Consider the following 60,948-nt stretch of genomic DNA (forward strand, 5'->3'; position numbering starts at 1 on the left):
CCTCTAATATTATAGTAATGTGGCTATTTATGTTAATATATCATAATTACACTAAGATAGATAGATAGATAGATAGATAGATAGATAGATAGATAGATAGATAGACAGATAGACAGATAGACAGATAGACAGATAGACAGATAGACAGATAGATAGATAGATAGATAGATAGATAGATAGACAGATAGACAGATAGATAGATAGATAGATAGATAGACAGATAGATAGATAGATAGACAGATAGATAGATAGATAGATAGATAGATAGATAGATAGATAGAAATAATGCAGCTTAAATTGCTAGCATGGCATGTCTGAAGTGCTGGCTCACCCGCAGCTCCACACGTCGATGGCGGGCGTATAGCGCTCTTCTCCCAGCAGCAGCTCGGGGGGGCGGTACCACAGAGTGATCACCTTATTGGTGTAGGGTCGACTGGAGAACGACAAAACCAGTCAGAGTCAGCTCTACTCAGTTTACACAGCTCAGAACTGCATGCTGAGTCAGGTCCGGACCATACGTACCTCTCCTCAGAGTTATACAGGCGAGCCAATCCGAAATCTGCCAGCTTGATCTGACCCCTGCAGGACGGCACACATTCACACTAATCAGATGATATGATATGAAGTTACAGTGAAAGTTGGTTCACAATGATTTGTCTGAGGGTGAGAATTCATATCTGAGGGTGTTGATACCATATTCGAGCCGATAACGATAACATTAAAACTGATCATATATCGGCCGATACTGATATATTGTGTATCCCTAAATAAAACTATATATAAAGTGGCTCATTTACTCTTCTGTGTTAAATGTTTTTTGTATGTTGACTTTGTTTCGCTTTAAAAGGTCAAAGTTTGTTTGGAAAACTCAGGTTTAAGCTGAAATTGTTGCGAAATGCTCTCAGACCATGACGGCATCAATCAGACGTTATATTAGATATAATATGAAGATACAATGAAAATTTGGTTTGATTTTCACAGATTCACGTTTTTGAAGTTTACATTGAGATGATTACGTTTTCAAAAATGTTCAAAACTTGCACCTTGGAATCTATTTCAAAGTTTGCGTTCTCGAGCTGCCAAACACTGTTATCATGCAAATGATCGTCCAGAACGCATTAAGTTGTCTGTTTTCAGTTAAACGATGTAGTGTTAGCGAGCACTTAGTTAATACCTAATGATCTTTGCAACGGAAGTGAATCAATCAAAACTAACTTTAGCTGGACAATAACTTTATTCTAGAGCTGCTGTAAAGCCAAACAATCTCTGTTACTGTAATATCCTATTATCACTGTAAAGATGCTTTGAAACAATCTATATTGTTGAAAGCTCTGTATAAATGCAGGTGACTTGACAATAGCTGCGTTTACATGGACACTTATAGTCGGATTGACGGCTCAATCGGACTAAAAACCTTCATGTAAAAGCCTTAATCGATCCGACTGAGCTCGATCCAAATGAAATTTCGATCGGATTGAAAGGGGGGTTTATTCCTTTTGTAATCCGATGGAGAGAACATGTAAACACTTGATCGGATTGAAAACCGAAACTGAAAGGATTGCGCATGTGCAGTGACCAGGGTTCCCACACCTTGGTTAACTTCAAATTCAAGGTCCCTTCAAGGACTTTCCAGGTCCAATACCCTCAAATTCAAGGATGTGTAGGATCTTAACGTGGTGACACATTTCAAGTGAGAGCAAGGTTACATCATGTTACCTTGTAAGATACATTGTTACAGTTTTGCGCACGTGAACGTCGTGGCAACGTACAACACAAACCCACGCGTACCCAAACTGGGCATTTTTACTGCATGATCAATATAAGCAGCGGCACAACGGTTAACATGCCCACTGTCTCCAAATCATGACCAGAGACGGATTAATATTACGTCTGCTGCTTAAAACAAATAAAGAACCAATAGAGGAGAATAGTTATGTGTGAACAGCGGGAAACTCTGTGTATTTGTGCAGTGTGCGCATGTCAAAAAATCTATTCCGCTTTGAAACTTGTGACATAAACGCGCACATCAACCCAATCACTTTATTTATCGTTCATGTAAACCGTGTTCGGATTCATCAATCGTATTGATTTTATTCCGATTGAACCAAAAGGAGTCCATGTAAACGTAGCTAATGATTTGGACTAATTTCCTCATTCGCATCTGAGGGTGTCTGAAACGATGTGAATCTCTTCTGCACTGACTTGTTATTGAGCAGGATGTTGGAGCACTTGATGTCCCTGTGCAGGAAGTTCTTCTTGTGGCAGTAATCCAGTCCTTCCAGAAGCTGCCTCATGAAAGACTTGATGTGGCTCTCGTTGAAGTGCACGAGGCCCGACTCCAGGAGACCCATCAGGTCGTGGTCCATGTACTCAAACACCAGGTAAAACGCCCCTGTGAGACAAACACACATTCATCACACACAGGGTTTGAAAATAACACCCAATATATATAATATTATATGGACAAACCTCTTTGAAAGAGAACATTGTTGTTTGTTAATGAGAAATAGTTTCCATTTGTCACCCTCAAGTGTGTAATTATTCATCAAATCCCACAAACACTCCACACCCTCTGAATTCAAATAAATAAATAAATAAATAAAATAAATATATGTTGTTGTTTTTTTGGAATAAGAAAATCTATGAAATCAAAATTTTATAATATATATTATATATGTGTTTACTTCCCTTTTTTTCTTTTTGGCTAGTAGATGATCTGAATGGCCGGTAACTTAATTTAGTAGTAGGCATATATCAAAATTACCAAAATATCGCACATGTATATATCACGATATGCATATCGCAACGGCTTGCAATAACTGTGATCATGAACAAAAGACAAAGAGAAAAATCACTCACTCACTCTCGGCTGAATAACTTTTGTAGTTTTAATAAGAATCAGGATATATTTAATTCATAGAGTAAAAACTAAGCAGTGTTTTATTTTTACATTTGATTATTCAGTTTGTGTTGTTAAATAACCCTAATATAGGATAACCTGAACCCCTGGGTCCGGTTTCACAAAGCTATTCTAGACCGGTCTATAGTGTTAGACAAGTCTAAAATTTGCTCATAGACTAGGCTAATGCAAGTTAGACTGTTTCACAAAAATAAAGACTGACTTAATTTTTAGACCAAAAACATTAGACCTCTTACCCCCAGGCTAACTAACCCCCAGACACCTTACCCCCAGGCTAACTAACCCCCAGGCTAACTAACCCTCAGACACCTTACCCCCAGGCTAACTTACCCCCAGACACCTTACCCCCAGGCTAACTTACCCCCAGGCTAACTAACCCCCAGACACCTTACCCCCAGGCTAACTAACCCCCAGACACCTTACCCCCAGGCTAACTAACCCCCAGACACCTTACCCCCAGGCTAACTAACCCCCAGACACCTTACCCCCAGGCTAACTTACCCCCAGACACCTTACCCCAGGCTAACTTACCCCCCAGACACCTTACCCCCAGGCTAACTTACCCCCAGACCCCTTACCCCCAGGCTAACTAACCCCCAGACCCCTTACCCCCAGGCTAACTAACCCCCAGACACCTTACCCCCAGGCTAACTTACCCCCAGACACCTTACCCCCAGGCTAACTTACCCCCAGACACCTTACCCCCAGGCTAACTTACCCCCAGACACCTTACCCCAGGCTAACTTACCCCCCAGACACCTTACCCCCAGGCTAACTTACCCCCAGACCCCTTACCCCCAGGCTAACTTACCCCCAGACCCCTTACCCCCAGGCTAACTTACCCAGGGTGTCTACAGATATAAACAAGTTAAATTTAAGACTTTTTAAGACCTTTTTAATGCCACTTTGAATTAAATTTAAGACCAAACCTGTGATGGAAATACACATTATATTACATGCGTATATGTAATATTTAACCTAAGTAATTGAAATAATTTAATATTCACTCAGGGCCTGAATTTCATTTTGGAAAATGGGGGGGAAATCCCCCCTTAGGTGATTCTTATGGGGGGGAATTTTTAATTTGAGGGGGGAGTTTAGACTTTTTTTTTTTTATTACATGTATCTCGCCTAATGTATGCTCACTCATTGCATTTTTACAATGGGGTAATTTTGGTCTTAAGAATTTACACAACACAAGGAAGCTTGATTTCAATCTTTGAATTAAATTGAAAAAGTAGCACAAATAAATACAATAGAATAAAGATACCAATAAATAGAAATAAAGAGAGAAGTGTTTGCTTAGGTCTAACACTAGTATTCAGAAATACTACAGAGACTGAATAAAGTAATCAAATGTAAAATAACACTGGGTAGTATTTTAGTCCTGACTAAATTAAATACATAGGCTATTAATCCTGATTCCTTAAAATGAAAGCTATGGTTTGTTGTTTTGACAACCAAATGAATGACAGACACATATGTCTGCTGTCCCTTTAAGAGCTAGTGCACGGGTCCTGTGTTCATGTTCGGACATGTGCGATTTATGCTTATTTAAGACATAACCGACTGTCTTTAGAGGATACTCACCAAGACCTAAATTAACATCATTTTCGCATGTTTTTGACTGTTAAAGCGATCAAATCCACGAAAAATAACTTTTGTTACCCGCGAGCTGTTTGTGAGGCGGCTTTACTCTATGTATGTGTGAAAAAAACCATCTCTCAGACAGCGCGCAAGTACAGAATAGTTTCAAATCGCGTGAATGTTTAAACTGGTAAAACTTTAAAAGACATGCAAATGGTAAACTTTAGTTACTCATGATGCAATGCTGGCCCGATTATGCAAGTGACAATTCCATCTATCCCGACTCCCGAAACCCGAGAGTGTATTATCGCCGCCTGGAGCTCTTAACGAGCTGATAGAAGACCGAAATTCGAGCCCTGCACTACTTGTTTATTGAACTAAAATCAATGTAACATTTGCAATCGTGAGAATATTCAGCAAAATAGCTCCCGTCATGTTATGTTACTTAAAGGTGCTCTAAGTGATGTCACGCGTTTATTTAGGCCAAAATATTTTTTGTCACATACAGCAAACATCTCCTCACCATCCGCTAGCTGCCTGTCCCCTGAACACACTGTAAAAAAAACTCGGTCTCTGCAGACACCACAGGCTCCACAAACAGCAAGAAAAACAAACTGGGCTCACCCGCACCACGAAAACATAACTAACTGTTCCAGCCAATAACTGACAAGAATGATTTGGGGGTGGGGTTTGGGGGGTTAGTGCGCGGATGAGGAGGAGGGAGGGTCTAACTAGCCTCCGTTTTGTTTGACAATAGTTCGAACATCAACAAGAAGTGACGTCACCCAACATCACTTAGAGCACCTTTAACTATATCACATGTTATAAATAAAAAAACTCAACATTTTGAATTTTTACCTCAGTATGTTTCTTCTGGGAGTTTTTTTTATGTTTGCCGTTATGCTCATTTGTCATAAAATCTATCACAGAGACAAGCAGCGCGAGCCTCAACAGCGTTACCAGAAAAAGCCTACATTATCATTATCAATAGCTGTTTATGTAATAAAATCTGAATCATTCTCGCGATTCGATGCTTCACTGGTTATTTGACGGATATTAGGTCCGTCAGACTGGAGAAATTTTAGCGGTAACGTGACCAGAAATATTTAAGACCTATCGAATCTGAATTTAAGACATTTTAAGACTTTTTAAGGCCTTTTATTAGGAAAACTTTATTTAAGACATTTTAAGACTTTTTAAGGACCCGCGGCCACCCTGTTACCCCCAGGCTAACTTAGGTCTAAGACTCTGTTACCTTGGCAACCAGCAGTAACAATCAGTTACATTACAAACAGACAAAAGAAAAGGGAAAATGGCTCATAATTTAAACATTTCTTCTTGTTACAACATTCTCCGCTAAATTTCCCAAGTAAAATGTCCTTGTAACTGTTATACTCCTCCAACAAACACATATCTTCCGCTGGGGTAAACTGCACTGAGCGGTTGAATGCGCTTACTCGATCCGACATGTTTTTTGTTTTGAAAAGTGTCTTATTTTACCCACAATGCATTGCAGTCCTACTTAAGATATTTAGAGAAGTGCTTTGTGCAACGGTCTGATTTAGATGTCTATCTACTATATCTAAGCCATAGTCAAAGCCTATCTTTGTGAAACCGGCCCCTGAACCCCGAGGTTTACACTGAGGTTACTTCTGATGCGACAGTAAAACACTGATGTTCACTGTCAGAAGTTTAGGGATGTTTTCTTGTCACAAAAAGAATGTGAAACACGTATGTAGGTTATATAATTTTAAATATATTTTAAGATAATTTAAGTTTACTTTACACACTTTAAGCATTATCGTATCGCATTTCGAATATCGCATTATTTAATGAGTTATCGCATTTTTCTTCAATATCGCACAGCTCTATTTAGTCGCCAAATTGGCTGTGAGTGAAAAGGTTAGTTTCAAACCCTGATTACGGCAACAGTAGGAGAACCTCTGAGAGCCAGCGATGGGTTATTTCCAGCGCCATACCTTTGTCGTTCTTGAAGTCTAAGGCGTCTTCTTTGTCGGTGACGATCTCCTTCATGTTGATGATGCTCTTGTGGTTGAGCTGCCGTAGGATCTTGATCTCCCGGATGGCCGTGATGGGGAAACCCTCCTTCTCGTTGTCCAGGCGCACCTTCTTCAGGGCCACCAACTCCGCTGAAGAACACCAGAGGGATGGATTAGCCACATGACGTGATTAATGGACTCTGACTGCGTTAGCATACACATCTTTTAAGGTCACAGTGAACTTGAGCACAGAGAGCGAAGACTACAGCTCTGTTTTCATGGCATGTTTTGACTAGGGCTGCACAATATTGGAAAACACTGACATTGCGATATTTTCTGCAATATATATTGTGATGTAGGAGTTTTCACCAGATGACTTAAATAGCTATAATAGTACATAATGAATTATTCAAGAGTTATGGGTTTATTTTTTTTTGAATTAATCCTGAGAAATTATTTTTACTTGCCGTTTTATTAAATGGCAAACTCCTTTGCTGAATGATTATTTGAGTATGTTTTACAGTAAAATACAAAACAAAAACTACAATTTTCTTTTTTATAAGTTTTATAAGGCTTTTAAGACATGCACAAATAAAATGAATACCATATGCAATGTCTATGGTAACATAACCCATAAAACTGTAAAAAACACTATACAGTTCAACAAAAACTGTTTTATAAAATGATAAACCTCATATTTCAGCCTTAAACCATTTATATGAAAAGGGATGAGTCAAAATTATATATATATATATTTTTTTATTATTATAGATCAAAGCATCACTGCGCTAATAAACAACTTTATTAGGCATCATACAGAGGTAAGATGCTATTGAAACTTAAGCCATTTCATGATTTTGGTTTTTCAGTCCCCAAATTGAAGACCTCTTAAAATTATAATTAAGACTTTTTATAACATTTAAGACTTTGTATGGCTTTAAATTTGATAAAACTGAATCTAAGATTTAAGGACCCATGGGGTGTTAATTATTTGTGAAATTTACAAGCAATTTCTAAGTGAACATTTTTCAAAGTAAATGTATTTTCACGATTTTTGACCATTCCAATATGTACAAAAATAATAATTATGATTTTTTTTAAATAAAAATATTAAACCAAATAAAAAATATTTGGTAATAACACTGTAATATTGTACTGTAAAATAAACAAGTAATGAATTCTATTTTACTGTAAAATTAGAAATTACAATACTTATATTTGCGTGTCAGCTTCTTCACTGCCCAAAAGTAACCCATCAAGATTTTATTTTATGGGTTGCCATGAAAATAAAAATATGCACTGCCAGTTTCAGAGTGACGCTCAGCACTGTGTTCATTTGCATGCGTGCAGCCCATGAGATCAGGTGTGTAAAAACCTGTAGTATATATATCAATTTAAATAAATTTCAGCCTGCTTGATGAAAATCGCACTAAGCCATATCGCAATATCTATTTTATTTCGATGCATCATGTAGACGTCCTTACCAGTGTCTTTGTCCTTGGCTTTGTACACCTGCCCATAAGTACCTTCTCCAGTGATCCCAATGATTTCAAACTTGTCAACACACCGCTTTCCCCAGTCGATCTCGGTTTCCTTGATCTCGCCAAAACGTGGACCACAAATTCTGCGATGCAACCAGAGAAGGAGATTTTTGCATTTGCTAAAGAGAGAAAGTGAGAAGAGATTGTTTGGCGACATACTTTGGTCTCTTGCGCGGGATGGGCATCTTCTTCTCATCCGGCGGGCTGTGTGGGGAGCCGGGAATGATGCCCGGGAGCTCCGGAGGAAGAGGCAGGTCTGAGAGGAGCGCACGCGCTTTCCTTTCTGGTTTGTAGTTTTTTTTCCCTGTGGTTGCTGAAGAGTCTTTCAGGCTACTGACACTGAAGAAGAGGAAGCCATCAGGGAAACTATCAAAAACAATACACAGTACAACAAAAACAACAACGCGAGGGCTGGGCAATATGGCCAAAAAAAACATCACGATAAAATGTTCATATCAGTCGATATTGATAATTATCAGCGATAGATGTCAAATCTATATTTCTTCCAAGTTTAAAGGCAGATTTTTACTCCTAAGTGAAAGTTGTAGAATTAACCAGACAATTAAAGGGATGGTTCGGAGTAAAATCAACCTAGGGTCCTTTGCACCATGACCTCGAGCCAAACACCCCCCCCAGAAGCCTTTTTTCCCTTGGTTGAACATTATTAAAGTTAGAGCTTATTTAGAGATATCATCCGGATGGTTTAGTGCAGCGCTAATGGATCCAATGATGTATCTGGTAAATTCCCCCACTAATAATGCCTAGAATGATACCAAACTTCTACAGTAGTACAAATAGGTTTTGTACTCATAAAATGAGGCATTGGAAAGCTTGTAAGTACATCAGGAGTTTATTTAAATAACACTTGCCTGATGGCTAATGCTACCGCTAACCCGGACGTCACTTCAGTAAGCACGTAAAAGTCCGGGCAGAAAGCCAACTTATCCAGCATTTTTTATTTATTTTTTCCGAAGTGTTGACACTGGTACTAACAACAAAATATTAGTGCATTCCTGGAACTGGGCGTCGTTACACTACATCCTTATGCATCGCTTTCTGCAGGACTTTTACGTAATATTACAGACGTCCTGTGGTAAAATGACATTACTCCATCTACCCTTGTAAAGTTAATCTCATCCGAATAGGGCTTAAGACTTTTACTCAAGTCGTTTTGGAATTGGTGACTTGTAATGGAGTCATTTTCACTGTAAGGTCTCTGGTAATTTTACTCAATACTCAAGTATTGTTTTCAGGCACTCTTTACAGCTCTGTGAGCGAAATACGATTATGGATATTTTCACAGAGTAATTTAGAAAACAAACCTGTCGCTTCCGTCCACATGATCCAGGTTGTTGGGAGCTGGTGGAAGAGAGGCTACAGCCGCTTTCTCTCGCTCCTTTTCTTTCGCCTGCAGGACCACTCCACCCTTCTTCTTGTCCTCCTTCCCTTTGGTGTCTCTGGCGGGCAGCGAGGCGTCTGCGCTCCTCTTGGGTCGGTCCACGGGAGACTGAGGCTGGCTGGACACGGGGGTTCTGGGGCCTTTCTCACACACCGGTGGAGGAGAGGGCGGTCGGGTCTTCTTGAGTGTGTGGTTGGACACCGGGTTGGGCGGAGGAGCGCTGGAGGACGACGAGCCTTTGGTCGGGGTCGAGGCGTTGCTGGAGGTTTTGACGCGAGCGGCTTCAGCGGCTTTAGGGCGAGTTCAGGCAAGTTTATTTATACAGCACATGTCATACACTAGGGCAATTCAAAGTGCTTTAAGCAGAAAGGACTTAAAATAAATCACAAAATAAAAGCACGGAAAATTTAAATAGTTATAAAAGGAATTAAAAGTAAAAAGATACATAGATAAAACACCGGTGTATCATATTTTTCACAACTCCCAGTTTTACTGTGAGATTTTCCCATGGTGATTACACTGCGTCTGTGGTGTTATTTCTGCACGCCTAAGAAATCTATTTGACGTCTCCGATACACCCGATTTTCGAGTCACAGGGTAACCTCGGGTTCACTGCCACATCAGTCCAAACCCCAAAGATTTGTTCGGAAGCTCTGGGAATGGACTCGATCCAGTCCGACCCCACAGAACCTCGAGTTTAATTACGTCAAACTAGTGTTGTCAAAAGTACTGACTTCGGGTACCAAGTTGGTACTGAAATTTAAAAAATGTGGAGCTTTGAGCGGAATCATAAACACCTCTGATTGGCCGTTGTGTTCACAAGCTCATCGGATATGTCTGTGATTGGCAACAATGATCAGCGCTTCAAAAACATGTTGTAAATATACATCAATGACGCTCTTCAGCGAGCGCTTACACACACACACACACACACACGTGCGAGCGTTTAAAGGCAGGCGTCGGCCCTGCTTTCAAAACACTTTCAAACGCTCCCGTGTGCTGATCATTGTAGCCAATCACAGACATATCCGATGAGCGCGTGAACACAACAGCCAATCAGGGGTCTTCATGATTCCGCTCAACAGCGCTCAAAGCATCACATTTGTTAAATTTCAGTACCGACCTGGTATCGAAGTCGGTACTTTGACAACACTACGTCAAACTCACACCTCCACCACAGACCCAGGTCATCAGCATGGTTTCATCTCTCAATTTCCCCAATGAAGTGATTTATGTCAGTCTCTTACCTTTCACCTTCTTCTGCTTGCTGAGCTCGGCGGCCAGGCTGCTCTTCAGGGTCAGTGTGCTGGGAGAGAGGCTGGAGGGCCGGCTCCGGGACCGAGAGTGGCGGTGACGACTGCGGGACCGAGAGTGACGGGTCGACGGGTACGGGCTCCTGCTGCGGGACTTTCCCGTACGCCTGAGAGAGAGCAAAGGCAGAGTGAGTTAAACGCCCATGATTTACTCAGCCTGAAGTCATCCTAGGTGTATATGACACTCTTCTTTTCTTTCAGACGAATACAATCAGAGTTATATTAAAAAATGTCCTGGCTCTTCCAAGCTTTATAATGGGAGTCAATGGGTTTATGTTTTTGGAAGTCCATCAAAGCGCATCCATCCGTGATAAAAGTGCCCGAAACGGCTCTGCGGGGGTTAATAAAGATCTTCTGAAGTGAAGCGATGCGTTCATGTAAGAAAAATATCCATATTTAAAACTTTATCGACTAAAATAACTAGCTTCGGCAGACACGAACGCATCGATTCTTCCACGAATTTAGAGACGTCAAAGCTTACTCTTCATGACTGCCGTAAAGTTGGATATTTTTCTTACACAAACGCATCACTCACTTCTGAAGGCCTTTATTAACCCCATGGAGTCGTGTGGATTACTCTCATCACGGATGGATGCACTTTTTTTGGGCTTTATAAAGCCAGGACATTTTTTTATATAACTCTGATTGTATCCGTCTAAAAGAAGAGTGTCATATACACCAAGGATGACTTCAGGCTGAGCTAATTTTCATTTTTGTGTGAACTATCCCTTTAAATCAGTAAAACAATCTTATTGCTTCACAAGACTTAGATTAACATGCTTAATTCATAATATGGATTAATTGTATGATGCCTATGACATTTTTGGATCTTTTCAGGCCTGGGTACTTTCAATGGAGCAACTGAAACCAAAGGGGTCATGAACTTTTAAATTTAAACGTTCGCTTGGTTTTTACATTCAAAAATATCAAAATGTATAAGTAAATGGCTATTTTCTACCCTGGTTTTGAGCCTAGCTCCTGAAACGCCCGGTTTTTATGGGTGTGCCGCATTGAAGACTTGGAAGTAAACGCCCACTGCTATGATTGGATAACAGTTTAGCATATTATAATGAGTTTCATGTAATGCTTGAATCGGTGGGCGGGGCTAAACAGGCAGAGTTGAAGTAGGCGTTGATCTTCCTCTGCAGAGGCGGGGTTTGATACCCTCTGACATCATCGAGCCCCACTTTGAAAAACCTGTCGTTCACAGCTGTGCCTGGTTCTCTATAAAAGCTTTTATTGGACTAACAAGGAAGTTTTCAGTTCTGAAACTTACAGGATATTCTTATTGTATGATGACCTCTTATATGTCAAAAGCTCAAGGAGAGTTTTCTCTCAGTTCATCATTCCTTTAAAATCTTAATTTGCATTAAGAAGATTAAATAAAGTCTTTGGTATGACAAGTAAATGACAGAATTTTCATTTTTGGCTGAATTATCCCTTCATGCTTAATCTTTTTGCAAACAATGAAAACAGAGTGGAACAGCGACTGTCAAACCATAATTACAATAAAGCACTGTAAAAGTAACAAGTCAGTCGTCAATACAACAAGTGCACCGTTTTCTGAAGTCACACATTAGAAATGTGTCAAAGTAATTTAATTTCTGAGTTTAAGAAGACAACTATAACACGGAGGAACAAAACTGTTGGAATCCCTTTCAGAACCATTTTTCCTGCTGATGAACGATAAAAACACTGACAGCCAATCAGAATCCACCCGACTTAATTTAAAGAAGCAAATGCCACTAATGATGCGCATGTTTATTCATCACACTCAAATACACTTATATTGAGAAGTATTGCATCGGGTTAGACATCATTGGTTCGACTTGTGTGTCTTAACCATTCAAGACGCACAAAGTTTCTACAATGATGATTTAAGCCTCAGCGATTAAGCGATGGATCATTATTCACTATCACGACTATGACAGACCCCAAACTTCTGAACACTAGCGTACGTGTTTTGATCCACATGAGGGCGAGTCAACTTCAATAGAATTACCATTTTTGGGTTGGCTATTCAATCAATCTGAAGAGTGAATAATAAAAAACAAGTAACATATGCATAAGCATAGCTAAAATCATCAGTACCGCCCCACCACTCCCACCATCGCTCAACATGGAAAACATTAGCATTGATCTGATGTTTTCTCGAGATCAAAGCAATATTTAAATACATAGATCAGATAAACGTTGGTTTCCTGTACTTGTTTTGAAGCTAACCACTTAAGGCTTTTTAACCTTTCACAACACAAGCTGCATTATAGCTGGGGATATTTTGGGGATATTTAATTTAATTTTATCAATCAATAAATTCCTCTTGAAACAAACTTTGTTGTATTATTTTAATTTAATACTGTGAAGCTGCTTTGATACAATCTGTATTGTGAAAAGCGCTATACAAATAAACTTGACTTGACATTAAAGCATTCTAAGACACTTTAATTGCTTTAAGGAAAGATGGAACTGAATGCACAAACTAAATAACACAATATAAAACTTAGACATGTTTAAATCACCAAAGGGGCATTTCCAAAAGGAACCATAAACTTCCTGTGGCCTTTATTAAAATATTAAATATTACATTTTTTTTTAAATGCTTTTTATGCTGAAACAATTTACCATTAACAAAAGCGGCCAATGGGAAACGGCTGTTAGACTGACCCTTGAGTTTAAAACGCCGTCTCTCCTGTTTGGTGGTCTAATCGTCTGACAGCGAGACGGATGAAGCCACATTATAACTGAATCAGCCAATAAAAACGCAGTCATGGCACTTCATTTGCTTCTCAATATGAGATTATAGTTAGGCTATCTGGTTTATATTACAACCAGCATTATGCCTAAAATAACATCTGACTGAGTCCTTTATAAACGTAGGCCTGGTTTCACAGACAGGGCTTAGATAAAGCCAAGATTAGATCCAGCAGAACATTCAAGTAGCTTTTATACACATGCCTTAGAAAAAAACATCGAGACAATGCACTGATATATTTTAAGATATTTTTCCACTGCAAGAATAAGCGTTTTAGTCTGGGACTATCTAAAGACTCGTGTGTGTGAGACCGGGGTTAGTGTTATTAAACACACATTGGGTAGAAAGCAGATGCTATACGTAGCAAAGTCTGAGGCTTCAACCTCCAGTGTGTGTGTGTGTGTGTGTGTGTGTGTGTGTGTGTGTGTGTGTGTGTGTGTGTGTGTGTGTGTGTGTGTGTGTGTGTGTGTGTGTGTGTGTGTGTGTGTGTGTGTAAAGAGTCAACAGTGGGTGGGAAGACTGTTTCAAGGTCAAACAAATCAAACCAAAATGTCTTCTTCACTTCTGCGCTAACAAGAACTACAAAGTAGAAACAGAGAACTGTGTGTATAGTCTTCAACAACACACACGTGAAACAGCACAATCTGACACACACTTCCGTTAACTGCGCTTTTCCCACTTCACATGCTTATTATATCAAATTCAATCTATTTACACAAGTATGAATTTAAATGAAAAGTTGGACAGAACTGTGGACTAGAGTTATACTCAGGCCTCTCAGTAAAGAGTTACTAATAATAACAAGGCAAATAAAACTAGCTTCAGATCCTTGTAAAAGTGCTTTAGTATCTGACAGAGAAAAGCATCAATTAAAAACACAATTATGTCTCTCACACACTTCCAATTCCCACAGTGCAATTATTTAACACATTAAAAGTTAATATATTCCTGCATATACCTGTAGTTTCTCCAGAATAACATCTGCACTACAGTTGTATTCGCTCACTACTGTAAAACAGTAGATATGATAAACAGTGCAAGTTGCGTTCCTTTCATTTTAATTTATTAGTGGCGCAAATGATGGTATATTTGTCAACCCTCATTTGAATAGAATTAGATAGATGTCCTAGAAAACAAAAAAGAAATGCAACTTGCGCAAGTTTTACAAGATAACTCGTAATCGATTCTTTCAAGCGGCTCGTTTCAATTGCTGACGGTAAATTTGTTTAAATGAATGACACTTTAACAAATACATATTTATAATAAACCTAGCTGAGCTGCAAGTACAAAAGACAATAGTATTACGATAGAATAATCAATTATTCAAGATTACAGTCTTTATAAATTTATTCAGTTAAGTGACCAGCGTATCTCCACGTTTTGTTTTGTATAATTTTTCCGCTATTATTCAATTAAAGTAACTAACTTTTCACCCTAGCAGTCAAATATTTGAATTTATGAAAGCTGGTTTCCGCCACAGAATAAAAATAATATAAATTTTGACTATCTTGCAATTCTGACTTATTTTCTCAGAATTGAGGTTTAAACTCACAGTTCTGAGTTATAAATTGAGATTCTAAAGATGTCAGCCCACAACATTTTCTTACAATTGTGAATTTAATTTATATCTCACAGTTCTGAATTCAACTTGTGACTCAAAGAAAATGTCAGAATTGTGAGATAAAAAAATAAATAAAAATAAAAATAATAATAATAATAATAAATTTGCAGTAATTTTTTATTTAGTGGCGGAAACAATCTTCTATACAATTCACTTCGACTCATCACTCTCAAGAGTTTCGATTCAACCCGATTCGATTGTTTGGACCGACTCAAAAGAACAACTCGTTTACGAATCGAACATTGCGTGTTCTTGATGACCTCATGTTGCGCTCGTCCCAGTAATAACCAATTATACAGCATTTACAAATCAGGTGTGGTTACGAACCCTCGCAAAACATACAATCACGCTCTCTTCGTACACAAGTTTATAAAAATCCCCAATAATCATAATCAGTGTTGGGTAGGGGTGTAACGATATTCGAACCGAACCGAAAAACCGCGATACACCACCCACGATACGAATCGCGATACTCTCATGGCGTACCGAACACGCCCGCCCCGCCCCCTGCTGTCCCGGCTCATTGGACCTCATGTCTTATGTGTACAACGAATACAGCGTTGCCTAACCACCATTAACCACATTTAATCGCAATAAGCTCAGTGTTTTGTTACATTCGATAATAAGCAAGGTGTAATCTTTCAAATTCTGTCTATTTGATGACGAAATTCAAACATTAAATGTCGTTTTGGCGCTCTTTGATGTGGCGTGACAGATCACCGTAGGCTACTAGGCTCCTCATTTCAAGCGGCAGCGCGGAGCGCGAGTAAACGCGATTCTCTTCCTCAGTTACAGAATAAACATGAATGGACACCTGAAGGTATGTTGAAAGATACAGTATACTTACTGAAAGGCATCATAACTCGTGTAATCGCTCAGTCAGTGTTTCAACAGCGGAAATATGTCAATAAAACGCTTCTTTTTTCACATAGCTTTATTTACCTCAGGCAAGTCATTCAGTGTCCACAGCTTGTTGGTTTGCTAAGGAAATGAACTCTTTCACTAAATAAATGCACTATATTAGCCTATATATTATATTTTACTTAACCTGTTAATGACATCTTGATTATTTTATGTATGTTTAAAATATCTGTCATGAAAATGACAGCAACTGTGTAAATTATTATATTTCAATAATAAATTAGAGTAAAAACATATGTTAATGTAAAAACTGCCTTATGTGCAGTTTACATGTTTTCATACAATTTGTTACTTGAGTGTTGATTATTATTATATCTAAAAATAAATAGCAACTGAATTTAGGCTAAAAGTCTTGGCTCTGTTGTTAAGCTTTAATGTTATAGTAATGTGCAAGTAAGGGCTCCTATATAGTTTACAGCATTAGCAGATAATTAGTTTTATCCTTGCGAAACGTTTACTTGTAATTGAATTAATTTAAAGACAAAGACACAATTTGTTAATTAAATTATCTGTTTAAAAACAAAAACAATTTTAGCTTTCTAAACCCCCCACTCCACCTAAATGAACCGAACCGAACCGAACCGAGACGTCAAAACCGTGGGACGTACCGAACCGTCAGTTTTGTGTATCGTTACACCCCTAGTGTTGGGGAAAGTTACTTTGTAAAGTAATGCAATATTTCGTTACTCCCTTAAAAAGTAACTAGTTGAGTTACTTAGTTACTTTTTTAGAAAAGTAGTGCGCTGTTACTTTTTTCCACCTTTGTTTTTTATAACAAAAAAAAGTTATTTTTGTGCATGAACAGTAGAGGCTCAAACAAACCTTTCAGCTGCTGTTATTCTGGGTAACGGAAGAATAGATGCAGGAGGAGAAAGTTTAACACTTACTTTACCAATAAAAACAAAAAATCTAGTCATTTTTGCTTACGGTTTAACTGAGTCATCGAAGGTCAGAAGCAAGTACATTGGTCAATAAAGTGAGATTAAATGCATGAATTTAGTTATTGGAGGTTTGCATTGTTTTCTGATTCTGCATTTCACTGATTTTATTCATTTTGAAAAATATTGAATCTTTTTGTGCAAGTGAGATGAGTAAATGCACACTCACATTTAGTCTAGAACTACGATAACTATCATGTTTACACACACTCTCTCTCTCAAACACACACACCGCCTCTGCACTTCGATTTGTCTCAACATAAGCTGTCAGTCAATAAATGAGAAAACAAAGTAACGTGCGTTACTTTTTTGAAAAAGTAACTCGGATATTTTGTCGTCAATTTTGACGTAATGCGTTACTTTACTAGTTACTTGAAAAAGTAATCTGATTACATAACTCCAGTTACTTGCACTGAGTTACTCCCAGCACAGATCGTGAGTCTCGCTCTTACCTGCCGTCCGGGCTGGGACTCAGGGACTTCCTGTAGGGGCTCCTGGAGCGTGTGCCGGGGGCCTCGCCCTGCTCGTAGGGCCCGTAGCTCGGGGACCGGCGCCAGTACGGGCTGGACGGCGAGCGCTTCCTCTTACTCGAGTACGAGCTCGGGGACTTCGAGACGTTATAGGCACCGTACAGCTCAGAATCCCGACCGTAGTAGTTCGAGCTGGGAGACACCCTCCTCGGGCTCCTCCGGGAAATAAACGGGTAGTTTGTGTTCGGGGACTGATATCCATAGGAATAAGAGGTCGCGTAGGGACTGTCCGCTGCTTTGAAGCTCGGACTGCTCCTCCGGTAGGCCCGGAGCTCCTCCCGCTCGTCCCGGTAAGCTTGTGGCGGTTCCCTATACGCAGATGGAGGGTCCTTCTCGGATTTGGACTTGCTTTTATGTCGCTTTGAGTCCTTTTTATCCGCTTGGGACGCGGCTGAAGGCTTCCTACCGTTGCTGTCGTGGTTTTTCACGTCTTGCTCCCGGTTGGATCGGTTCCTCTTCACTTCCTTCTCTTGCCGGGCTTTCCCCGCCGATGCACCGGTTCCATCTCTCCTCCGTGATGAGGAGTTTTGCTCTCTCCTTCCTGGTGTGGAAGCCCCTCCGTAGCTTGAGTCCTGAAGCTCGGCTTCGCTCAATCGCTCCACGGAGAGTGTGTCGGTTCTGGGCGACGGGCTCCCGGAGAAACGCTCGGACTGCGAGCTCACATCGTCGTATTCCACTAAAGTCCGCACATCGCCATCGTAAACCACCTCTTGCTGCTGCCACGACTGTTGCTGCTTCTCCCGGGCGTGCTTGTGTTTCTTTCTCCTGGAGGACGACGACGAGGACCGGCCCTTCTCCCGGTGCTTCTCTCGGTGGCTCTTGCTCCGTCTCGCCTCTCGCGGAGTCCTTTGTGGCGGCGGGCTTCTCCCTCGGCCCTCGCGGGGAACGATCTCCGGGTTAGGCATTTAATATCCCACTTTTATCCACTCGTGTTTCAGTACAAACAAAGCAAAACATTTGAAACCCACTTTAAGCGCTAGTTAGCACAGCTAGCATCTGTGTGTTCACACAGTGACCGTTCCCATCCAGATCACAGCGAATCCATCGCATCTAACCATCCCGATGCACAACAATCGGATAAATCCTTGAAAAGCCTCGAATATGTCAATAAAAGGCTCGAGTTATAATCCAGTTCCGCGCGTGTGATGAAAAGCTTGTGTTAGCAGCCTGTGCTAACTTAGCAAATCAGCCACACAACAGCCTTTAAATCAGCCTCCATGGCTCGGATAGCGGTGTCCTCCGAGGGATGTGTTAAAAACGGGTTGTTTTTTGCGCCTGGTGAGATTTAGGAAGGGAAATATCCCACAAAAAATGTCAGCTAAATCCACACATACTTATGCGGGGTTGAAACTTCTTGTCGCCCTCTCACACCGACTCACTAACAAGGAAGTAGCCCGCATGCTAGACCAGCGCGGAGTTCAGTTCGGCAGATTCAGCACAATAGAGAAACGCATAAATTCGGTTCCGTCTAAAGAGCTGCGCTTGTGTATAATTTTTACCTAAATAGAATTCAAATGAAAATACTAAATAAATCAGATGGTGATGGGGCTAAATTAAGCTGTGCTCATTCAATGTACAAAAACAAAAGTAGCGAATCACGCGCGCTACGAGGCCTTTGCTCTCTGAGGCCTTCAGTCAGAGCGGATTTTGCTCTTATTAACTCCTGAATCTTGCAAACACGTGCCGATGACAGCAGAGGGCGACACTGATCGCGAGCCTCCTTTTGGAAAACACGTGAGACTTTTTAAATCCGAGAAGACTAGAGAAATGAACCTGTTATAATTTTGGTTTAAAATAATAAACGAGTTGCTTACGTGTATAGTTGTTCTTTTATATCAATGAATCAATCTCTGGGCGTGTGTCTGTATCTGTAGAATGACCTTTGGTTGATCTAGTGGTGCATAAGAGTAAATGAATGCTTACATTTGCTGAATAAATGCTTGACGAAACATTGATAATAACTATCGTCTACTTACTATACTTTACTAACTCAATGTTTCTGCAGTAAATTATTACATTGTTTAAATTAATACATTTTTTGCTGTGATTTTGTATGTGTACATTTCTGAAATACATAACTTAGACAGTTTCCTCTGATGACAGATCACTATAAATTGTAATATGGACTCATTGGATGCATTTTCTGTAAAGATGCTTTCAAATGATGTGAAATTATTGTGGTTTTTAATTTTTAAAATCTGTTTTCTAATGTTTTGAGAAATAAGAAATTAATAATTTCAGTCAAAAGGAGTATTTTTATCAGTATAAGTCAATGCACAGCACAGCTATAGGATATGACTTTAATAAACATTAATAATCATCATCTTAAAATAGCCATCACATCACATGAGTAAATAATCGATATAAAAGGCACGTGAGACATTGTGGTTATCAGAGAAAATAACATTTATAAAGAAAACATAACAGACCCTAAATAAACAAGAAACAAGAAAATGTTAAGTTTCATCATTTAGACAAATTCCTCCTCAGAGCCAGTTATATAACATATATATTTTGTTTTTATTAGGCTACCAGATTTACCGAGATAAAACTAACTGTTGTTTTATAACCATGTCATGTTATAATAAGTATTAGCCTACTAACAAATGCAACCAAAGCCTTACTTTAAGGGCCACAGACTATTATAAAAGCACACATTTTTCAAATGTATTTAAACAATTCGTCCATTGCGTCCAAATATCACCTTTACAGATTTAAACATTTTTGTTTGATTTCCATAGTATTTTGGCTACATACCACCATTAACAAGGGTTGCAATCAAACCAAAGCAAACTGACCCCAGTACTTAAAGGAACCACACACTATTATAAATTAAAGTACAAATAAAGTTGTCTTTTTAATTTATTTAAATCATTTAAATCAGACAAATTTAATTTCCGTCGCTTCCAAATATGATCTTTACAGCTGGAAATGCCACTTTGGCCAGAACTCAGTTTGCGACTTTACTGTTAAAGGAGAACTTGGTAACTTTTTTAACTTAATAAAACTGTCTAGAAATCATTTGGATGGTTAAACAACCTGTTCTGGTGATATTGGTGACTTTCCCCGCTCCCCCCAGCGTTCCCAGGCGGAAAACCAACCTTGCAACTTGCGCACTGCCGTCCCGGCAAAGTGAAATTGGAAGTCTCGTGAGAAGCGAGTATGGAGCTTATAATATGACAAAATGATTTGAATTTGAATTGTGTAAATTTGAATTATTTGCAAGTGTAATCTAACTAAATTGAATTTTAGGTGGTAGTTTAAATAGTTCTGAATTTGATTTGTTTTAAACGAATATTGAACATTTGAAATTTAACAAATTGAAATGTTTTTATGGCTGAATTTTATAGACATGTATTTTCAAACAGCTAGTTTTTTTGTTCTGAATTCGTATAGTGCAAATATTCAGTTTAAAAAAATACAGATTCAAGTTTTCAAGATGAAGAAATTCGGAACTTCAAATTCAGTTTTCTAAAATTCAAGTTCAAAAATTCAAGTTCAAAAATTCAGATCTTACAGAAAGTAGGTCACAGGTCATCCACAGGGAAGAGTAAAGGATCTCAGATAAGTCGAACAGAGCATTTTGGCTGCACTGCAGTAGTTTTCTGCCGCAAACGCGGTGGTGGTTCAAGAGAATCCGTGTATCTTTCGTTCAGTCGTTTTTTTATTTAATATTAAGAGTAGAAAAATGAGAAAACAGCTTGAGTATTAGATTTCTTCTAATATTCTAATAATAATAGTCCGCTGCAGCAGTTGCACGGAGCTTACAAAACGCGTGTATTGCAACTATAGGCTACATTTAATTTTCTCATCAAACAACTAGACTAGCGAATGGCTCGGCACAACAGAAGACCCTAGAAAGGGCTTTCTCTCTGTGTAGACCAGCAGTTGGTCTGAATTTGCCTATTTTCTCGACTGTATAGGCTAAGTCACGTTTTATCATGAAATACGCTCTGATTTATTCCAAAGTGACTCAGGCATATATAATGCATTTAATGTTAAATAATCTAAATGTTGACTTTCAAAAGTAGGCGCGCCAAGAAGGCTATTCTCTGTATTTTGGTTCATTTTTGGTGAGCGCCAGAAAGATCTAAAGAGACCGAGACGCGCTAAAGCAGCGCATCATGTTGTTTTATTTATTTTTCAATGGCATGATATTTTGTAGTCATTTTGAATGTACACAAATAAAAATATACATTTTACTGTTTCGGATGATGTCATATTATCTGTATGACTAAATAACAAAGTATTAAGTTATTTCCCAGCAGTGGAACAAATCCAAGTGATGGCGCTCGCGCATCGCGCTCTCACACAGTATCAGTTCTGGCGTTGCTTCATATCGCAGACTGTTCATTATCAAAATGAAACACAGTCAACCAAACATATAACAAGTTATTCTGCATAATTTAATTGGTCTGTTGTACAATATGAAGGGCAAGCTGTGCCGCACACAGTCCCACTCCAAACATTTCCCTTGCTGTGAAGACGCTGATTTAGCCTATACGTGTATTTTGGGACTCGACTGAAGTATGACGCCTTTTTATTTGTATTATAATATAATATATTAAAATACATAATCTTCTGAGTTTTATGATGTAGGCCTTGTATGTTTTATTAAAATGTATTATAATTTACATCTCAAAAGGATGCGCTTTGTGCATTCTCTGACATTATATTTATTTATTTAATTAATATTGAGTATCAATTGATGTTAAACAAAACGGTGTGTTATTTTCTCTGGCAACTAAACTTTCAACAAAAAAAACTTCCAAAAAAAAACTTCCAAAGCAAAGCCATTGTGCGTTCTCTCCTCGCTCCGCAGCTTTTCCACACAGATTTTGAGAACTGGCCAGCTAAAAAAAATAGGCCAAAGAAGTAGACTAACGGCTAGTGTCCGGGAAATGCGAGGTACGTTCATATTTATAAATAAACATAACTGATTTTGTCTACACCTAAATACATTTCCTAATAATAACAGTGATTAAGCCCAAATGTGGGTGGGGGTAATGAACACAATTTGTTTGTTTTTTTGTTTATTAGTTTTTTTGCCCAAATGGTCTCCACTCTATGCATTTTGTAACAATAGAGCAACATTTTTTAACTGACCGTATTTGCCAGAAAATAAGTCGCATGCACATGAGTGCAAGTCACACTGGATCATGTTGAGAGAGAAAGGCGTCATAATTATTTGTATTTTTTTTTATATTAGCCTATTCAGCAATAGTGTAAAAGACCTGTAAATAAAATACAGCATTTACATGATAAACACTATTAACATGTAGGCTATGTGTTGCCTATTTTACTTTCCCTTATGACAAATGATTGCAAAAAACAACAAGAATGAAAAATAAGTATGTAGGCTAGGCTATAATAAAATAATATATGCTACAGACTATAAAAATAGCCTATATTGTGCCCTTTATAAACGCCAAGCCTAAACAAATTTATTTAAATCGAAACGGTCGCGCATCTCTCATTCAGTCAAACGTTTTCATTGCAATGTAACATGTGGATGCTAACTATTAATATATAGAGGCTTCATACTTCAGTCGAGTCCCAAAATACACGTAGGCCTATAGGCTAAATCAGCGTCTTCACAGCAAGGGAAATGTTTGGAGTGGGACTGTGTGCGGCACAGCTTGCCCTTTATATTGTACAACAGACCAATTAAATTATGCAGAATAACTTTTTATATGTTTGGTTGACTGTGTTTCATTTTGATAATGAACAGTCTGCGATATGAAGCAACGCCAGAACTGATACTATGTTGTGTGAGAGCGCGATGCGCGAGCGCCATCACTTGGATTTGTTCCACTGCTGGGAAATAACTTAATACTTTGTTATTTAGTCATACAGATAATATGACATCATCCGAAACAGTAAAATGTATATTTTTATTTGTGTACATTCAAAATGACTACAAAATATCATGCCATTGAAAAATAAATAAAACAACATGATGCGCTGCTTTAGCGCGTCTCGGTCTCTTTAGATCTTTCTGGCGCTCACCAAAAATGAACCAAAATACAGAGAATAGCCTTCTTGGCGCGCCTACTTTTGAAAGTCAACATTTAGATTATTTAACATTAAATGCATTATATATGCCTGAGTCACTTTGGAATAAATCAGAGCGTATTTCATGATAAAACGTGACTTAGCCTATACAGTCGAGAAAATAGGCAAATTCAGACCAACTGCTGGTCTACACAGAGAGAAAGCCCTTTCTAGGGTCTTCTGTTGTGCCGAGCCATTCGCTAGTCTAGTTGTTTGATGAGAAAATTAAATGTAGCCTATAGTTGCAATACACGCGTTTTGTAAGCTCCGTGCAACTGCTGCAGCGGACTATTATTACTAGAATATTAGAAGAAATCTAATACTCAAGCTGTTTTCTCATTTTTCTACTCTTAATATTAAATAAAAAAACGACTGAACGAAAGATACACGGATTCTCTTGAACCACCACCGCGTTTGCGGCAGAAAACTACTGCAGTGCAGCCAAAATGCTCTGTTCGACTTATCTGAGATCCTTTACTCTTCCCTGTGGATGACCTGTGACCTACTTTCTGTAAGATCTGAATTTTTGAACTTGAATTTTAGAAAACTGAATTTGAAGTTCCGAATTTCTTCATCTTGAAAACTTGAATCTGTATTTTTTTAAACTGAATATTTGCACTATACGAATTCAGAACAAAAAAACTAGCTGTTTGAAAATACATGTCTATAAAATTCAGCCATAAAAACATTTCAATTTGTTAAATTTCAAATGTTCAATATTCGTTTAAAACAAATCAAATTCAGAACTATTTAAACTACCACCTAAAATTCAATTTAGTTAGATTACACTTGCAAATAATTCAAATTTACACAATTCAAATTCAAATCATTTTGTCATATTATAAGCTCCATAAGCGAGAACTAGAACGAGAACGAGCGCGAAACACAAATTGCTTTACGGCAATTCGACATAAACACACACGCATGTATGATGTATTACCAGATTACCCACCTCGGTAGACATAGCTCCACGCGATACAGTTGGCTTGCTCCGATCAAAACAAACGCACATGAGCAGCGGTAGAGAGGGGGAGGAGGCCGCCGCAAGTGAGTTTTTTACGACTGTGTTGTGAAATATACGCCCCCCCACAGCTGTAGAGGGAGCTCGTGGGGAAAACATGCGACAACAAAAGGGAAAATCAGCGAAGAAGTGACTAGAGTTCGCTAGAGTTACAGAGTTCTCCTTTAAAGCTTCAGATTAGCGCTGGGCAATGATTATCGCATCCAAAATAAAAGTTTGTGTTTACATAATATATGTGTGTGTTTCCAATTATTTTGCATATATAAATACACACATATGCATGTATATATTTAAGAAAAGTGTGTTATTTATATATAAAATATTTATATTTAGGCCTTTATATAATAAATAATATAAATTATGTATGTATGTACAGTATATATATATATATATATATATATATATATATACATACATGCAAATATTTCTTAAATATATACATGCATATGTGTGTATTTATATTCCCAAAAAATATATACACAGTAGGCCTACACACACATATTATGTAAACACAAACTTTTATTTTGGATGCGATTAATCATTGCCCAGCGCTAATCTGAAATACTAGACAACTGAAAATGAGCTACTGTATATTTTACTGCACATTATTTCTAACAGAACACCCTGCGAGTTCTCAACACACACACACACACACACACACACACACACACACACACACACACACACACACACACACACACACACACACACACACACACACACACACACTGTATATGAAGGACGAAGCCTTTGTGAGCAGAAATAGCACCGTGACAGAAATGATTCGCCAGAAAACAGCAGCGTTTGCTAGTAAAGTCTCTCGTGGACACAGTGAAACACACACACACACACACGATCCCGCACTGGCCTCTGGCGTGACGTCACGTGTCAATCATAAGACGAACAGATGTCGGTTCCCCATCAGAAAGAGTCTTCAGATGTGCATAAGAGAGCCATCGTGCTGTGACGAACAGGAGAAAGACCCCTCATCCCATCCTGACTCTGCCATGTTTTTGGGAATAACTTCCCTCGCACTTTGTAACACATCTTTCCCTCGCTGTTCCTCTGGGTCCTAAAGCCAGTTTCTCTTCAGTTTGCATTCACATACACATCTAGACATTATACAAATAATTCAGATACACATGTAGACATTTAGGTTTTAGCATTTTTAGTTTGAATTTTGATCATTTTTAGGTTTTTCTGAGTACTGAAGCATTCCATTCATTCCATTCATTCCTAAGGGGCTCAAATTGACACGCGAGGGAAGGATTTGTTACTTTTTTAAATTTTAACCACAATTTTTTTGTGTGTGTGTGTGTGTGTGTGTGTGTGTGTGTGTGTGTGTGTGTGTGTGTATTCGTGGTTCAAGTGAAACAAAGTCCTAAGGTCTTCTGATGAAAAAATTAAGTTCGGGTCAAAATGACCCACGGGAAGGATGAGTTAAGTGATGAATGCTAGAAGAGCTTTGCTCAAACACTGAGCCTTTACTTTCACTTCACAAGAACTGCTTGAATGATGTAAAGGTTAAGGCGGCACAGAAGTGCTTTAGAAGTGGCATTTTTAGGCATCTTTACACTCAAAATTCAGTGTAAAGATGTAATGCAGCATAAAAACCAGACTGGATTATAACAGCTATGCTCCACCTCAGCCTCTAATATATCAATATGTAGTAATAATTGTGTTGTAAATGCATATATGCCCCTCATTAAACAGTCACACTTCAGAAGCGCTTCTGTGCCACCGTTGCAGAGTAAATGTGGCTGAGATATCTGGGATATTTAACTATTTTCCTTCCAATAAAAAGCATATTGGAAAAGTGTGATGGAAATGCTACAGAGTATAAATCAATTTCCCTGTGAATAATAAAACACATATTAAATTAGAAAAATTTATTTTTGTTGAAACCGCCGAAATAAGCTTTCACATGAACAATACATATAAATATAAAATAAAAATAAAAAAAGCAGGAAAGCAAACTGGGAAAAAAAACATCAATCACTGGAGCGATTTCCATGAAGATGACGGTGTGCTTCTCTGGTTAGGACTGGAAGCGTGAGTGTGTGTGAGCTGTTCGGGGGTTCACATCACATATGAGAAGCATGATTGTCATCGAACTGAAATGATCCGACACTAAAGAGACTGTAAGGGTGTGTGTCACATTCACAACGGACATCAAGGCTTCAGGAAGTCAACACACACACACACACACTCTTCCTGTTTGCAACTCATATCGCCATGATGGAATATTAGGTCATTAAAAAATAACAAAGAAACTGGTTACTGACACACATCGCATCGCTTGTTAGTGTGCTGCACTTGTTATGCGTAACAGTTACTAATTGCTCAGCCACAAACCAACAAATAATTGTTTTTAACAGTGCATCATTTTCACATAAAGCTTTACATGTCATTTTTTTCCAAAGCCCATTATTCGCTCAGCTACTCTTTAAGACTGGAGTTATGTAATATGTAATGTAAATAAAAAGGGCTCATCCAGTGTTAAACTAATAACTCAAAGCTAGCTTTAGCTTTACACCTGTGTTACCACATCCTCTTCAGGTGATCCGAACACACCTTTAAAACACTTGTGTTAGTGTGATGATTGAATGACGGGGATTTCTACACTAGCACTCAAACACTTCGGGTCAGTGAGATTTAATTTAATCTTTTACTCAGCAAAGATTCCTTAATTTGATCAAAAATGGCAATTATAATGTTGCAAAATATTTATATTGTTCTTCTGAACATTCTGTTCATCAATGCATCACACTTTCCACAAGAGCATGAAGCCGTTTTCAACATTGATTATTGTGATAAATGTTTGTTGAGCATCAGATCATCATATTAGAATGATTTCTGAAGGATCATGTGACACTGAAGACTGGAGTAATGATGCTGAAAATTCAGCTTTGATCACAGGAATAAATTACACTTTACTATATATTCACATAGAGAACTGACCGTTTACAATTGTAATATTTCACAATATTACTGTATTTTTATAGCAAAAAAAAAATGCAGCCTTGGTGATCAGAAGAAACATACAATCTGACTGACCCTAAAGTGGTTGAATCACAACATTTCAACAAATTCACCTGTGTTTAGTGCCGCCCGTTTGAGATCGGATCACCCAAGACTGATGTTAAACACACGGCGGCCTGGGAACTGAATCTGACACGTGAATAAAGTTAAAACAGCTCCTGCGTCCTGTGCTTTTGGACAATATGAGTGATTTGACACTAAAGAGACTCCAGGTGGACATGGACACTAGGAATGGACTGTTTCAGACGGTCCAAAACCTGACACACACACACACACACACACACACACACACACACACACACACACACACACAGCGGAGGAGGATGAGTTAGCAACAGGGCAGAAACACAGAACATACATGTACAGTATATGCAAAAGAGAAAGAGCAGAGGATCAGAGACTATAAAATGCAACATCTTTCGCGGATTCGCTTGGCCAGACTTTTCCTCTTCTTCTTTCCGTTCTTTTCCTTGCTGTCCTCCATCTTCCTGGCGCGGATTTCCCTCATGAGGTCGAAGAAAACCTGCAATCAAGAAGCACACCAGCTTGAAATTTATGTAAATTAAATAAATAAATATATATAAATATATAAATATATACAGTGAGGAAAATAAGTATTTGAACACCCTGCTATTTTGCAAGTTCTCCCACTTAATCATGGAGGGGTCTGAAATTGTCATCGTAGGTGCATGTCCACTGTGAGAGACATAATCAAAAAAAATAAAAATCCAGAAATCACAATGTATGATTTTTTAACTATTTATTTGTATGATACAGCTGCAAATAAGTATTTGAACACCTGAGAAAATCAATGTTAATATTTGGTACAGTAGCCTTTGTTTGCAATTACAGAGGTCAAACGTTTCCTGTAGTTTTTCACCAGGTTTGCACACACTGCAGGAGGGATTTTGGCCCACTCCTCCACACAGATCTTCTCTAGATCAGTCAGGGTTCTGGGCTGTCGCTGAGAAACACGGAGTTTGAGCTCCCTCCAAAGATTCTCTATTGGGTTTAGGTCTGGAGACTGGCTAGGCCACGCCAGAACCTTGATATGCTTCTTACAGAGCCACTCTTTGGTTATCCTGGCTGTGTGCTTCGGGTCATGGTCATGTTGGAAGACCCAGCCTCGACCCATCTTCAATGCTCTAACTGAGGGAAGGAGGTTGTTCCCCAAAATCTCGCAATACATGGCCCCGGTCATCCTCTCCTTAATACAGTGCAGTCGCCCTGTCCCATGTGCAGAAAAACACCTCCAAAGCATGATGCTACCACCCCCATGCTTCACAGTAGGGATGGTGTTCTTGGGATGGTACTCATCATCATTCTTCTTCCTCCAAACACGTTTAGTGGAATTATGACCAAAAAGTTCTATTTTGGTCTCATCTGACCACATGACTTTCTCCCATGACTCCTCTGGATCATCCAAATGGTCATTGGCAAACTTGTAAGACGGGCCTTGACATGTGCTGGTTTAAGCAGGGGAACCTTCAGTGCCATGCATGATTTCAAACCATGACGTCTTAGTGTATTACCAACAGTAACCTTGGAAACGGTGGTCCCAGCTCTTTTCAGGTCATTGACCAGCTCCTCCCGTGTAGTTCTGGGCTGATTTCTCACCTTTCTTAGGATCATTGAGACCCCACGAGGTGAGATCTTGCATGGAGCCCCAGTCCGAGGGAGATTGACAGTCATGTTTAGCTTCTTCCATTTTCTAATGATTGCTCCAACAGTGGACCTTTTTTCACCAAGCTGCTTGGCAATTTCCCCGTAGCCCTTTCCAGCCTTGTGGAGGTGTACAATTTTGTCTCTAGTGTCTTTGGACAGCTCTTTGGTCTTGGCCATGTTAGTAGTTGGATTCTTACTGATTGTATGGGGTGGACAGGTGTCTTTATGCAGCTAACGACCTCAAACAGGTGCATCTAATTTAGGATAATAAATGGAGTGGAGGTGGACATTTTAAAGGCAGACTAACAGGTCTTTGAGGGTCAGAATTCTAGCTGATAGACAGGTGTTCAAATACTTATTTGCAGCTGTATCATACAAATAAATAGTTAAAAAATCATATATTGTGATTTCTGGATTTTTTTTTTTAGATTATGTCTCTCACAGTGGACATGCACCTACGATGACAATTTCAGACCCCTCCATGATTTCCAAGTGGGAGAACTTGCAAAATAGCAGGGTGTTCAAATACTTATTTTCCTTCCTCATTTTTTTTTGCAATTGTAAATACAGTGTAAGTTCGAGCCACTTCTGATTTTGTTGATGCTGATTTTATTTTATTGGTGACAGTGTTATTATTCTAATTGAATTTATTGATTAAATGTAGCAGTCTGACATAAATGATGATGCATACATCTAATGAAGTTAGAAATGCCATTATAAAAGGAAAAAAATCCCCTGGAAAATAGTTTAGGGGAAATACTGCCTAAAATTAATGTCTAACCACTGCACAGCATATGAAGAATATATGAAAAGCTTTGGGGGTCAGCTGTCCATGACAGGACTAAACTGGGGCCATCTGATTTCACCAATGCAGAATTAAAACGGAATTTACAGTATTACGCAGAATTTTTGTCGAATAATAACTTAGTCACTCTGAGAGTCTCTTCATGTGCATTTTACCGTTTCATTTGAGGAAAACTATCGTCATATATCATAACCACACACAGAAACTCAAAGGTCTTCACCGCAACCCGTCAAAATAAAAGTTTGGTTTAATTTGAAGAAATTGTGACAGAAATATATATGTGTGAATAATAATAATAATAAATTATAATTAAAACTTTATTTTTAAGGAATAATCTCAATTTTTCTTCCGTGTTTTAATTTTAACAGTAAAGCTCTGTTGTGTAGCACTTAGTTAAAAAAAAAAGTTTGTTTGATTTCCTGATTGAAAGATAAATTAAATTAATGTTTTATGCATTCATTTGATCATCAGAAAAAAATATTAGAATATAATTTTTTTATTTATTATTATTAAATGGTTTTTGTTAATTCAATTAAATCAGACATGCTTTTTGATCATTGCATTTAATTAAACCATTAAAAATGGAATCCAGAAAACTTAAAACAGTAAAACACAGAATTTAGTAAAAATACAACGGAATTTGAGAGAACAATATTTATTCATAGGGCCATAAACATGTCATTTTTGTTAAACTTTTAATAAATGATTGTTATATTGTATAAGTTTCATGATTTCAATTAATTAGACATGCTTTTTGATTACAAAAAAAGTTATATAACCATTAAAAGGAGTCTAAAAAAATGTAAACAGGATAAATAAATAAAAAACATAACAAAAAAATAAAATAAAACGGATTTCATAGGGCCCTAAACCAGTCAAGATTTCAGCACAAAAACACACTCAGCAAAATATGGCATAATTATCGTTTTTGACAAAATCCCAGAGATATCATGTGTTGTCAATAATCTCAGTGTAGAGGATGTAGTTTACCAGCATTTGCCCAGTAACTGTCCATCTCTCCACTATAAAGCCTCAGGTTCAGGCTCACACACACACACACTGACCTTGTCTACGTTGGCGCGGGTCTTGGCAGACGTCTCCACGTAACACACACCCCACTGGTCCGCTCGAGCTTTGGCCTCGTCGGCGCTCACCTGTCTCCGGTCCTCCAGATCAGACTTATTCCCCACCAGCAGGAACGGCACGTTCTCGTCCTCTTTCACACGCAGGATCTGCTCTCTGAGACGGGAGGAATGTTTCTATGTCAAATATAACTCTAATGGAAATCAATATCCATAAAAGCAGTCAAAAGCATAAACAACAAAAAAACGTCGAAACCTTTTAACTAATGTGATTTAAGTATGTGCAAAACCGTATATTTTAATCTACATCCAGTTAAAATACCATTACTAATAATGTTAAAGCAAATAAAGGAAATAAATATAAAACGGAAACACTTTACAAAAAGATTCTATTGGTTAATGTGAGTTAATGCATTAACTAACAATAAGCAATGCATTTGTTACAGTACGCATTAATCTTTGTCAATGTTAGTTAATAAAAATACAACTGTTTATTGTAAACTCAGGTCTCATAAATAATATTAAGAGATACTGATTTTAATAATGTATTAGTTGCAATTAACACTACCTAAGATGAATACATGCTTTAGAAGTGTTTATCATTGTTAATTTGTGTTAACTAATGTAGTTTAATAATGTTAACAAATCTTAAACCGATAACACTTTACAATAAGGTTTCATTAGTTAACACTATCTAATAATGAATCCTTCTACAGCATTTATTAATCTTAATTAATGTTAATCTCAATATATGTAGGGTAAAAAGTTGTATATGTTAATTTTAGTTAATACACTGAACTAATATTTATACTGACTAAAATTGTAATAAAGGTTAATAAATGCTGTAAAAAAACATTGCTCTTTGTTAGTTATACAAGTTAATGCATTAACTATTGAGTTCTTATTGTAAAGTGTCGCTCCTAACGAGTTTTTTCCCTTTTTGAGGGTCAGTAAAAACGTGTCGTTTCGTGTGTGTGTTCCTTTAAATGCAAATGAGCTGCTGCTCCTGGCACAGAGGGCGGAGCTTCAACAGCTTGTGTGTGTGTGTGTGTGTATGTAAATTTGAGGGTAACTGATGTCACTAACCTGGGGGCGGGGTTTATGTAAATTTGAGGGTTAGTGATGTCACTCACCCGGGGGCGGGGGTTAGTGATGTCACTAACCTGGGGGCGGGGTTTATGTATATTTGAGGGTTACTGATGTCACTAACCCGGGGGCGGGGTTTATGTATATTTGAGGGTTAGTGATGTCGCTCGCCTGGGGGCGGGGTTTATGTAAATTTGAGGGTTAGTCATGTCACTCACCCGGGGGCGGGGTTTATGTAAATTTGAGGGTTAGTGATGTCACTCACCCGGGGGCGAGGTTTATGTAAATTTGAGGGTTAGTGATGTCACTAACCTGTGATGAAGCTTATTGTAGTCCCTTACCAGTCGTTTGTTGTAGTCCTTAAACAATTTCTGTAAAAGCAATTATCTCCCTTTGCTTTGACCTTTGTGCGTTGTAACTTTGCAGATGTCATTTATGCTCAAACAGCAACATTACACACTAACTAAAGTTAGAAAAGTGAAATAATAAATCAACCACCCCTTTAAGTCTAAAATCAATACAGCTCTTTTAAATAAGCTGAAGATGTGTAAATCACCTGAAATCAGCAGTTGCTGCAAACGACTCTAGTTCAGTGATGGAGAAGACACAGAGGAAGCCCTCTCCGCTCCTGAAGTAGTTATCCCGGATCGCAGCGTAGTCCTCCTGCCCGGCTGTGTCCAGAATATCTATCTGCACTTCTTCCCCGTCCAGAACCACCTTCTTCCTGTAGCTGTCCGCCTTCGTGGGCTCGTAGTCTTCCACAAACTGAGGAGAAGGAGGAGATGGAGGTGCGTATAGTGGTTTACATGTGGAGAGAAATCAGGGCGATGGAGAAATATCAGCTGGCATTTGCTGAGTAAATATAAATAAATCGTTTTTACTGACCGACAGCGCATAGGATGGGTTTGTATCGCGAGGTTATAATAATAATAATAATATAATATTTTACCTCCCTACATGTATTTACAGTAAACATTACTGCATTACTCATCTGTAGTAGAAACCACGGCCGTAGCCAGCTATGAGGTCACAGAGGTCTGAATAATAATGGTGTATATAATAAAGGATGTGAAATGATTGCCTGATATAGTATTAACTCGACTTTAGTGCTGCAAGGATATTGCACAGCCTCAAGATCATTTGTTAATGGCCATAAAGTGCGAGATAAGATGGAAGAGGATGGAAACTAAACATTTCATAATTGACAGCTGTTTTAAGATAGAAATGTTAAACAACCAACAAAAATAATCAGGCAAACTAATAAACTTTTGATTCATTTCACCATTTTGAATTGAAAATACGTCTATATAAATTTACATAACATCCATATATGTAATAATTTTAGTAGCTGTCTATGTGAGAAAACAAGAAACTTTAATGTAGCCGTTTTAATAATGAATGTGTACATACTGTGAATGAATTTAATAAACCTAGCTTTCCTGGTAACCTTCAGTAAATTAACTTGATTGAAAAATGATTCACAAAACATAAAAATATCAGGTGACTCTACGTTTACTTTCAACACTAATAGAGACGGAAATGAGAAGACTATCAGTCAAAGCTTTAGGAGGGGAAGAGACAGGGCAAGATAAGAGACTGAGAGAAAAGATGGAGGAGAGAGCGGTACTGACAAATAATCTACTGCCCACTTACAGGGTTTTAAAGCTATTTCTTGTCAATTATTTTGGAAGTCTTAAATTGCACATATGTAGTAGACCAGAGAAGTCCACATTTTCTTGGGGAGCAAGCCCGATGATGTCTGTGGAAGGAAGTATTTTTGTAATATGTGGAAAGCATCCTCACCTCATCGTACATGAACTGCAAAGTTAAAGCCGACTTTCCCACACCGCCACTCCCGACCATGATCACCTTGTGAAGCGCCAGTGAGTTCTGGCCTTTGGGTTTGGCTGTGGCCATGCTATCGGCTGTGGTTCGGGTCGGACTGAGGAGAGTTGTGGGGTTTATGGGTCGGGTCGGGGAGGAGCTGAAGGTCACTGAAGTGAAGGGTCAGGGTGGGAGTGTGTTCGAGAGAAGACCATGTACCGCCCCGTATGCACCTGGAGGAGAACACAAATATTTACATTTCATTCTGTAATATTCTACTCACCGTTTAGCCGTTACAGCTCACCTAATACAAGAAAGGAATATGCTAATCTTACACGTCTGTCTTAAGCATTTGAATAGCATTTGCATATTATTATAACAGATTGTAATGCTAAATCCTAAAAATAAAAAGGTCAAGCAGGGAAACTATTTTCCAAGTATTCCCCAGAAGTGCTTTCCTCCATTGTTTAAAACGGACATTTCACTTAAAACAACGGGCTTATGTTCTCCTGAATAACCTTGAGTCTCTCACAGTCAACTGGTTTGACAGGAATCAGCAGTAACAGAGAAACTCCCTGAGCATTTGCAAAGTCATTTCTGTGACACCTGGATCAGTGTACTAAACTATTAAAAATGAAATAAATCTGAAATAAAATACAAATATATAATACATCAAAGCAAATCAAACATCTCTTTAAAGTCAGCATGAAACTGTAGTTGCTCTCGTCTTTTTTTCCCTATTGTTCCGTATATCCGAGTAACGCTTCTGGAACAAGAACAAATGTGGGCGGGGCTTGATTTTGTCTGAGGAATTGATTGGATGGGTGTGGTTTGCTATTGGCTGATCTCATGTGAGTGACAGGTTGCCCCGCCCTCGTCATCAGAAAAGAGATGGTGCAAGAGGGAGGGGAAGTTATTATTTTAAAGCATTTTGCATTGTGATGATCGCAGATCTAACTAAATAAAAGAGCAAGACGCAATGGTGAAACTCTAATAAATCAGACCGACTGAGGGAAATCGATATCACACTGACATTAATAATGACCGCAAAGCTGATCTAAGTAAAGGACTGAATGGCTCATAAATAACACACGTGCTGTAATATGACTGTGAGCGTTTGCATTGGTACATATGAGCACATTATATATGCATGTATGTATAGAGTGAGAGAGGCCAGGGTTGAGTGTGTGGAGAGTCTGCAGGCTTCACTACGGTAAGACATGTGAGATATATGGTGTGTGTCTGTGATTTTACCCCACTAGGAGAAGTACTATGATCATTTTATGCAATGGCAAGGGCTTTTAAACTGGGGGCGGAGGAGAGAAAAACAGTGTAAAAAATTTACAAATAAATAAATAGGCCTACTTCATTTTAATATATTTATTTAGTATTAGATTAGATTAATATGGATTATATGAATAAGAAAACAATAATACTGAGTTTAAAATAAATAAATTTAACAATTAGATAAGTAGCCTAAACAATTAGAATTTGCTTTAAATAAATACGTTTAACAGTACAGTACTATAGCGAGGAGAAAGAAGCTTTAATGCAACTTAAAAGATACTAAATATTTCCCAAACAAGAATACTTTAAATTGGTATATTATACATTTTAAAATAGTATACATTGGGTCTTTATAGATGAAAGTATAAAGCTGCCTTTTCAATTCTAGCATGATCATATTTGGTGGTCTGTGTCTCTGAAGGATTGAAAACCACTGTGGTAAGGCATCTTAGCCATGAACAAATACTATGGTAATCTTTTAATACCATGGTGTATATCAAAATACCATGGTATTACCATCTATTGGTCTCTATGGTATCACAGTGCTTTTTGTAAGGGTCATTTATACAGTCTGCTCTCACAGACATACATACAGACACACACACACACACACACACACACACACAAGCTGTCCGGCTAACCGTCATACACAACACACACCCATACATACAGACAGACAAATAAAACACACACACACACACACACACACACACACACACTAGCTGTCCTGCTAGCCATCACACACACACATAGACTCAAGGGTTCATTAGCGTTTATCTACAAGCACCCAGCCAAGATTTAATACTACATTCATAATGACATTGGTTACATATCTGCTGTAATACCTGTGCCAGATCTTACCTTTGTGTCTGCAGGTTCACCTAAAGGTAATCAGAGACACAGGGACTCTCGGGAAGATTCCTCTTCCCTGCCGTTACTGCAGCCTCATCCCGAACAATGCCCTCAGAACCGGAGCGACACCTCAGACCTCCTTCCGTCAGTGTTTACAGCGAGCAGAAGCCGGTTGCGCTGATCCTTGGTGTGGCAGAAGTCAGTCAGTCATGGGTGTGTGTGTGTGTGTGTGTGTGTAGCGCCGATGATGATCCCGATAGGCGGGTCACATGGATCCGCTTCAGTTTTCCATGCAGGGAAGCGTCAGTCTCCGCATGCGCGCGGGCACGCAATCCCCCCTCCCTCCTCTAGATTGACGTAGCGCGCGCCGCTGATTAGTGTCTAGCGCGGGAACTCGATTAATTAGCATAGAGAGACTAGTTGAAAGTATCTTGGAAGTTTGAACGTTAATATTTATACTTTCCTCGACGTTATGTGTTGTTAATCTTGAGATACATCTCTTGAGCAGCAGTCTAAACGTAATTAACAAGAGTCTCGGCCGAAATGGAGTCAAAGAGCGAACGCGGTAAAGTGAAATGTCTCTTTTTTTATTTAAATAAACAAACAAGAAAACATTAAACCAGCATAAATGGCCTTGCTGGTCATAGTTGGTTTAAATGATTTAGTTTGGTCTTCAGCTGGCAAGTGTCCAAACCCCCTAAACAAGCTGAAAGACTTTAGTCTAATGATTGTTGGGTGGATCTTGGGCTTTGTTGTAAATAGTTATAAACATAAATGTTTAATAAATAAAGAATAAAAATAATTTAAAAAGCTGAAAGACCAGAAAACAAACAGCTTTTTTAAAATTATTGTTATAAAATATACAACAATTCTGAGAACAAACTAAAACATTCACTGCTGGTCTGTCGCCTTCACAGCTCCTGCAAGTATGAAGACCAAAACTTTAATGTCTGCCTTGAAGTCCAAATATGCTGATAAATCTTGGAATGAGACCATGCAACTAGTCCGAAGATGCATGGTAAGAAAACTGCCTTTGAGAAATACTACATCCAAAAATGACAATTCTGTAATTTATTCACTATCGTGTCATTTCTATGGAATTTCTTGTTTCTGCCACATAATAATGATTAAAAAAAAGGTAATTGCGACTTTATCTCACAATTCTGACTTTTTTCTCGCGCAATTGTGAGTTACAAAGTCAGAATTGTGAGATATAAACTCGCAATTCAGATTTTTTTTCTCGCAATTGACCCTTCGCTAAGCCACGCCCGAAAACCGCCACAGGCCAATCGTGGCTTAGCAACCGTAACTAGGCGCGTAACTGACTTTTTTTTATCAATTCTGATTTTTTTTTCTCAGAATTGCGTGATATAAACTCGCTATTGTGTGTTATAAAGTAAAAAAAAAAGTCAGATTTGTAGGATTTAAACGCAATTCTGAGAGAAAAAAGTAAATTGCGAGGAAAAACAGTCAGAATTGTGAGTTTATATCGTGCAATTCTGAGAAAAAAAGTACAAATTGTGCGAGAGAAAAGTCACAATTACCTTTCTTATTTTTAATTCTGTGATGGAAGCTTCCGTACATTTAATGGTTAGAGAGTCGGACTTGTAACCCGAAGGTTGTGGGTTCGAGTGTCAGTACCAGCAGTAATGTAGGAGGTGGATGAAGAGTGTTCTCTTTCACTCTCATTACCCACAACTGAGGTTCCCTTGAGCAAGACACCAATCCCCCAATCGCTCTCCGGGCGCCTCAGCAAAAAAACGGCTGCCCACTGCTCCGGGTGTGTGTTCACTATGTGTGTGTGTGTGTGCGTGTGTGTGTGTGTGTTCACAATGTGTGTGTGTGTTCAATACTCACTGCAGTGTGTCTGCACTTGTGTGAAATGCAGAGCACAAATTCCAAGTATGGGACACCATACTTGGCTACATATCACAGAACTTTCTCTTATAGATAGATAGATAGATAGATAGATAGATAGATAGATAGAGATATAGATATATGCGCATTTTAAAGTAGGATGATATCATATAGAAGAGGTCGAGTTTGGGTCATTTATTGCGCATTAGCCAAATAGAGTCCAAACTTGGGTCTCTCAGGCATCACCCTCAGACGTTTGCCATTATGTGTGTGCGCAACCTTCCAAATCTATTCCAGATGTGGAGCTTAAGACTGTTGTGGATTGCCAAAATAATATGCAAACTGCAGGTCCCTCTCCAGAAATATGATAAATCAGTGTTTTCTCTGAGCAGCTGTACGGTGCATAGGCCTAATGGTATTTGTTGGTTGGAAAGTCACTGCATGCTACACTTGGGCTTATATATTTGTCTGAAAAGGTCATTCCTCAAGGGCTTCTCAACATTTCTCAGTGTTGCTGTGGTGAAACTAGCAGGTGAGGAATATTTTTCATTGTAGGATAAAACAAAAGGAGACGGGAGAATTAGTGAGCCAATCACACAATGTCTTGAGAAGATCAATGAGGCGCTGAACGGTGAGGATGTCCTTGAATTAAACTGATATAGTAAATCATTAAAATGTATATTTCTCTTATAGTTTCTTGGTTGTTTGTGTGTTTTGTCTGTAGCGTCCTCCTTGACAGGCATGGTGTCCAGACTAGAGATGATTGCCAAACAAAGAGGGTTTGAACTTTTCCTACATGGACATATTGGACTCAGATTACATTTTTATGCATTAACATCAGATCCATTTGCAGGGGAAAATGTTGCTTTCTTAAGCTGCAAATATGTGGCAGTGTTATTGGTGAACCACTAGGGGTGGGCGATCTTTCCAAACTTTAATATCACGATCTTATAACAATAAAAAACAATGTACTATCGAGAATATACAGACTGGAACAAGCCTATGGACTTTTGTCTATTTGCACGATTTAAAAAGGTATTGCTAGAAACAATCCGTTGTCAAAATAGTCATTAAACCCTGAGTTAACCTTGAATACACTCCATAGTCTTCACTGTATGAGTTACATATACATTGATTCTCATTAAAGCGACTACAGTGAGTGGTTTTGTCTTTAACATTAATGACAGACAGCATCAGTTATTTGCGTTAGGCTTTAAGACCGAGTGGATCTAATGCAGGGGTCTCCAACACGTCGCTCGCGAGCCAAGTTCACATTTCGCGTCTTTTGCGCACTCGAGTTCGTTATTTCAAATGTAGGCGTAACCGAATGTACCGAATTTTACTATTAATAATAAAAGATAAACTAATGTGCATTTGTAAATGCCTGTAACTTATCTTTTTTTTTACTCATTCTTTTTATAAAAAAATTTAAAGGGTGAAATATTTGAGGTTTAACTTTTTATAAAACTCATACTTTTTTTATTATACTTTTTTTAGTAGATAACATGTTGCAAGACACTCCTTTAAAATCTGGCCATCATTTTTAACGTTATTATTTAAAAAAATTTGTAAACAAAAAGTGCATATTGATGCTAATTGTATATTTCAGTGATAACGTGATCATTTTGGTCACTATAATAATGAAATTACATTTTCATGCCATTTCATCTCTAGTTATGATCAGCTATGATCAACTATTTATGTGTTTTTACAGTATAAAATGCAAAGTACAATTTTCTAAAAAAAAATTATTTTCTCTGACATTTAAGAGTGACATATAGGCCTACAAAAACTCTTAGGTCTAAAACAGTTTGGATAGTTGTTAATATGAGAGTTATGAGACATTATTTTAAGAGATTTGAGTATTGCATTAGCCTACGTGAGGAGCTCTCGGCCACTTTCATTTTTAAAAAGTAGCTCTCAAATGAAAAAAGGTTGGAGACCCCTGATCTAATGACACTCATCTGATTTATGGAACTGTTGATTCACTTAAGACGTAACTAACTGTCTTTATGTAAATCCTCGCCAAGGCGGACATTTTGACTTTTCTATATCTTATATTTGACCGTTTAGGTGTGTGCCTGAAATCTCTGGGATCAGTTTCTTTAGCAGTTTAATGCACTTTTAATAACTCTTATTACAATTAATATCTCTTTTTAAATCAAAGTATGTCCCGCAGTAGACTGCATTTTACCACAGTCTCGTTACATAACTGATATGGATGTTAAGTTTAGGCTTTTAAGGAGGGGCGAAAGCACACCGCTTTAAAGGAAAGGATGAGGACAATGATCATTTATCAAGTTTTCATAATTGTTAGGAGCCAAAATTTAAACTGAAACTAACATTTGATTCATTGCACAGCCCTACTGCTGTTAAATTGTTTTTCAAATGTATTGCCACGCATGAAACTCGCATGATAGAGTGATTCGGCCTGTCAGCACAGCCATCGCTGTGTTTTAAAGTCCCCCTGTGGTGAAAGACAAGTTTTTAATCTTGTTTATATGTCTATGTGGTGTTTTTAATATGCTTTAAGACAAACCATGTGTAAGTTCATAAGTCGACAGCATTGCTGAGTATTTCCTCCTTAAAACTGCAGTGAACCAAAGACAGTCTCAAACACACGCTTTGAAATCGCTGGTGTTTCTGACGTCACAAACTACCTTGTAACCAATCAGATCAACGTGTGATCGTCAACCAGTGGATCTCTGAGCTGAGTGAGTGGAGGCGGGGCTAGTTTGCATATTCATAGAACCGCGCATACTAAATGAGGCAAGGGTGTCGAGTTACAGTCAAAATATTTTAAGGCATGACGATTTTTTTTTCCATGGATATGTCATCGCATGATCAAAGATGAGTTTTGAAGCGTAACTCGCCAAAATGCAACCTAGGGTCTTTTTGTTAATCTACCCGAGGTAAACTTTCTTTTAAAAGCATAATTAGAATGGAAACGCCACTTTTAAGTTTGACCGTGTTTTCGTTTTTGGTCAAATTGCCTTGTGAATGGGAGAGCTTGGGGCACGACTGTGATAGCATCAAAATCACTATTTTTAAAACACTAAGAAGGCTCGACACAACATGAAACTGTGCTGGAAGTCTCACCAGCGGCTCTACACATGATCTCCAGCATTGAGAACATTGTGTGTGTACACAGAGTTTACTAAAAAGAAAGATTTTGAACAGCTCACTGTCTCTGTGTCCGCCGGCATTTTGACAGTCAAAAATAGTCGATCTCCGAATGCACCGTAACAGGGAGGAGAGTAAAGATGGAAAGCTCCTAAAGCTTAGTTCCATATAAATTCAAGGATAATTTGTTGCTTTGTCGTTAGTGAAAATCAATATTGACCTTGTATTTGAAAAAGGATCCTCAGATAAGAAGCAATACTAAAATTCTGAGTCAGTTCATTCGCATTCGGAGATCGACTATTAAATATAAAATTAACTACGGGGGACTTTAACATTATTATTACGAGGACATAAAAGATCACGATCTCTACGATTCGCTTGAAAAGTAGACCTTGGACGTCTTCAAGATCGATCACGATGTAAAATCATCAGATCGATCGCCCACCCATATGTACAACCAATGGCAGAAAGAGGGATTATTCTGGAAAACCTGTTTGAATACAGTCATTTTTCACTATATATCGATGTAGAACACACACCTGTGTTGACTTGATTGTTCAAATGAAGTTGTTTTTCAGACTGTATCGGCATAATCGTCTTTGTTTGCATGCCTCCCAATGTAATACTGTGTCAATATTGTCTTGGATCACTATCATATTTCTTTGCTGTTACTTCCTTAACTCGTAGTGCAGCTGGCTCTTCTTCAGTGATGCTGACTAACTCCTGGTGTGTGTAGATTGGGGTCACACCTGAGCCCCACTGAGACGGTGTGCTATCTGACCGCAGACCTGTTCTACATCGAGGTGCTTCTGCTGCCGGGAGGACGCGTGGAAGATGTGCGGGCGGCCCATCGCGGCGAAGCTCCGGTGGTGAGACAAAGGGCACATGTGTTTGGTTTTTTTGGATTATTGTACACTGTAAAAAATGAGTTTAATGGTAAAAGACCGTAAAAAAATGCTACAGTGAAAAACTGTTAATTGGTTAACAAAGTTTCTGTACTTTAAACGGTGAATAACTGTGATCGATCCAATTGTACATTTAATGTGAATTTACAGAAATATACCGTTAAATTGACAGTTTTCGGAAGTAAAAAAGAACAAGTCATTGTATAATTTACAGTGAAAAAACTTAAATTGACATTCCCACAATTCCCTGCGTGACACGTCACATGATGTATTTTTTGTTGGAATTACTATGTTTCTTCATAGTTTAATCAGTTATCAGGGTTCCCACGGGTCCTTGAAATCCTTAAGTTTGTGAATCTAATTATTATTTTATTTTATTTTTTTATTCAAGGCCCCGGAAATTTTAGGAAAATAAACACACACAGATACAGGTCCTTGAAAGTGCTTGAATTTAGTTTTTATTTTGTGCAAGAGGTTTTCTGAAAAAAAAAAATCCATATTATTCCCTCTGGTCCGCTAATGTGTTATTTCACCAACACTTTGTGACCTATGCGCACTAGTTTGCTTGATTTACGTTAGTCTCGCGCATTTACGCATTACGTCAAGTGTTTCCCGTGTGAGGTACTTTGTGTTGTACATTGCCATGACGTTCACTTGCGCACGAAACTACTACGATGGTACCTCAACGTTTGTTATTGAACACAACAAATGTGTCCCCACATTAAGTTCTTGAATTTGAGGATATTGGACCTGGAAAGTCCTTGAAAGGTCCTTGAATTTGAAGTTAACCAAGGTGTGGGAACCCTGAGTTATGTACATTAGGGTTTTATGTTACATTTAATGTTGTTAAATTAATGTTTATTTGATTTTTTTAAAATTCATGTGTGTTATCATGATGGTGTTTAGTGTTTGTGTGAATGACACTGCAGCTTCTATATGTTACTATTACCTTTCTTGTGCGAAAACTGTTCATGATGAGCTTTGATTCATCATGTGACTCATCTCCACTGTGATTGGTGGTGGTCAGTGTATTACAACGGTACAAAACGGGTATTAGTACTTCAATATGTCATTCAATGAACATTATATCAGATAATGAGATGTTGTTTTACAGTAAATTTAATGTTACTTCCATATTTTATACGGTAGATTTCTGGCAACCACAGCTGCCCTTTTTTTTACCGTAAATTTAACACGGTAAAAATGTTTTTACAGTGTATTTATATAGCACAATTTATTGCTATAACTACAGTTGCCCAATGTGCTGTACGGAGATAATAAAATGTAATCTCAAAATACAAAGATGTCACAAAATAGCATAAAACAACAACAGACAAATGTGACTCAACAACCAGAGGAATTTAAAGTTGAGTTTTTAACAATGATTTAAAGCTCGAAATAGTCTGATATGAACGGGTAACAGATCCCACGGTTTCGGGGTGCGGTCACCCCTAAGGTTTAATCTAGATCTTGGAATCAGAAGTGACTGATGGGAAGACGTTAGGGTTAGGGGTAGCCTAACCGTTCTCGAACTCTCCGTTCCTCTTCATTGGGTCTCCTCCATACACACCTTCTGCTCGCCTAACCACCACGGGCCATAGGGCCTTTAGCCGTGTTCCTCCTCGTCTTTGGAATTCCCTCCCAGTCAACATCCGTAATTCAGACTCGTTAGCTCAATTTAAAGTCAAACTTAAAACTAATTTATTCAGAACTGCTTATCTTCCATGATTACTTTGTGCACTCTTTCTTTTTTTTTTTTTTTGTTTTTTTTTTGTTGACATTGTTATTTACTGTTATTTTCTGTTTTAATATTGTTACTGTTGCTACTTGTTATATGGTGACCTTGAGTGGTTTGAAAGGCGCCTTTAAATAAAATGCATTATTATTATTCTTATTAAGTTGGCTTGGAAAAGCCAACTTACTGATATTGTACTTAAGATTATTATTATTGTACTCCTTACTGTAGACTCCATCAGCTGCCATTCTATGTACTATTTCTAATTCATTGACCCTTCCTTCCTTCCTTCCTTCCTTCCTTCCTTCCTTCCTTCCTTCCTTCCTTCACCACCCAGAACAATTATATGATAATTTGATCGTTTTTCATGTGACGGCAACACAATATTTTATTGTTATAAATGGTCGAGAAAGATAAAATAATGTAATACTTCAAACTACTTAAACTTCTGGCTCAAACTTTTCCAAGCCAACTTAAAGTTTGTCTCGACGAACTTTCGCATCTAGTTATTATTATTATTATTATTATCTGTCAGATGTATGACGTTTCACTAAGGAATCAAGATATGTTGGTGCCAAACCATTTAAGGATTTAAAAAAAACAATAAAAGTTTATATTCTATATGAAAATGAATCTGCAACCTTTGGAGTGAAGATGAAATCAGTGTAATGTGCTCTCGCTTTCGTGTACCTGTCAATATTCATATTCACCGTGTGGGAAAGATTCTGTGAGCTGCATTCATGTGTTTGTTTTAATGTTTGTTTTAATGTTTGTTTGTAGTCCAGTCCATCACTCCTTCAGTTGTTAAGGTAAATAGAAATGTTCTTTATTTCAAGAGAAACATATAATAAATATCCTTTTTAGACTGGGAGTAATAATGGTTCTCGTATTCCCACAGGATGAAGAAATTTCAAGAGTTCTCTCTTAAGCTGGATGATCTCGTCTCCTTTTACAACATCCAGGGAGACAGGTAATGCATTCTGGTCTCTGATTAGGAGGTGAGAATTTATTTGCATATTTCTCTAATTATGACGAGTGTGTTCTGGCAGTGATGTCAAGGCTAAGATCTACTCCGCTCTCCGGCACCTGGAAACTGATCTCTTCAAAATATCCCATTTACCAAGGTGAGGGAAACTAGCACTAACATGTTTCAAGATGAGTGTATCATCGTATAAAGTGATGAGCAATGCCTCTTATACTCGTAGATCTTTGAGAGAAAGTGACCTTCACGTTGACCTCATTATGAACGGCAGGATTGGGAACGTCCAGCCGGGCAGAGACGGTACGCGAGGGGAAAACGGTGTCGGATCAGCACGTTTTATTAGAAATATTAAAGCGTTCTTTCGCTCCACCTTCCTCACAGGAACTCCAATGACAGTCGAGTACTACATAAGTCCATTAGATGTTCTCATGGGGTTGTCGGACACAGGTATTAAAACATGGAACTTATAATGCAGTGTTTAATATTATTTATATACTGTTATATTATTTATTCATTTTTCAAAGTAGCTTATATTTGAATATTATTAGGGATGCACCGATATTAACATTTTGGCCGATACCGATAATAACCGATAATTCTTTATATTTGAAAGCCGATAACCGATATTTTGGCCGATAAATCTAAATCCAAATTTTTATATAATTTGAGATCCTGATTACAAAAGTCGCCATTAACAGCGATGTCCCAAACACACAATTATAATGTTCTCATTATAATGTTATGTAACTTATATGACAGACTTGTGCTTTATTTTCCTTTTTGAAGTTATTTCAAGCAATTCAAACCCTTAATGTTGAACAGTCGAATCTGAAGCGTCTCAGCTGAAGGAAATAATCCATTATTTATCGGGTTTGATATATCGGCCAAATTTTCTTATCGGGCCGATAACGATAACATTAAAAATAAACATATATCGTCTGATACCGATATGGTGGCCGATATATTGTGCATCCGTAACTATTATAAAATATAAAGTAGCATCAGTATTAATGTAATGTTTAGATTAGGGATGTCCCGATTCGATCCACGTCATCGGTATCGTGCCGATACTGGCCCAGAACGCTAGATTGGAGATCGGAGGAGAGAAAAAAATATGATCCGATACCTATCCAACACAGACCATGGGGAAATCTAGCTTAAACCATCGCTTAAATGCTTGAATATTAGTGTGGCGAGCAGGACGAGGCCGAGGGCCGTGAGAGAGCGGCACAAGGTGATTTTCTTTTATGTTTTATTATGTGACAGCAGTCGTCCGTGAGGGGCTGCTGTCTTTTACTTTCGTTTTTTTATTTTTTTATTTTAGGTCTTTAAAGTCTTTAAATGTTCGCCGGTTCCCGCCTCCTTCTCCACGCAGTTCGTTGTTATGGGAAGGAGGCGGGAACCGGTGAACATTTAAAGACTTTAATGACATAAAATAAATGTGAGAGTAACAAATCCCTCATACCTCTGTATGGAATTTGGTGTGTGAGAGAGAGAGAGAGAGTACTGTTTTTTTTGTTTTTTTTGTAGTGTTTGAATAAAGGGTGCCAGTCTTTCATAATCAACTGTTGTTGTGGACTATATACTGGAGAAGTATTTGTTCTCCATTTGAGTGAGATGATTTTAGGTGGCTAATTGAGCAAAGTGCTTCCATATATTTTATTATTATTATTATTATTAGTATTAGTTAGGTTAGTAATAAAATAAAAATATCAGATTGATATCGGTATCGGCAAATAGCCAAAGCTGCGGTATCGGAAGTGAAAAAGTGGTATCGGGACATCCCTAGTTTAGATGTAATGCAGAGCATTGAGTCAAGTATGAAGTGATTTCCATGCTACTCAGAGTGTGTAAGCCTTGTGCTGGTGTGGTGTTGAATTCAATCTAGGTGATGTTAGTAGAGGCCGGATTGCTCTGGTAATGGTGGGAAACAGTGACACCTCACACAGACTGCAGATCGAGTCGCTGATCTCTTCTCCACCACAGGTCGACTCTCTCGGGTGAGTACTGGAGTGTTAATCTCATCAGAAATGAGACCCGGCAGCACTACAGATCATGTTCATAAGTAGTATTAACACAAAGGTTGCCAGGTTCAAGTCGAGTTAGGGAATGGCGAGGGTATAGTCGGGGCCTGTTTACACCTGGTCACGTCATGCGTGTTTTATGATCTCATGTTGACACTTGGCCACATAAATGTCTCTGCAAACAAATATAAATACAATTTTCAGTTCCCACGCAACATGGAAATTCATATCATAACATATGCGCTTTTATTTATCATCAGCTGATTTCAAGATCAGATCACAGGTGTTTGATTTAGGAGATGAGGTCATGATGAGGCCGAAACCAGCACATCCAGTGCAAGTAGACTTTGACTATATCGTTTTACTTAAACGTTATTTTATTTATCCACTTTATTGATGAGACCTTTTTGAAGGATACTGGTTTACTTATGGCCTTTTTGTACACTTGAGCTTAACTGAGACTTGAGTTTGTAGACGTTTCTGAGGCTGTTGTGTTGACCTTATTTATAGCAATATTTAGGTGATATCATGATATCTCATGTTACAAATCAATTTTCTTATTTTCACTGGCATGTCTCTTAGGTGTCGAGGACTAGTGCATCTTTGAGCCTACGTTCAGTATGAGTAAAATACTTAATTACTGTTAAAATCAGATACTCTAAGACTTTTACTCAAAGTCGTATTGGAATTGGTGACTTGTAAAGGAGTCATTTTTGCTGTAAGGTATCTGTACTTTTACTCAAGTATGGTTTTCAGGTACTCTTTACAGCTCTGAGTCTGTTGATGAAGATGATTGTGTGTTGAGCGCGTTTCATTTGCTGCAGTTTGGCGTCGGCTTGCTGAAAAGATACTCAGTAAAATTGACATAAATGGCTTCACCAACCAGATGCATTTGCACTTATCCAGTATCGTTTGGAGGGCATCTCTAACCCCCTTCTGAAGTGGTCTGAGTGATCCAATTTAAATTAAGTCTCAAATGTTTTGGAAGGCATTTATGCCAGATTTACTAATCCACTAATTAGCATGAAAGCGCAAAACCAAAAAAGCTCAGATGGGAGTGGAAAGTTCTGCGCGTGATCTACTGACGACACGCAAATGAAAGAAAACGGATGCAACCGGATCATTTCCATAATGGTCAACGCAATCTACCAAGAGCAGCGCAAATTAGCGTCTGCTTATTTTTGGGTGGTAAATGGCGCAAATACAAGAGAACTGACTAGCGCAAACCTTAGTAAATCACCTTGCATGATTCATTTAAATACTTTCCTCCCATACATTTTCCATCTGAAAGGGAAACTCCTACAAATGCATATGCAATAACGCCAAAAGAGGCTTTGCGTTGGAGAAGCTGTTAGTAAATCTGGCCCCTGGTGTTTTCACGAACGGATTCGCATGCAGTGGCCAGGTGTAAACAGGCCTTTCCCAGTTCACTTTAACTCTAGTTTAGCTCTATAGAGAGAAGAATGAATGGTGCCAGATTGATTTGTCTATGCTTTAGGTTTCCAGTATTTCAGCCGCTCACCGACTCCTGCTCAGAATTACTCCCCGCCACCTTTCTTCTCAAACTACAGCCACCGTTGCCCATGCTTAGTTCCTTCATCGAGAAAATGAGCACAATCACAGGTGCATTATCCCCTGAGATCTGTCCTATAAGAAATGCATTGTTTTTGAACAACATCATGTATCTTTGCTAAGTAACCAGTCTCGTGACGTCACTCAGATGGGGTCATGTCTGAGACACACCTGCAGGTGGAGCCTCTACCTCAACTTCTCATCAAGCAGAACTCCCAGATCTCCTGGACAGATGGGATTCAGTTTGTTGTGGTATTCTTCACACAAAAAACTATTAGCCATGATAACTCTCTTTATTGCATATTCAGAACTGTTGTTTTGTCCATTACTGGCTACTGTTGCAGAGCGTTATTTGCATTGACTTGTACTTGTCATTCTTTGCTGCTAGAAGAGTGTTTATTTTGGGACGGCTTCATTTGATTTGCTCTGTTTTATTTTCCTTGGTTGTCGTCTTTCACATTTTTCAGCCATTGCCTGCCTCTGAGTACCACAGTTATGTGTTCCCCGGGGCCGAATGGGGCCGCGAATCATGGAAAGGAGCCTTAATTCACACAGTCCCCTTCCATCACCCCGGCCACGTCCCTGCCTTACTAAACGTCCTTCGCCATCAGTCGGCCATCAATGTGCTGATGGAGAGCTGTTTCAGTCACCACAACCATCACATAGGTTATTATAATGCAACTTATTCATGCATTCAGCTGGCAGTAGACGGGGCAACTCGTTCTCCTGGCCATCTCAGACTCATTTGTGTAATTTAAGATTCTCATTTTTCATATACTGTAGATGCTGGCTTACAGTATGACTTGAGATGTGAAGTCCTTCCAGAATCAGACCACTGCCTTTCTGTTACATTCAGCCTTGACGATAGCAACCACCTGGCTGTCCGTAAGCACCCTTACACACATTGGGCGGTTATGAATAGGGCTGTCACTTTACGTTCGAAAATCGATTGCACAATCGATCGGACCAACCAACGCAAGTTTCGAAAACGAAAATAGGGAATCGATTTTAACGGCCTTCTCTCGGAGCGCGTCCAGCTCGTCACGATACGCCCGCAGCGAACACGCGTCACCAGTGTTGGGGAAGTTACTTTTAAAAAGTAGTGTTTGCTCGTTACTCGTTACTTTTTAAAAAAGTAATCCGTTACTTTACTTAGTTACCCCGTTTGGAAAGTAACTTTTTACGTTACTCGTTACTTTTACGTTACTTTTATGTTGCTTGACTTTGGGCAGAACCCAATATCTGTTCCTAAATATGTAGACATAAAGTTATAATGGAGGACATAACAGGTAATTATTTTGTGCTCTTTAGTATAAAAAATAGTATCAATTTCAAAAGAAAAAAAGTCCTTCTCATTGGCGCTGCTGTGTGCGGCAACTTTTATTCTCAGCCGGCTCTGCATCATGGGGTAGAGTGCGACACTCCGCGATGAGCCGCGTGCTCGCGCCACTTCTCTCCGCTCCGCTTCCCCTATCCACCGAACTTTAAATTTCGGCAACAGCCAATAAAGCTTCCCTGCTCTCTAACACCGGTGCGAATCGCGTCTTGATAACATAGGACAAAATGATATAGAAGACATAAGCTTAGTTTTCAGACATACGACTCACTCTATCAAGGCAAGGGAGTAGAAAAAAAAGAGATTTTGAGAGAAAAAAAAAATATTTTGAGAGAAAAAAAAAATATTTTGTTTAAAAGTACACATATTCAAGCTTTCTATATATTTCTCAGGTCTGTGAGACAAGTAGCTTATGAGTTTCGGTTCATTTATTTTACAGTATGGAGAGGAGCTCCAGTTCACGCGCTGGTGCCGTCATGATTATTTTGCGTGCCATATTTACTTATTTATTAAATTCAGGCAATTAATTGGTTGGTAAAACATTGATTAAAATTAAGATACAATTAATACAAAACAAAATTCGTTTTAAAGAAAGTCTTTCTACAAAAACAAACTTAATAAAGTGGTCTAAATCATGTTTGCCCACGCAATTTTTTTATTTAATTTAATTTAAACATAAATATGAAACTAAAGGCCATTGCACACCGAGTCCGAAATTTTCGTATGCGTTTTTTCGTGTTCGTCAGCCTTAAAATTCGTCACGCACAGAAACCTTGCACACTGAGTCCGATGCGTATTTATTAAACCTTTGCTGAAAAAAAAACGCAAAAAATACAAAATGTATTCGTCAAGGGTAGCAGTGGGGATGATTTTGTTGCCCTCTTTCTTCTTAAAAAGAGAAAAAGAAAGAAGAAATATTGGGTCCACCCAATACTGAGATTGCGCCGAGAGGAAGGAGAGTTTCACCTCCTTATCAAGGAGTTGCGAAATTATCCCGAGCGATTCAAAATTTACCTCAGAATGTCAGTGGAACAGTTTGATGCTTTGCTAGCGATACTGGAGCCACATATTAAAAACAAGACCACCAATTTCCGTGATCGAATCTCTGTTCGATCCTGAACAGAGACTGGCAGTATGTCTGGTATGGGCACACACACACACACACACACACACACACACACGCAAGCGGGCGGCGGAAGCGCTGGGCAGACAGAACAGCTGTATACAGGTTATATTTTATACCCAAATAATACATGATTAGTGATCGAATTGGCTGCTAAATCCATTGTGGATTTTGTCGTTCGCTTTTAGTTGTACGGTGGCTCTGAATTGTGAAAAAACCTCTCAAAATACTGGCTGTGGATGCGAAAAACGCAGAAAATCGAACCCGATCCGAATTTTTTTATTACGGACGAAAGTTTCGTAGACAGTGTGCAAGCGTGATTGACATAACGTTTTTTTTAACGTGCGAAAATTTCGGATGCGAATTTCGGACTCAGTGTGCAATGGCCTTAAATCGTTTTCTTCAGTTCTCAACAGTTCTCTTCTCTCAAGTGCGCAGCTGAGGCAGTGTCGCTGTCAAATATATCCATGGGAAAAGTAACGTTGCGGCGAATTGAAAAAGGAACTACGTTTCGTTACCAAATTTTTAGTAGTAACGCGTTACACTACTTTTTACCCAAAAAAGTAGTTACGTTACTGTAACGCGTTACTTTGTAACGCGTTACACACAACACTGCGCGTCACACAGCAACTGCAGGCTCTGACACACACACATAACAGCAAATTATACTTCTGCATAATGTGTCTCTTTTTACTACTAAAATGTGCATTCTGCCGGTATTCAGACAGTCTCATTCACACAGATACAGACTCGGGCTATGGTCTACAATCGCCTACGTAGTTGTTGACATTTCTAATGGTAAACACAGCCATGTTGAAGACTACAGTGATGTTTTTCAATGATGTTATGGCAGTCCACTCTGCTTATTGTTTTTCGAGAATGTTGCACGCCTGTTTGTCATTGTGCACGAAACTTCACGCCAATAAATCATCAGAAATATTGCTGACTTGTGCGCGTCTCAAGCGCGGCGCGCCCTCTTTACGTTCGTCCTAATGCCTGTTAGTTGTCCGTGGATTTGCCCATATTTGGCGTTTAAAATGGAAACGTCTTTAGATATGGAAAATCGATTTTACAATCGATTCAATGAACACTTATGTCTCTCAAAAATCGAACAGGATTTTTTCACAAAAGTGACAGCCCTAGTTATGAATGATGTACAGTGGATTCACTATACAGTATAGACTAACATTAAGGGAATTCATTGCATGCTAATTGAACTGTTTTGCATCTATTTTAAAGTCCCCCTGTAGTCAATAATTGCGTCCTTTAAAACTCATCTTTGATCACCAAAATTACATATTTAAAAGTTTTTTCCTTTAAAAAAAATCGTCATGCCTTAAAATATCTTGAATGTAACTCAACACCCTTGCCTCATTTAGTATGCGTGGTTCTATGAATATGCAAATGAGCCCCGCCTCCACTCACTCACTCACCTCAGAGATCCACTGGTTGACGATCACACGTTGATCTGATTGGTTACAAGGTAGTTTGTGACGTCAGAAACGCCAGCGATTTCAAAGCGTGTTTTTGAGACTGTCTTTGGTTCACTGCGGTTTTAGTGCAATGGTGTCGACTTATGAACTTACACATGGTTTGTCTTAAAGCATATTAAAAACACCACATAGACATATAAACAACATTAAAAGCTTGTCTTTCACCACAGGGGGACTTTAACACATCCTGCACATGTATAGTACTGAACACGTGATGTTTACTGCACTAGTTCAGGTGACGGTGGAGGATTTTCATCAGATGAGCTGCAGACTTCTGATGCCTGATTTAGTGGATCATAAATTGGATGACTACATATCCCGAGTCCTTATGCGGTACGTGCAACATTTTGCGGTTTGCATCAACACTCCACATGCTAGAAACATTTAGAAACTGTTAAAACAAATGTGAAAAACGTTGCATTGTTAACCATACTCGATACTTAAAGGGATAGTTCACCCACAAATTAAAATTGCCATCAGGTTACTTGCCCTTGTTCCAAATTCATAAGACTTTTGTTCATCTTTGAAATGCATATTAAGATATTTTTAATGAAACCTGAGAGATTTCTGTCCCTCCATTGAAAACTCCTATCCACCAAAGCATTGATGTTGCAAAAAGTCCATAACGAAATGCATACGAGTGGAATGGTTTAATACCCATTTCTGATAAGACCCGATCATTGGGTCTCATTCATGAAACACGAGCAGAATTCATTTTTGTGTGTAAAGTGGTTCTGGTGTAAATTTTCGGATTCATTAAAATGTTCGTATTTTCCAAACGTTAGTTGGAACGAAAGAAATCTCCACCTGCTCCACCCACAGGTAAATAGTGCGTTTAACATCAGAACGTTTTGCTCTAAAATAAGGCTGCATTTTAATTCACCTTAATCGGGTACATATTTACACAGCATTTTGAAAAAATATTATATATAGTAATTACATACGGTTTTTCTTTTTACTTTTATTATGAGAGCCAGTAATAGCATTCGTTATATTATAGTAATTTGTTTTTTTGCAGTCAAGCTTCATGTCGAACCATTTTCTTTTCTCTTCTGGGACTGTTCGATTAACAGATGAAACTCCATTAACTGCATCTGTAATATATGCTGCCAAGCTTCCTGTTTTTTAGGACCTGATACGCCACTATGTACGCTTGAAAATAAAAGGTGGCGTTTTGAATGAACTTCTGCTAATAAAACTTAAATTTCTGCATCTGAGAAATTTCTCTTTTTCATTCGCTTTTGAGAAGACATGTTGAAATCCTTCGTTTGGTGTCATAATATGATGCCCATATATAGTTGTCAGTTGGATTTAATGGGCGGGGTTTATGGTAATTGGGAATGAGCGTGCATGCGTGTCCCATTTACGACTGATTGGAATTCATTAACACACACACACATTTCACTATCACATCTGACGTTTATGAAGTATTTGTGAATCAGGAGAAGAGTTTTAGGGAAGGTCTCTTTACGCACAAATCACTCACATATTTACGAATGTTTCATGAATGAGACCCATTGTGTTTTATGACGAATAGATTTTGTTTGCACATATAATCATTGACAAATGCACATAAATAGAGCACATCAGAAATGATAGTCAAGTCACCTTTATTTATAGAATAGTTTTAAAGTAACTTAGTTTTCCAGCTAAAGTAAGTTTTTGATTGATTCACTTCCGATGCAAAGATCATTAGTTATTAACTTAGGAGCCGCTAACACGACACCGGGTAATAAAGCTCATACGAGTTTGCTTGATGCACGAGGGACCGAAATCTCAAGATTGATTAACAATCTGTGTTTTGAAGATGAACAAAGTCTCATTGGTTTGATAACAGAATCATTTTTTTGGGGGGGAAACTATTTATTTTCAGCAAAATGAGATGCTTTCCAGAACTCGGCTCTTATTCGAAACATTCTTCACATCCTCCAGAGTCCTGCCATGTTTACTAAATATTTGGGCTAGTTTGATTGCTTTCACCTACGTGTAAGGGTGTAGTAGTCACAGATTTCATGACGTTTAAAACAAAAAAATGTGTTTTCAAAGTGAGCCTTGTCCCTAACTACAGCTTGTACTCTGGAAATTAAATCCTCATTCACCCTCTTCTTGTTTTTTTTCCCAGATGCATGTCCATCCCCATCACAATGAGGGCCATACGCAAGAAAGTGTCCAGCCTGACGACCCGACCCGTACCTGTACCTGACCCGGAGCTCAGCACTGCAATGGAGATCACATCAACTCCTCTCTCGGTCTCCCATGAGGCCGTTCAGGAGGAGAGAACGGCCTCGTCTTCTCCAGGCTACTATCTCATGTCTGTTTCTTCCCCAGTGGCTGATAATGCTAATACAGATGCAGTTGCTAACCCTTCCCCGTGTGCTTCTCTGGCTGTGTATTCACACTGGGTGACAAGTGGACTTCCAGCAGAGCTCCTATAGTAGGAGTGATTTTACTAGAGAATTTTTTAAGAGTTTGCTATTTTAGACAAATCTTAAATAAAGGAGTTAATTTAAAGTCACCATGAAATCAATATTAAAATTTTTGGAGGAATATTGCAGTATTTATCATACTTGATTTCATTATTTTTCATTCCTGTTCCTGGTAATCTTGAATCAGAATAAGTTCCTCTTGCAGCGCAGCTTCTCTTCTCTTCTCTGATGATGAACCTGTCACTCACATGAGATCAGCCAATAGCAAACCACAACCATCCAATCAATTCCTGCCCAACATTCTTGTTCCAAAAGCCATTTCACTTGGATATCCAGTACATCACAACAGGGGAGAAAAGAATAAGAGCTTATAGAATGTGAATTAAGGTCTGAATAAGAAATCCAAGCTGTTCCTGGTCATATTGTTCTAGTGGCTGTGTTCGGGACACCTGTAGTATTGCAGCAAGGGTCTGAAATTAACACTTGCCAAGCAGAAAATGCAAGTAAAGATTGTGGATTTCAATATGCAACGTGTGCTAACCATCTTCTCAATTTGTAATGAGAATCATTTATAAAACTGCAGTCAAGAAAAGAGAAGCTTTAGGGTCTCCCTGCAGTTTTCTGACGAAATTAAAAGCTCTGCTTAAACATTTGAATTTAAAATGAAAGAAATGAAGACTGCCATGGATATTTATGGAAGCTTGTTTCTGCCATATAAACGGTAATGGCAAAAAAATTCTAATTTTTACTTTTTTTTTCTTCTTGAAATTTTGTTACCGCCACAGAAAAAAATAACAAAAAAAGGTAATTTCGGCTTTTATCTCACAATTCTTTTTTCAGAATTGTAAGGAAAAAGTAGTGATTACTTTTTATTTTTTATTTTTTTTACGGAAATAATCTTCAGTAAATATTAGAATTGTAATGTCCTGTAAAATGTCTCAATCACCGCTGAGGAAACAAGACAACAAAATTATACTGCCATATATTTAAGAAAAAGCCATGCATGTTCTTGTTTTTGGTTATTTGACTGAGTGGACATAAATTAAATCCCCTTATTTTAATTTGTCAGCGATTGTAATTTTACTAAATTCAAGTGCACCATTTAGCACATTTTATTTGGGAACTTAGACCTGCAATATTAAGACATGTCTGCTTGTACTTTGTGGTCCCAAATATATCTTAATCCTACTTAAAAATGAATGAAACTAGGCCTATAATAAATTACAAAACATACAACCAAGTGCAAAAAAACACCATAAATACATGGAGCTTTAGGGAACATTTTCTGCATGATAATGTGAAGCACATGCAGAACATCCATAGTTCAGTTAATACAGGCACACAACCAATACAATAATCAGCATCCTGCTCCAAATGTTAAATCTGTGGTGAGATTAAAATTCAAGGACATTTGGGTACAAAATGTGTAGTGGCAAATTTTTCTTTATTAACATGAAACACAGTAGCAAGTGATGCATGTCTGAGACCTTCTGCTTGACAAACTCGTATATACTACTGAAAGTGGTCACATTTGTTTAGTATTCTTAAAAGCATTGCACACAATAACACATTACTTTGATATAGTTTGACAGCTGTATTACTGTATTGTACCAGGCTAATATATCTGGGCACAGATGAAAAGTAGGCTAACACAGTACTTAAAAACGTAACCTCGGTTCCCTGAGAGTAACGGTTCACTTGTATTGCGTCGCTAGACGCTTTGGGAAAACTCCTTTTCTCGAGAATATTGAAGCCTTTATTTTAAAACGCAGTGCAGCTGCACAGCCAGCACAGTGCAGAGCTGTATAGCGTGCTGATTGGCTGGGCTGCGGGAACTGCACAAATCTATGGTGAAGTGGCGAGGACGCGTGAACCTATCAGGGCGCTTCCCACCTCACGCGTGGCGAAACCTGCCAAAATGGCTGCCGCACAAATGTCTTCAATTGGTACACCACTGGGCCATGCCCCTTGTGGAATGAGCCCTGACACCTATGGGGCATCGCCCACTCGCTTAACCGATGCTAGGGCTAGCAGGAGTGTGGTCTTGAGCGAAAGTGGCTTTAAGTCAGCCGACTGAAGCGGCTCGAAAGGGGGTCCCCTAAGGGCCTTGAGGACTGGATAGGTCCCATGAGGGTATAGAGGGAGGACGAGGTGGGTTCAGCCTCCTGGCCCCCTTAAGGAAGCGTCCGACCAGGTCGTTCCTGTGTGCCTGTTGGAGGCATCCGTCGTGACCACCTTCCTCCTTGAGACTAGACCCATGATTACACCTGACTGGTACCAGGTGGTGTCTTTCCAAGGGGCCAGGGACGTCCTTTTTATCAAACGTTCTTTGAAACGTTCTGAGGGGCAGGTAAGAGCCCGCTTTGAACGAAGCCACTAGCTGTTGAATGGAGAGCGCGGGTTGGCGTGAGCCAAGCTCTCATCTGAACAGAGTTGATAACTGTTCCCAGGAAGGTTATACTTTGGCTGGGGGACAGTACACTCTTGGAGAAGTTTATCCTGAGCCCAAGGCATTCTAGATGGCTGAGGAGCCAGGACTTGTGAGTCTGTAACTCGGCCTCTGACTGGGCCAAAATGAGCTAGTCTTCGAGGTAGTTCAGAATGTGCATTCCCCGCTGTCTCAGGGGGGAGAGAGCTGCATCCATGCATTTCGTAAACTTACGAGGTGCCAGTGACAGACCGAATGGCAGGACTGTTTACTGATAAGCCTGCCCCTCGAAGGTGAATCTCAAGAATGGCCTGTGATGGGGGGCTATTTGGATGTGAAAGTAAGCATCTTTCAGATCCACTGACCAAAAACAATCCCCTAGGCGAATCTGCGAGAGGATTTGTTTGGTCGTTAACATCCTGAATGGCCGTCTCATGAGGGCCTTGTTCAGGTGTCTGAGATCTAGAATAGGCCTGAGTCCGCCATTACTTTTTCGGCACGAGGAAGTAACGGCTGTAAAAGCCTGACTCGCTCTGTGAAGGGTGAACTGTCTCGACAGCCCCCTTTGCTTGCAGGTTTAACACTTCGGTGCGGAGGACGTGAGCCATGTTGCTCCTTACCGATGTGTTGACCACGGCATGAAAGCGCGGAGGTCTGCGAGCGAATTGGAGCGAGCAGCCTCGTTTTATTGTGTTCAGTGCCCATTTTGACACATCAGGGATGGCTTCCCAGGCCTTGGCCCGAGTGACTAGGTGCTGAATAAAGTCTGGGGGCGGGCCACCGTGTGTCGGGGACCCGGCCGCCCAGGTGTTTCGAAGAGGAAAAGTGCTCTTTTTCTGAGAATTTTTGTGCTTTATTTTTGTCGCTGTTGAAACAGCGTTTGTTTGCAAGGGTGCGTGAACGGGCCCTTTGGCTGCAATTAGAACATTTCCAGCTGCCTGAACTGAAAAGAGGGCTGGAAAAAGCATGCAAGCTCTTTTTAGGGGTGGTCCGGCCGCAGCGAGACTTAACCTCCTCCTCTTCCTTTCTATCCTTGGACTAGGAAGGCTTCCGAGGCTCAGGGTCCAGTGTAGTTTTAGGCCAGGGGCCCTGGCGTTTCGGGAACGGGAAGCGCTTAGCTGGTGTCAGGCGCTGTTTAGCTTCATCCGCTGGGTGGGGCTGAGAGACCGGCGGCGCTGGTTTGGCTGGCTGCTGGGTCGGCGCGTTCCTGGGGCGACCTGAAGCAGAACTGGAGCGTTTGGGCTAAAAGTGTCGCATGGCCTGCTAAGACTTCTGTGCTTCCATGAAACGCTCAGCGAAGCCCTTCACCGCGGGACCGAAGAGGCCAGTGGTATAAACTGGGGAGTCCTGGAAGGCAGTCTTGTCTGCGTCCTTTATCTCCGTGAGATTAAGCCACAGGTGCTCTCGAGCACTACCAGGCTGGCCATGCTTCTTCCAATGACCTGGGCGGTGGTCTTTGTGGCGGTCAGGTCAGTGGCGCTGCGCAGATCGTGGAAGGCCACGGGGTCTGGTCCAGACTCGTCCATGGAGCAGAGGAGTTTCGCCTGGAACACTTGGAGGACCGCCATAGTGTGCAGGGCTTAAGCAGCGGCGGTGGGCGGGCAGAGATGTGCGGCCACCGCTTCCTCTAGGGGGAGCAGCTTCTCATACCCCTTTTCCTCTGCGCCATCGAGAGTCGAGAGTGTTGCAGAGGTGGAAGTGCGTAGGTGGGCTGAGTAGGGTGCGCGCCATGACTTCGTCATGAACCTCAGGGAAGAACGGCGCTGATCGCTGACGAGGGGCTTACTGGTGCCCCGGCAGGAACCATTCGTCGTCAGGAACCATTCTGCCCACTCTGGTGTCGCTTTTGCTGGTCTGAGACGGGGTCTTCAGGGCACGCGGGGACTGAGCCAACGTAAACTCACTCGTCTTCGTGCGCTCGTGTCCTCTGACCCCGCCGTTTCTTCCTCCGAGGTTCCGCAGAGAGGAGAGCGGCATGTTCTCGCAATGAGAACATCCGCCCTGAGTGAGTGCAGTTTCTGCATGGTTTTTGTCCAGGCAGGAAACGCACTCACGTTGCTCGTCTGTGCAATGCAGAGGGGCTCTGCATGTGACACAGTAGGAGCGCAGCATTTGAAACAACGCCGCGCTGCTCTTTTAGATAGAAATTTGCCTTTGCCTAAAGATAGAGATGGCCTTGTTTCGACGGCGAGAAAGCTTTCAAGCAGGAGAAGATCAGCGAAGAGGTGAGTCGTCGCTGAAGGAGATTAAATCTGATTCCTATGGTGAAATGGTCAACTTATATAGTCAGTAGCCACGCCCATTTTGGCCACACGTGAGGCGGGAAGCGCCCTGATAGGTTTGCCTCGCCGCTTCGCCATAGGTTTGTGCAGTTCCCGCAGCCCAGCCAATCAGCAAGCTATACAGCTCTGCACTGTGCTGGCTGTGCACCTGCACTGCGTTTTAAAATAAAGGCTTCAATATTCTCGAGAAAAGGAGTTTTCCCATATCGTCTAGCGACGCAATACGAGTGAACCGTTCTCAAAAGGGAACCACATTCACAGAAGCCACACCCACAGACCGAAATCACCGCGTCGCGAGCAGCCGTGACGTCACAGTGGGTACTTTTTAGAACGTGACGTCACGGTATATAATAAAAAACCAGTGTCAGAGTAGCAACCGTTCACTGGTCACTCTGAAGACGATGGTTACTGGTGTGACGGCAGCTTCCAAGATTTAGTCTGGGATTTGTCTGAATGTTGTGTTGCAAACCTCCAGGCTTTTTATCTGTGCTGATGATCAAGCTTCAGTCTGTGACTCTACCTAATGGCGCTTTTCCACTTCATGGTACGGCTCGGTACGGTTCGACTCGGCGCGGAACGGTTCGGTTTGCTTCGCTTCGCTTTTCCACTGCGTGGTACGACTCGGCTCGGTACGGCACGGTTCGGTTCGCTTTAGCTCGGTTGCTTTTCCACTGCAGTTAGTCAAAAGTTGGTGGAACTGATCGTCTCTACTGCCATTACATCATCATATTAAATGCGAATTTTTCATTCCGTGTTTCCCCATCCACTCCTCGGCAACCAACGAGAGGAACGTCTGCACCTCGTCCACTGACCACGATTCAGCCATTTCTTTTTTTTAAGTTAATACTCTTTTTTTTATTATTTTTTTTTTAAGCAAATACTTTTAAAACAGGCGCTAAAGCGTTGGCTGTTGTCCACTGGCTTTTTAAATCTAGCGGGTTTAGTGTCTCGTGTCGTAAATACAATGAGCTGGTAGTGATGATTCTGTCTGACCAATCAGTGATCTGCAGTGTTTTCACGTCACATTTTAGTATCGGTACGGTACGCCTGGAACCTCAACAGAGGTGGTACCATTTAAAGCGAGCCGTACCATACCGTACCATGCAGTGGAAATGCGCCATAAGTGAGCCGTACCGTACCATGCAGTGGAAAAGCGCCAAAGCGTGCCGTACCGAACCGAGCCATACCGTACCATGCAGTGGAAAAGCGCCAAAGCGTGCCGTACCGAACCGAGCCGTACCGTACCATGCAGTGGAAAAGCGCCAAAGCGTGCCGTACCGAACCGAGCCGTACCGTACCATGCAGTGGAAAAGCGCCATAAAGTGAGTGAGTGATGGAGTCAAGCGAGCAGGAGCTCTGTGTGTGTGTGTGTGTGTGTGTGTGTGTGTGTGTGTGTGTGTGTGTGTGTGTGTGTGTGTGTGT

The 60,948-nt window shown here is 39.5% G+C and overlaps 3 protein-coding genes across 4 annotated transcripts in view; 1 reads left to right on the plus strand and 2 right to left on the minus strand.

Moving 5' to 3' along the window:
* The window catches only part of cdk13 (cyclin dependent kinase 13), a 30,280-nt gene extending 11,059 nt beyond the window's left edge, over positions 1-19,221 (minus strand). The window contains exons 1-9 of one of the 2 annotated variants that reach the window (XM_082183801.1): positions 17,445-19,221; positions 10,695-10,867; positions 9,371-9,737; positions 8,208-8,381; positions 7,992-8,131; positions 6,487-6,657; positions 2,203-2,392; positions 523-579; positions 332-433 (exon numbers count right to left, since the gene is read on the minus strand). In XM_082183801.1, coding sequence (XP_082039927.1) covers positions 332-433; positions 523-579; positions 2,203-2,392; positions 6,487-6,657; positions 7,992-8,131; positions 8,208-8,381; positions 9,371-9,737; positions 10,695-10,867; positions 17,445-18,427 — 2,357 coding nt within the window. In that variant the 5' untranslated portion in view covers positions 18,428-19,221. Of the gene's footprint in view, positions 1-331; positions 434-522; positions 580-2,202; positions 2,393-6,486; positions 6,658-7,991; positions 8,132-8,207; positions 8,388-9,370; positions 9,738-10,694; positions 10,868-17,444 lie in introns of both variants that reach the window. The other variant, XM_082183800.1, reaches the window with a different exon arrangement.
* A 7,250-nt stretch (positions 19,222-26,471) lies between these two features.
* ralaa (v-ral simian leukemia viral oncogene homolog Aa (ras related)) lies at positions 26,472-36,541 on the minus strand. The gene is made up of 5 exons (XM_082183821.1): positions 36,250-36,541; positions 34,081-34,334; positions 32,834-33,042; positions 31,174-31,348; positions 26,472-28,162 (listed from the first exon to the last, which is right to left on the minus strand). Exons 2-5 carry the CDS (start codon positions 34,192-34,194, stop codon positions 28,040-28,042), a joined length of 621 nt encoding a protein of 206 aa, XP_082039947.1. The 5' UTR covers positions 34,195-34,334; positions 36,250-36,541; the 3' UTR covers positions 26,472-28,039.
* A 121-nt stretch (positions 36,542-36,662) lies between these two features.
* On the plus strand, positions 36,663-54,896 carry med1l (mediator complex subunit 1-like). Its single transcript, XM_082183813.1, has 17 exons — positions 36,663-36,805; positions 37,158-37,258; positions 38,653-38,728; positions 38,822-38,876; positions 41,957-42,089; positions 44,641-44,669; positions 44,759-44,830; positions 44,910-44,984; positions 45,066-45,142; positions 45,224-45,289; positions 46,731-46,842; positions 48,365-48,489; positions 48,587-48,690; positions 48,906-49,104; positions 49,222-49,323; positions 52,621-52,723; positions 54,513-54,896. Exons 1-17 carry the CDS (start codon positions 36,784-36,786, stop codon positions 54,823-54,825), a joined length of 1,764 nt encoding a protein of 587 aa, XP_082039939.1. The 5' UTR covers positions 36,663-36,783; the 3' UTR covers positions 54,826-54,896.
* The last annotated feature ends 6,052 nt before the right edge of the window (positions 54,897-60,948 follow it).

This window comes from Leuciscus leuciscus (assembly GCF_965113295.1).
Source record: "Leuciscus leuciscus genome assembly, chromosome: 11".
NCBI lineage: Eukaryota > Metazoa > Chordata > Actinopteri > Cypriniformes > Leuciscidae > Leuciscus > Leuciscus leuciscus.

Bases quoted from the DNA above. Each gene is read 5' to 3' on its own strand.
- ralaa (XM_082183821.1), bottom strand. From the start codon at position 34,194: ATGGCCACAGCCAAACCCAAAGGCCAGAACTCACTGGCGCTTCACAAG. The intron at 33,043-34,080 runs GTGAGGATGCTT...CCTTCTCCTCAG, and splicing joins TGCAGTTCATGTACGATGAG to TTTGTGGAAGACTACGAGCC. The intron at 28,163-31,173 runs GTCAGTGTGTGT...TCTTGATTGCAG, and splicing joins CCCGCGCCAACGTAGACAAG to GTTTTCTTCGACCTCATGAG.
- med1l (XM_082183813.1), top strand. From the start codon at position 36,784: ATGGAGTCAAAGAGCGAACGCG. The intron at 42,090-44,640 runs GTGAGACAAAGG...GTTTGTTTGTAG, and splicing joins ATCGCGGCGAAGCTCCGGTG to TCCAGTCCATCACTCCTTCA. The intron at 48,691-48,905 runs GTATTCTTCACA...CACATTTTTCAG, and splicing joins ATGGGATTCAGTTTGTTGTG to CCATTGCCTGCCTCTGAGTA.